This window comes from Rhinoderma darwinii, chromosome 1 (assembly GCF_050947455.1).
Source record: "Rhinoderma darwinii isolate aRhiDar2 chromosome 1, aRhiDar2.hap1, whole genome shotgun sequence".
NCBI lineage: Eukaryota > Metazoa > Chordata > Amphibia > Anura > Rhinodermatidae > Rhinoderma > Rhinoderma darwinii.
In genome coordinates, this window is record NC_134687.1 from 207,216,961 (window position 1) to 207,289,049 (window position 72,089).

The 72,089-nt window shown below is 41.2% G+C and overlaps 1 long non-coding RNA gene across 2 annotated transcripts; it reads right to left on the reverse strand.

Annotated features, from left to right (window-relative positions):
• Positions 1-28,808: 28,808 nt before the first annotated feature.
• On the reverse strand, positions 28,809-33,411 carry LOC142739515 (uncharacterized). 2 transcript variants are annotated; one of them, XR_012880612.1, is made up of 4 exons: positions 33,308-33,411; positions 29,279-29,358; positions 29,084-29,194; positions 28,809-28,899 (listed from the first exon to the last, which is right to left on the reverse strand). It is a non-coding gene; the product is annotated as an uncharacterized LOC142739515 (long non-coding RNA). The 2 variants fall into 2 exon arrangements; XR_012880611.1 differs by having other exon boundaries at positions 29,279-29,361.
• Positions 33,412-72,089: the final 38,678 nt, after the last annotated feature.

Below are 72,089 nucleotides of genomic sequence, written 5' to 3' on the forward strand. Positions count from 1 at the left end.
GTGTTCTAGATCTCATCCACTTTGCTGCTACTGTAAATGCTGTAGAATTTCCACACAGAATTCCGTTGCGGAAATTCCGCAGCATTTACGCTATGTGGGAACTTGCTCTTCGGGTGGATTCACACGCGGCAGAATTTTTGAATGGAACTTGCAGAAATGATTTTCAGCCACAGAAATTTCTGCAACGAAATCTGCCACTTGTAATTTCAACCTTACATGAAAAATTATTTTACTAGTGATCTGTTCAGAAATTAGATAAGCCTGCTTATTTTATTGACTGTAGCAAATACTATCAGAATAATTAACATATGACAAGAATCTAATCATTGTATTGAATTTTCAGTATGACAAAATCATTTGCGCTGATTTCAAAATGCTTTTGTTTCTTATTGTTATTGACCTCTCTAGAGCAAGCCTGACAAGTGTCACTGCTACAAAGTTCATTAATAACGTGAGGAAGATCAATATTAACCCCTTCCCGACATCCGCCGTATATATACGGCAGAGGTCAGGTGGGGGAGTATGGAGCGAGCTCACGGGCAAAGCCTACCCCATAGAACAAGCATGTCGCTGTGTGTAACTTTAGATGTGTAACTTTAGTGTAACGAGCGGGATCCCACTCTTTTAACCCCTTAGATTGTGCAGTCAAAAGAGACCGTGGCATCTAAGCCGTTAATAACAGGGGTCGGCCCCCTGTGACGTTGCATCGGCTCCCTCATGACACGATCGCGGAGTGCCGATGTCAGAGCTTTATGGGAGACTGTCAGTATAATGATATACTGCAATACATTTGTAATGCAGAATATCATGCAAATGATCTAACGATCACTGATTCAAGTCACCTGGTACTAGTGGGGACTAGTACAAAAATACAGCTAAACAAAGTTGTTTTTATATATATATATCTATATATATATAGATATATATATATCCAAAAAAAGAGAACGTGACGCAGCACTCAAAAAAAGTGGATTTATTCGTCCAACATCAGACCACAATGTTTCACCTTCTCAATTAAGGCATTTTCAAGCATTTGTATATATATATATATATATATATATATATATACTGCAAATACAAATATATTAAAAGTAAAAAAAAAAAGTTTCCCATTTTTCTTTAAGCGCAATGTAAAGAAAATAAATAATATAACTGTTATCGCCGCATCCATAAAAGACCTAACTATTACAATATAACATTGTTTAACCTGCACGGTAAATGCCGTAAAAGCAAAAAAAATTAAAAACACCAGAATCGCTGTTTTTTGGATACTTTATCTCCCACAAAATTTTTTTATAAAAAGTCATCAAAAAGACTTATGTACCCTAAAATGGTAGCAATAGAAACTACAGCTTGCCCTGCAAAAAATAAACCCTGATACCACTCAATCAACAGAAAAAAAAAAAAAGGTATGACTCAGAATATGGGGACAAAACACAAATTTTATTTTTAACAATCAGTATTTTCCTTGTAAAAGTGGTAAAACATAAAGAAAACTATATTAATATTTGTAATTGTATTGACCCATAGAATAATATTAACATGCCATTTTTACCACAAGATGAACGCTGTAAAAATGAAACCCCCCAAAAATGGAGGAATCATAGTTTTTTTTCTTATTCCACCCCACACAGAGATATATTTTCCAGTTTTCCACTTCATTATATGGTACAATAAATGGTGCCAATAAAATCTACAACTCTTCCCACAAAAAAAACCCTCATACGGCTATATCAACATAAAAATAATAAAGTTATGGCTTTTGGAAGGCGGGAAGGAAAAAAACAAAAGTGAAAATGCGAAAAATTACTGCGGTGGGATGAGGTTAAAGCAAAATACATTAAACAGAGATGCATTTTTGAAAAATTGGAACCAGTCATGTAAAGTTTCTGCATGTTTTAGAAATATACTAAATATATTAATAAGTACATTATAGTTATTAGGAATTGGATATTTGTTGGAATTTTCTTTGCCCAAGATATCTCAACTTTTATATCAACGTGAAAATTAACCCCTTAGGAACCGAGCCATTTTGAATATTTTTGTTTTTCACTCCCTGCGTTCCAAGAGCCATAACGTTGTTATTTTTCCGTCAATGGAGTGTTGTGAGGGCTTATTGTTTGCGGGAGAAGTTGTAGTTTCTAATGGCACCATTTAAAGTATCATATAATGTACTGGGAAACTGAGAAAAAACAGTGATTCCTACATTGTTTTTTTGTTTTTATGGCTTTCACTGTGCAGTAAAAACGTCAACTTAACTTTATTCTGTGGTTCAACGCAATTACGGTGATACCAAATTTATATAGGTTTTTTTTATAGTTTATTACTTAAAAAAAAAAGATTTTTGTTAAAAAAAATTGTTTTGTTTTACCACATTCTGAGAGCCATAACTTATTTATTGCGGCACGAGCTGTAGTTTTTAATTGTACCATTTTTTGGTACGTAAAACTTTTTGATCACTTTTTATTAAATTTTTTTGGTGAGCTAAGGTGAGCAAAAAATAGTGATTTTGACGGTTGGATTTTTTTTGTTTTTTACTGTGTTAGCTGTGCGAGTTAAATAATGATATATTGTAATAGTTCTGACTTTTACGGCCACAGCAATACCAATTTTGTCTTTTTTTTTTCTACATAACTTTAGAGGAAAAATGGGAAAAGGTTTTATTTTTTACTTTTAATATTTATTTTTTTCACTACTAATAACTTTATTAAACTTTTTTTTTACGCAGTTTGTTAGTCCCCCTAGGGGACTTGAACCAGCGATCGTCAAATCGCTGCTACAATATACTGCAATACAAATGTATTGCAGTATATTGTCATTTTCACAGGCTTCTGTTAAGCCGTGCCAGAAACACAGCTTAACAGAAGCAGACAAAAGGCAGACCTGGGGGCCTTCATTAGGCCCCCGGGCTGCCATGACAAACCACCGTCATCCCCTGATTGCGGTGTTGGGGTGCCAATGAGCTGTCGGAGGGGGCCGACCCCCTCTTTTCAACGCTTCAAATAATGCAGTCACGATTGACCGCAGTATTTGAGGAGTTAAACGTCCAGGAATAGCACGATCGCTGTTCCCAGCCATTGGTCTGGGCTGTCAGCTGTAAAACACAGCTAATACCCGCAGTCTATAGAAGGCGCTCAGCCCATAACCGGCCTCCATACTTCCCTATGACACTTATCACGCACATGTACGTGATAATGCGCCAAGGGGTTAATCTCTACAAAGTGGTCTACAGTGATTACTATAAAAGGTTTATTCCCATATAAGACACGTGGCTATATCTTGTGATGATGCCATAAATGTCTAGTAGGTACGCACAGGGGCAGATGCAAGATTAAAATCTAGGAAAGAGGCGAAAAAATGGAACCCCTAATTTAATTCAGATCCCAGATTAGACCCCATAATGATTTTAGACCCAAGATCAGACCCCATAAGGATTCTAAATCCCAGATCAGACCCCTACATTATGTCAAAACCCAGAACAGACCCCCAAAATCAATTTAGACACCCAGTACCCTAAATTTATTCAGATCACTTATTTAATTTAGAAACCAAGCTAAACTCCTAAATTAATTCAGGCCTCAGACAACCTACATTAGCTTAGACCCCAGATGAAACCCCTGTTGGTTAGGGGGGTGATTGCTCCATTACCCCTTCCCCTAAATCCACAGTGCCCTATTACAGCGCAGTACCCCAAACCTTCCCATCATTTTCACACAAAGAATAAACTCTCAGGCACTGTGTTATGGGGTTGGATAGCCTACAGACGCATGAAGGGCACGTTCACACGTGGCGGAATTTCTGTGGAATTCCGCTGCGGACAGTCCGCACTGGAAATCCGCAGCAGACAATCTGTCCATTGGTTTCCACACCTTTTTTGTTATCTTCGTGCAGACGTTGCGGACAACTCCGCTGCGGACCATAGGCTGCGGTGCTGAATTTGGTGTCCGCAGCATACACTGGCTGTTGCGGACTTGATAGGTACTTGTGGCGGAATTTCTCCATTGACTTCAATGGAGTTGCAAAATGACGCAATAAAATCCGCAGATGTTATGTTCTGTTGCGTTGCGGATTGCTTTCACGAACAGGATCATTCTGGCTGGACCTATGTGTTTCGAGGTCTATAGCCAGACTGAGATGGAATGTTTGAAAGAGAGCAGGATGTACTCTTCTCCTGAATCCACAATGACTAATCCGCAGCATTTTACTTCACATTTTAGGCAAAGGCGCAACTGAATCTGCAACGCAGATTATGTGCAGCATTGATGCAGACAGTGTCTGCAGAATTCTGCCACGTCTGAACATGCCCGAAAGGGGTTAGCATACTACATGCATGTCCTGACGCTCCTAAGCCACAGTGTGGCCACACTATGAAACAGATGTGCATAGACGAACATACTGTATCTGTACTCTTCATTGTCTAATCAGACATTATAATGCATTTGTATGCTGGTTAACAAGGTTTGAAGTATTGATTTTACTTTGCCTGCAGCTCCTCTTTAATCTAAACAGAAATCATAGTGTGGCAGTATAATAATTCCATAGTTACTGTATAGTCAGAATCCTTTCATTGGTTCCTCATCCATTACTCTATCGATTACATTTGTCAACATCTTTAGCACAGATCATGAAGACCTAACAAGGACTGGTTAGGGTATGTTCACACGCTGAGCCAAAAACGTCTGAAAATACGGAGCTGTTTTCAAGGGAAAACAGCACCTGATTTTCAGACGTTTTTTGAGCAACTCACGTTTTTCGCGGCGTCTTTCGTGCCATTTTCGTGCCGTTTTTTCGGCCGTTTTTGGAGCTGTTTTCAATAGAGTCTATGAGAAAACGGCTCCAAAAACGTCCCAAGAAGTGTGCTGCACTTCTTTTGACGAGGCTGTAATTTTACGCGTCGTCTTTTGACAGCTGTCAAACGACGATGCGTAAATTACAGGTCGTCGGCACAGTACGTCGGCAAACCCATTCAAATGAATGGGCAGATGTTTGCCGACGTATTGTAGCCCTATTTTCAGACGTAAAACGAGGCATAATACGCCTCGTTTACGTCTGAAAATAGGTCGTGTGAACCCAGCCTTACAGAAAAGAGCAATGCACAGTCAGCTTTTCTGTATGGTGATATAAATAGCAACCTGTTACTCATAGATGATGGGTTAAACGAATAAAAACATACAGAACTTTTTTATATTTAGTCCTTTAATTGAGTAGTGCATGCCAAGGAAGTAGCGAGGCTTTCTTTACCCATTCGATTGCAGTGTTCAAAAAGTAATCTTTTGTCTAATAAAAAAAACTCTTCAATCATTTGCACATCTGTACACTAAAGTGCATGTGGTAAGCATTTTTTTAATCTAATTTTACACCAGCAGCTTGCACAGTCCATCAGAAATTTCTGGGCCCCAAAAAATAAATTGGTAGGGGCCTCCTGAGCCACCCCTCACAGCCCACCTTTTTCTTGGCTCTAGAGTCTGTATGTCATATCGAAATTAAATTGTGAACTGCTCTATGGATTGGGACTGACATGAGTGATCAAAGGGTAGTTGCTTTTTTTTTCTTTTTTTTAAATTGTTCTAATGCACCTAAAATAATAAAAATAAAAAAAAGGACTTAAAGCATACATAACCTTTTAGGTTACTTTTCAGAATAAGTGGTCATTAGTGTGTACATGAGGAATAACACGTCCTAATAGGCAAATAGCCAGGACAGACCTGGGGGCCTTTGCTAGGCCCCCGGCTGCAATGGCACCCCATCGGATGCCCACAATTGCATTTGCGGGCTGCCGATGGGTGACAGAGGGAGTTCACTCCCTCTGTAAACAATTCAAATGCAGCGGTCGCTAATGACTGCAGCATTTAAAGGGTTAAACGGCCTCAATCTAAGTAAACTACGATCGCTACCGTTGGAGCAGGAGCCCAGCTGACATCAGACCCATGCAGGACGTTGATTAGGCCGCTGTGAAAAGGTGGCGGCCTAGAATAAAGCCCATTAATGACCGCCGTGAAAAGGCGTATCGGCTGTCATTAAGGGATTAATCCTATTTGAAAAGTTTTAATTATTATTTTAGACACACTGGAGACAAAAAAAAAAAACAATGCATTGTGAAGGTGGATCTTCCTTTAAAAAGAATGTCTCATGTTTTTCATTTTTTTTCTATTATTCAGATGTAAGTGTGTTAACGATAATTTTTTTAAGAGAATACATTTTTAAATGTTGTAGTCTTTTTTTTATTTTTAAAAACCTCCCTGGGGGCCGACATATTGGAGAGACATACTTCCTTCCTGTATTTCCTGTACAGACTATACAACAGGGTGCGTGTGTTTTATGATAGCTGAAATGAATGGGAGTGAATTGACAGAAAATTTTTATAAATGGTTGCAGTCTCCAGAAACTGATGAAGTATATACAGTACCCTCTCACCCGTGACCAAAGAGTGAAAGAAGAAATGTATGTAGAGCCTTATATATGTATAGAGCGTTGCTACTCTGCCTTAGCTAGTTCTCCTGCAGTACAACAGAGCTGTCATTATGACTCTTCTCATCTTATCCCAGTCTATACTGCAAAGCTGACAAGTGAGCTACAGAAAACAGGAATTGAAAGCTTATTATGTCTTCTTTGGTGGCGAGTGTGAAAGCTGGAATATAGCAAGATATTGTCTTCTTGGTGGGTAGTCACATAAAAAATATATATATATCTTAATTATGTACATATATATATATATATATATATATATATATATATATATATGTATATATATATACACATATATATATATATACACACTACCGTTCAAAAGTTTAGGGTCACTTAGAAATGTCCTTATTTTTGAAAGAAAAGCACAGTTTTTTTTAATGAAGATAACATTAAATTAATCAGAAATACACTCTACACATTGTTAATGTGGTAAATGATTATTCTAGCTGCAAACGTCTGGTTTTTAATGCAATATCTACATAGGTGTATAGAGGCCCATTTCCAGCAACCATCACTCCAGTGTTCTAATGGTACATTGTGTTTGCTAACTGTGTTAGAAGGCTAATGAATGATTGGAAAACACTTGAAACCACTTGTGCAATTATGTTAGCACCGCTGTAAACAGTTTTGCTGTTTAGAGGAGCAATAAAACTGACCTTCCTTTGAGCTAGTTGAGAATCTGGAGCATTAAATTTGTGGGTTCGATTAAACTCTCCAAATGGCTAGAAAAAGAGAGCTTTCATGTGAAACTCGACAGTCTATTCTTGCTCTTAGAAATGAAGGCTATTCTATGCGAGAAATTGCCAAGAAACTGAAGATTTCCTACAACGGTGTGTACTACTCCCTTCAGAGGAAAGCACAAACAGGCTCTAACCAGAGTAGAAAGAGAAGTGGGAGGCCCCGCTGCACAACTGAGTAACAAGACAAGTACATTAGAGTCTCTAGTTTGAGAAATAGATGCCTCACAGGTCCTCAACTGGCAGCTTCATTAAATAGTACCCGCAAAAAGCCAGTGTCAACGTCTACAGTGAAGAGGCGACTCCGGGATGCTAGCCTTCAGGGCAGAGTGGCAAAGAAAAAGCCATATCTGAGACTGGCTAATAAAAGGAAAAGATTAATATGGGCAAAAGCACACAGACATTGGACAGAGGAAGATTGGAAAAAAGTGTTATGGACAGACGAATCGAAGTTTGAGGTGTTTGGATCACACAGAAGAACATTTGTGAGACGCAGAACAACTGAAAAGATGCTGGAAGAGTGCCTGACGCCATCTGTCAAGCATGCTGGAGGTAATGTGATGGTCTGGGGTTGCTTTGGTGCTGGTAAAGTGGGAGATTTGTACAAGGTAAAAGGGATTTTGAATAAGGAAGGCTATCACTCCATTTTGCAACGCCATGCCATACCCTGTGGACAGCGCTTGATTGGAGCCAATTTCATCCTACAACAGGACAATGACCCACAGCACACCTCCAAATTATGCAAGAACTATTTAGGGAAGAAGCAGGCAGCTGGTATTCTATCTGTAATGGAGTGGCCAGCGCAGTCACCAGATCTCAACCCCATAGAGCTGTTGTGGGAGCAGCTTGACCGTATGGTACGCAAGAAGTGCCCATCAAGCCAATCCAACTTGTGGGAGGGGCTTCTGGAAGCATGGGGTGAAATTTCTCCAGATTACCTCAGCAAATTAACAGCTAGAATGCCAAAGGTCTGCAATGCTGTAATTGCTGCAAATGGAGCATTCTTTGACGAAAGCAAAGTTTGAAGGAGAAAATTATTATTTCAAATAAAAATCATTATTTCTAACCTTGTCAATGTCTTGACTATATTTTCTAATAGTAGAGAAATACCACAGCACAGAACCGCCAAAGCGGTGCATGCCTCTTCAGAACCCGGTCCAAGGTCCACAGTATCGGACAGAAAAACGGACAAGGAGGCAGCACTTCCAAAACTAAGAAAACCTTTAATCACCCTTGCAATGTTTCAATCCCTCAGGACCTTTCTCAAGCATAAAAAACACATCCAAAATCCAAGTATTTAAGGAGTCACAGAGTCAATTAGCAATAAATCAGTGATCAAATAAAAAACAATAAATATATGAATAAGTAATAACAAGTAAATCAGTTGTAAAATGTATACAAGTACAAGGGTGAAAATTGCATGTGTATATATAGTTAAATCAGGGACTGGTACAAACACTAAACAGTCCAAGTGTAAACATTGAATAAATAGTTAATAGATCACCCAGGTGTATATGTTAAAAACAAGATTGCTTACTGTCATTTGTGGAGGGCGGAAGGACATATTCCTAATACGTTTACAGCGTCCCTGCATACCAGCTGCGTGAATCCCACATGTGTGTGAGCAAGCATGTCTCATCAGTGAGTATGTGCCGAAATCCCGCGAGATTACACTATGTAAATCTCGCACATGTGCAGTTGTACCACAACTCACACGGGGGCCATCTTGAAAGATGGCAAAGGGATCATATAAGTCTTGGCAAACTGCTGGTGCATGTTTTGGCTGAATAGCCACATAAAGGGGAAGGGACTAGATAAGTTTAATGTCCTAAGAGCATAAAGGGGTGGATCTAGAGGGGACAATGGGGACTGAAATGGGTCCCCTATGTTAACTTCAATATATCCAGGAGTGCAGCATAAACCAGTGCAACAAACACCCGGATACTAACACAGCTGAATGTATAAAAATTCTGTCGTGATGTATGCAGATATATATACAAACCCCCCAAAAATTGTTATGCAACGCAAATAAAACAGTATGAGTCCCAGCATATCCAATAGTAATATCCCACTTCAAAGAGACAAAAAACGCTATGGACCAAGCAAGGGAAATATATTCAGCTTGGATAGATGTATGTAGGCACCCGAAACCCAAGGGACTAATCCACTTCGCAAAATGTATCTGCAAATGACAATAAAGAATAACAATAAAAGATAAAGATTATGTATGTTACAAATATATATCATCTCATTATGCAAAAAAGTGTGTTCAAATTTTACATACAAAGAAAGATGACGTATAAAGATCAAAGAAGGTATCGTAAACAGAACGAACAGCAGTATATAGGATGATATCAACATCTCATGGCCGCACCAACTTTGAAATCAATGCTTAAACCCTGTGGAGATAGGGAGTTTAAATTAAAAATCCACTCAAGCTCCCTACGTTTAAGTCGCAAGATTCGGTCTCCACCGCTCCGATGTATAGGTATGTGGTCAACGATCCAAAATTTTAGATCACTGACCTCATGTCCCGCTGAAACAAAATGTGGCGACACTGGTAAATCCAGTCTTTTAGTTCTAATGGTAGATTTATGTTTGTTTAAACAAACTTGGCATGCTTGAGTTGTTTCTACAACATAAATTAATTTGCAGGGACACTGAAGTACATATATAACGTGGGACGAGGCACAGGTCAAAAAATGTTTAAGGTAAAAAACCTTGCCACTAGTAGGGTGACAAAAAGTACTGCCCTTGACCATATTGTTACAATTTGTGCAGTTCAGGCAAGGGAAACATCCCAATTTTTTAGGAGCCAGGGTTAACTGGCGATTAGTACAAAAAGGTCCCACGTCAGCATGTACCAGTTGGTCCCGCAGATTTTTCTGACGTCTATAGGCCATAATTGGGGGCCTGCCAAATTCAGGAACTGTGTCAGTAAGATTCGCAAGAATACCCCACTCATGGCGTATAATGTTGGAGACTCTGCTGCTGATGTCCAAATATGTAGAAACAAAAGCCAATCTACCAGAAGACTCTCGTCTCTGAGGAGTCAACAATTGTTCCCTAGTGACCATCTCCACCCTATCTCGATGTTTCTGTAGAAGGGACCGAGGGTATCTACGCTCAACAAACTTGTTACTCATCTCATCAAGGCGTGGGCCAAGACATTGGGGCTCTGCCACTATTCGTTTGACCCTTAGCATTTGGCTAAAGGGTAGTGATTCCACCATCCGTCGAGGATGTTGACTATCATATCGCAATACACTATTGCGATCAGTATCCTTTTGATATAGGTCAGTAACAAGCCTGTCACCCTCCCTATAAACCAGAATGTCCAAAAACTGTAGACTCCTAATAGAGGATTCCATCATGAAATTTGATGTCCTCATCTATAAAATTAAGAAATTCGAAGAAGTCTAAAAGTTGTGCCATAGTGCCAGTCCAGATGACAAATATATCATCTATGTATCTCCACCACCTGAGCACATGACTAAAGTGGTGGGATACATAGAAGTGTAGCTCCTCGAGGGCCGCCATGAACATGTTGGCATATGTCGGAGCCACATTAGAGCCCATAGCGGTCCCCCTTCTCTGGATGTAGAAGGAGTCAGCAAACAAGAAGTAGTTCTTAGTGAGAACCACCTCTAACATGTCCATAAGAAATTTTGCACCTATGTCAGAAAAGTCAGACCCTGCAAGTGCCTCACTGACCATTTTAAGTCCTCTATTGTGGTTAATGGACGTTTACAAGCTACAGACGTCAAAAGACGCTAATATAACGTCACTGGTTAAGATTACATTAGATAATTTTACTATAAAGTCTGTCGTGTCCTGAATGTAGGACAAGGTAGAGATGGCGTATACCCTAAGGATTTTATCGAAAAAAACAGCTATAGGGTTAAAAATAGAATCTTTACCCGATATGATGGGGCATCCAGGGGGTTTGTGTAGACATTTGTGTATCTTAGGGAGACAGTAAATAACTAAGGTAACCGGATGTGTCACTATTAAAAATTCAGACAGATCGTTGTCAATGATCCCCGCTGTTAGGGCCTGCTGTATAATGTGTGAAATCCTCTGCTGTATTCTAAATTTAGGGTCTCCATGAACCCTTTCATAGACACTGACATCATTCACTTGACTCGTAATTTCGTCAAGATATAGCGATGTGTCCATGACGACCAAGGCCCCGCCCTTGTTAGCTGGCTTGATCGTCAGGGACACATCACCAGACAAATCCCTGAGGGCCCTCAACTCAACACTGGTTAGATTAGGGTGTAATAGTGATGACTCCCCAAATTCCTCCCTGAGTTTTTGGATCTTCTGTTTCACTATGGTAACAAATGCTTCTATAATAGGTTTGCATACATAAGGCTGCCAATCAGATGTTTTATAAAGCCCAACTTTACCTAAAGCAAATTCACTAGGCAGAAAATTAGAATTATCGTCCCTTGTCCGTTTTTCTGACTATATTTTCTAGTAATTTTGCAACTCATTTGATAAATATAAGTGTGAGTTTGGATGGAAAACACAAAATTGTCTGGGTGACCCCAAACTTTTGAACGGTAGTGTGTATATATATATATATATATATATATATATATATATATATATATATATATATACACACACAGTACTGGGCAAGCATTTTAGGCAGTTGTCATAAATGCTAAATGCTGCAAAGTGAAAATGCTTTCAAAAATAAAAGTGTTAATAGTTGTTTTTTATCAATTAACAAAATACAAAGTGAATGAACTGAAGAGAAATGTAAATCAAATCAATATTTCATCTGACCACCCTTTGCCTTCAAAACAGCATCAATTCTTCTACGTACACTTGCATAAAGTCATGGATTTTGTAGGCTTATAGTCAGTTGTATGATTATAGGTAATAATGATCATCATTTTTATATGTAGGTTGAAGCACAGACAATAACTGTAACAGAAACAGCAGTGCGGGAGGCTTAAAACTGAGTGAGGAACAGCCAAACTCTGCTACAAAATTGAGCTCTTTTAAAAAAGCACAAAGAAACAGGCAACGTAGTCACAGTGGTCGGGCAAGGAAACTTAGTGCAGCTGTAATGTCGGGGTAGGGAGACAGACAGGTGAGCCCTAATCTACCCACCACTCAGTCCCTGCCTACTTGCACGGCCCGTCCTAGGCGACGGTCCCTACGCTCAATATGTGCACGACAGACAAACAGACAAGGGTACACAGAAGCTAAGGGAAATGGGGCAGTTGCCCACGGCAACTCCGTGAGCAACAGGAGTAGTGAATGAGTCGAGTCAAACCAGGAGTGTACGAGGTACCAAACGCAGAGCAGGAGCATAGTCAGTAAAGCCAGGGTCAAAATGAAGCAAGGTCAATAATAATAGCAGGAGCAGCAGAGCCAGGAAACAGGAAAGAATCACAGGCAAAGACAAGCAGGAAATTAAGGCATAAATAGACCGAGGGCGGGAGCTAGAACCGTCTGGCCAGGCTGTGATAGGTTCTCCCACTCCTGAGCCTACCAGCCTGAGTGGTAGCAGATCGAGTCACTCTATCAGACCTAGGAGCAGGTGCAGACTGAATAAACACGGGCGTCGACACAGAAGCTGTGTCTGGCAGATCCTTTACAGCAGCAGTTCAAAGACACATCATGCTTACTTCCCTTCAAATCGGAAGATGTCCAGCAGTGCTATCAGCTCAGAAACCAGTGGGACCCAGGCACACCCATCTACTGTTCAGAGCAGTTTGACCAAAAATGGCCTTCATGGAAGAATTGCAACCAAAAAGACATACCTTCGACATGGAAACAAGGCCAAGTGACTCAACTATGCATGAAAATATAGAAGCTGGGGTGCAGAAAAATGGCAGCAGGTGCTCTGAACTGATGAGTCAAAATTTGAAATATTTGACTGTACCAGAAGGCAGTTTGTTCGCCGAAGGGCTGGAGAGTGGTACAATAATGAGTGTCTATAGGCAACAGTGAAGCATGGTGGAGGTTCCTTGCAAGTTTGGGGCTGCATTTCAGCAAACGGAGTTGGAGACATAGTCAGGATTAATGGTGTCCTCAAAGCTGAGAAATACAGGCAGATACTTATCCATCATGCAATACCATCAGGGAGGTGTCTAATTGGCTCCAAATTTATTCTGCAGCAGGACAATGACCCCCTAACACACAGTCATTGTCATTAAGAACTTTCTTCAGCGTAAAGAAGAACAAGGAGCCTTGGAAGTGATGATATGGCTCCCAAAATCCCTGATCTCAACATCATCAAGTCTGTCTGGGATTATATGAAGAGACAGAAGGATTTGATGAAGCCTACATCCGCAGAAGATCTGTGGTTATTTCTCCAAGATGTTTGTAACAACCTCCCTGCCGAGTTCCTTCAAAAACTGTGTGCAAGTGTACCTGGAAGCATTTATGCTGTTTTGTAGGCAAGGGATGGTCACACCAAATACTGATTTGATTTAGATTTCTCTTCAGTTCATTCACTTTGCATTTTGTTAATTGATAAAAAAAAGAACTATTAACACTTTTATTTTTGATAGCATTCTTACTTTGCAGCATTTATCCACAACTGCCTGAAACTTTTGCACAGTATTGTATATATATATATATATATATATATATATATATATATAAAAGCCTGATATCATTTGCTGATGATACATTCCCCTTAAGAAATGTGCACAACCGACCCATAAGACGTACACTATGGATGGGAATATACATACTGTATACAGTGACAATATCTCAGGGAATCAATGTCTACAATAAAACATACTAAACATTTAGGCTAAATTCACAACCCCATTCATACGCTGTGGAAAATATGTGCAGTGCAGTGTAGGCATGCTACGGATTTTAAAACCTGCAACATACCCTGCTACGTATCTTTCGCAAGATTGAAATGTTCTGCCAAATCTGCGGTAGAACCTACAAGTTACACATTTATTTGGGGGCAGTATTACAGTTTAGTTCCCTAAAATGCTTCTAGAGGAAAATACCTCTATAGAATGGCATTTGGCACAATTTTATTTTATTTGTACGATATCCGACAGGAAAACCTCTGCCTCCCTCATTATAACGTTGGAGGCATAAGGAGGTAAAGTATGGCTCCCTGTGGCTGCCTTGTTATGACATTATAAAACTCTAAGGTTGTATGGAACTGTAATACAATCATGTGCATAAGCTTTAAAGGGTTTTCCCATCAGAGGCATTTATGACATATCCACAGGATATGTCATAAATGTCAGATAGATGCGGGTCCCACCTCTGGGACCTGCAACTATCTCTAGAACGGGGGCCCCTAAACTCCATTCTACTGCTATGTGTTGTAGCTGAAAAGTGTGTTTTCTGACCATGAATTATGGAAACAGCATAGCTCACTGAGCTATGCTGTTTCCGTAACTCCCATAGTAGTGAATGGCAGTTACGGAAGCAGCGTAGCATGCTACGCTGTTTCCGTAACTACCTTTCAGTTATATGGGACTTACGGAAACAGCGTAACTCAGTGAGCTAACCTGGTTCTGTAATTCATGGTCGGAAATTACACGCGTCAGCCAAAACACAGAGCGGTAGAACAGAGTTTAGGGGCCCCGTTCTAGAGATAGGGGGACCCGCATCTATGTGACATTTATGAAAAATCCAGCAGATATGTCATAAATGTCACTGGTGGGAAAACCCCTTTAATATCTTATCTCAACTTGCAATAGTGATTTAAACATTATTTTGTAATTATCAGGTATAAAAATAATGCTGCTTCCTTTCATCTCCAGAAACCTCAGCTGTGGTTACAATGACTGAAGATGACAGCAGTGTTGATTAAGCTGGAACTTCTGCTGTGCACAGATTGTAAAGTTATAAACCAATCACCATCCATGAAACTTTATTCTTAGATACCCCTCAATGACTCTGCTGGTAAAATCATTGCAATTCTCATGATCATATGTGCAAGTTAAGCTCATGAGACCACAAACGCTAAATTGCAAGTAAACTTAATGAATATGAAATACAATTTCATTGTAATGCATCCTTGACTTCCAGCTGATAATTTGCTTTTGCAGATGTGGTTAAACACGATTCAGTAATAATGAAATAGCTGAAACTTGATTACACAACCCAGATCATATAAACTCATTCTAAAAGTTAGGCTTCGTTCACATCTGCGTCGGCTTCCGTTCATGGGTTCCGTTAGACCTTTCTGTCAGTGGAACCCATGAACGGAAACCAAACGGAAACCATAACTTTCAGTTTGCATTACTATTGATTTCAATGGTAATGCTTCCGTTGCAAATGGTTTCCGTTTGTCTCCGTTCCGTAAGGTTTCCATTTTTTTGTGATAACAATAGCGCAGTTGACGCATCGGAATCCCCAGCCGATGCACTGGCTGGGGATTCCACTCCTAGATAAAGCCCCTGACGATTGTGTCCATATATCTGGCCAGGGGCTCCCTCTAGGGAGTGGAGTCCCTGGCCAGAGCGTTGCCAACATTTTTCCTTTACTCTGCGTTCCAACTCATCCCAAACCATCTTAATTGGGTTTAGGTCAAGCGATTTTAGAGACAATGGCATCTGATGCAGAACTCCATCACTCTCCTTCTTGGTCAAATAGCCCTTACATAGCCTGGAGGTGTGTTTGTGGTCATTACGTAGAGACATTATGTATCGCTCTTTATTTATGTATTCTGTCAGTGCATAAGTAAATATAATTTGTTTTGTACCAGATACAATAGACTATCTTTAGGCTATGTTCACACAGAGTTTTTGCAGGCCGAATTTCTGCCTCAAAATTCAGTTTGGAAGTTTGAGGCAGATTTTCCTCTCCCTGCACGCCGATTTTCGCCCACGGCCATTGAGCGTCGCTGGCATAAAACGCAGCGAAATATGCTTTCTCTGCCTCCCATTGATGTCAATGGGAGGTCAGAGGGGTAAACGCCCGAAGATATGGCATGTCCCTTCTTTCCCCCGCGAGACGGCATTTTCGGGCCGTTTTTGACGAGTTTTGCGGTGCGGTTTCCGCATCAAAAAAATTGTCAAAAAACTCTGTGTGAACATAGTCTTACTGTGAATTGAACTATGAACGTGTAGAATAGACTGATTCAGTGAGCGGTTATATATTTTTAATAGAAATTATTTATTTTTATAATATTCAGATTCTAATTGTTCCTGTATTATTTGCTAAAATATATTATTTTGACAGACTGAGAAAGGTCTGAAATTGACCAAAACATCACGTACGTTATCTGTGGATTGCAATACAAAATAAAAAAATATTTTTCAAGTGCAAATATCATTAGAGTGCCAGGTTTTACTAAGTAACCATATATTAATGACCTCATCTTATTAAAGTTTTTATTTTTTCCGAAAACAGCGCCATACGCGTTAATGGGATCTGTTTCATTGAAGTAAATGGGGCTGAGCTGTAACACCACACACAACCTGTGGACAGCTGTGGTGCTGTTTTTGGAAGAAAGCAGCCATATTTTTGTAATCCTGGACAAGCCCTTTAATGTATAGTCACAGAAATCTGATACTGTAATATACCTTATTATTTTATTACATCTATAATAATAATAATAATAATAATAATAATATAATTCGAGATGAGTGGATTTCTGGCCCACTTTGGTCGAATTAGCTGTCCAATTCAACTCAGTCCAAATAATTTTCTGATTCATGTGCCGCGAACCACAACAGTTTTGGAATTAGTTGAATATGAAACTTTTGGGGAATTCAGATCGAATTTGATTAGTGTAACAATCTATTCGCACATCTATATTATTATTAATAATAATGATTATAATAGCAACAAGATAATACAAAGGATTACCTCCTACATAGTTTGATTCTCGCAAGTCAATAGCTTGGTAAAATGACTGAACCTTCAGGTGTATAAGTAGTGATAGACCAGCACAAATAGCAGCATGATAATGCCTGTTAAACAAAACACAAACAACTGCAACATTTGTTTATTAAAACGCTGAAAAAGAAATAAAAACCTCAGTGTAAATAAACCTTAAACTTATCTTTCCATAGCAGACGAGACAGAAGCAGCCAAAGCAAATAAATGTAATTGTAGGGCGCTCAACAGTAGCCAGATGTTCCAATTATCTGAACTTGCCGATTATGCTAGCTAGAGAGAAGGCAAATAAACTGAGACTATTTACTATGAAGCAGAGCCTAATGTCTCACAACCCACCAATGTACTATTTAAATACAGTTTTTTTGGGGGGATTATTAAAACGAAGGAATTTTACTAAACTTAATATTTTAGATATAATATATTTTTCTTTGTAAATTTCTTTTAGCATAAGATTATTTTTTCTTAAAGGAACTACCGATTTTTCACTATATCCAAAAAGTTAATGTGCAGCTATCTTAATCTGACAGGCCTTCCTATCTTGCAAATTACCAGTACAAATTCAGCCTTTGTCCGGCTACAAATGACATGTCACCAATTTTTATAGCTAATGAGCTCTTTACTGGATGAACGATGGTGTCAGAGGTTATCTGGGAGCTAACCCTACTAAACAGACGATAAATATTTCTTTTAAATAGCACCTGATAGCTATCTGCAGCTACATTGTCTTTTTTACCGCTACAGTAGACATGTTACCAATTAAATCAGTTGATTTAATGGCAGGAATGAAGTTTGATTTGTACTGGCTCTGGTATTCTGAATGTAAATCTCAACCACATTCAGCAAGCTTTATTGTTTTATTTATTCACATGTAAAACCTATATATCTTTCCTTCCATATTCTGACAGTTATCAGTCACATGTTAATACACAATCCCCTGTTCTGATACATGTTAAAATCCACATACCTCCTGAAATATTAATCTTTCAATCTTCGAACCCAATAGCCATATTTATTTCTCACTAGCCAGAAAGTTTCTGTTTTCTTTGCTTAATAGGGTTTTCCAGAGATAAATACATATTTAATTCAGGCCAAAAAAAAGTCACTTTAGAGACACTTGACATCTTTCACTATCGCTGTTTGAGTCCCCATCACATCTGTTTACAATCCTATGTAATGACAATCACTTAAAGGAACAGTGTTACCACAAAAATTTTTTTAATATGTTAAAGATGTTAGTGCTTTATTAAAAACGTTTGGATTAATTTGTGTGTTTGTGCGTTACTTTTTCTTATTTTTACACTTTTTCTTCCCTATGGGGGCTGCCATTTTTTTTTCCATTTCTGTATGTGTCGATTAACGACACATACAGACATGGAATACGGCAGCTCCAGTCCCATAGGGACTGCGAACGGGGCCCGTTCCATCCACTTCTGTGTACGCCGTCTGTGTGGGAACGGCGCATGCGCCGCTCCCACACAGTCAATTTGAAATGTGCGCCGTCCGGCGCCATTTTCCTGTGGACCGGAAGTCGCGGCCGGACAGTAAGATTACTACTTCCGGGCGCGGCTTCCGGACTTGTGCACTTGGACCAGCGGCAGCAGACGGAGCGGACGGACCGGAGGGAGCGGCGGCGACTGGAGCAGGTAAGAGATTTCTATGTATGTTCGTGTTTGTGTGTGTTTACTACTGTATGTAAACCTACTACACTGTGTGTTAGCTCAAAAAATGGCGACAAACAGTGTAGGAGGTTAGACCGTTCAATCCCCTCGTTTATCCCGGCACTAGCCAGGATAAAGGAGTGGGGATGCTGAGAGCTCACTAGAGCGAGGGCTTTTTACCCAATTTTGCAGCATAAAGCAATGTGGTTGCTTTACCACATGCAATGCTGCAATTTTGGGAATGGCTCCATCTAGTGACCAGCAATGGGAAATATTATAAATTAGAATCCAATTGAATCCAATTTATAATATTTCCTGACTCGTGAAAAAAAAAAAAAATTAGAACAATGTTTAATCACCTATACACTAATTGTTTAACTAAAAAAAAAAAAATCATGTTTTGCTGGCAACACATTCCCTTTTATCAGGCCGTCCAATCATGAGGCAACATCAGTGACCATAGTGGTGCCACCACAGCAGGCCTTGTCTGATGTTCCAGGGGTGGCAGTGGTGGTAACGGTGAGGAATTTTAAAGGTAATTATATTATTTGATAGATTATATACTTTTATTATATATTAGTTTAGAATTTTGGGCTGAATTTAAATTGTTATCCGTAGAAACCATTTTATTGCTATGTGAATGAATGAGAGAGGTTTCCAGCATGACTCACCAGTACAGGTGACAGGGAAGCAGTACAATCTGTGCCTACAACATTTACAGGTAAAGATAGGGAAACAATTCAACCTGTGTCTACATAATTTACAGGGAGAGATAGTGAAGCAGTACTATTTGTGCCTACATCAGTTACTAGGCGAGACAGAGCTGCAGTACTATCTGTGCCTACATTATTTATAGGGAGAGATAGTGAAGTAGTACTATTTGAGCCTACATCAGTTACAAGGCAAGACAGAGCTGCAGTACTATCTGTGCCTACATCATTTACAGGGAGAGACAGGGAAGAAGAGATAAGTAAAACCTTTAAAGGAACAGTGTCACTACCAACTTTGTTTTTAATATGTTATGTGTTTTTGTGTGATAGATCAATAAATTTTATTAATGTATGTTGCTGTGTTGTACTTTTTACGTTTTTAATTGATTAACTTCTCTATGGGGGCTGCCATTTTTGTTTCCATTACTGTGTGTGTCGATTAACGACACACACAGACATGGAATACGGCAGCCACAGTCCCATAGGGACTGCGAACGGCTCCCGTCCCATTGACTGCCGTGTACGGCGTCTGTGTGTGAACTGCGCATGCGCCGCTCACACACAGACCAAAACTGAGGCATTTGCTAGAGCGAAATCCGGCGCCATGTTCATGTCGACCGGAAGCCGCGGCAGGAGTGTGAGATGACGAGTTCCGGCCGCGGCTTCCGGTCATGTGTTCGCAGCGAGGCGAAGGCGCAAGAAGACCAGTCGCAAGAAGTTTGACAGAGAGGAGGTCGCGTCAGGAGCAGGTAAGTTCTGTTCATGTGCGTTTGTGTGAGCAGCCTTTGGCATCATACCAGGGAAGCCTGTGGCATCATAACAGGGAGGCCTGTGGCATCATAACAGGGAGGCCTGTGGCATCATAACAGGGAGGACTGCGGCATCATAACAGGGAGGACTGCGGCATCATAACAGCGGAGGCCTGCGGCATCATAACAGCGGAGGCCTGCGGCATCATACGAAGGGAGGCCTGTGGCAGCATACAAGCAGAGGCGTGTGGCATCATAACAGGGAGGCCTTGTTGCATCATGTCTGCGGAGGCCTGCGGCATCATACCAGCGGAGGCCTGCGGCATCATACGAAGGGAGGCCTGTGGCAGCATACAAGCAGAGGCCTGTGGCATCATAACAGGGAGGCCTTGTTGCATCATGTCTGCGGAGGCCTGCGGCATCATACCAGCGGAGGCCTGTGGCAGCATACCAGCGTAGGCCTGTGGCATCATACCAGCGGAGGCCTGTGGCATCATATCAAGGGAGGCCTCTGCTAGTATTTACAGTGTGGCATCATTTACAGTGTGGCATCATTTACAGTGTGGCATCATTTACAGTGTGGTAGCATTTACATTGTGGCAGCATTTATAGTGTGGCAGCATTTTTAGTGTGGCAGCATGTACGGTGTGGCTGCATGTACGGTGTAGCATCATAGCAGCGGAGGCCTGTGTCATCATACCAGCGGAGGCCTGTGGCATCATTTACAGTGTGGGAGCATTTACAGTGTGGCAGCATTTACAGTGTGGCAGCATGTACGGTGTGGCTGCATGTACGGTGTAGCATCATAGCAGCGGAGGCCTGTGTCATCATACCAGCGGAGGCCTGTGGCATCATTTACAGTGTGGGAGCATTTACAGTGTGGCAGCATTTACAGTGTGGCAGCATGTACGGTGTGGCTGCATGTACGGTGTAGCATCATAGCAGCGGAGGCCTGTGTCATCATACCAGCGGAGGCCTGTGGCATCATTTACAGTGTGGCATCAATTACAGTGTGGCAGCATTTACAGTGTGGCAGCATTTACAGTGTGGCAGCATTTACAGTGTGGCAGCATGTAGGGTGTGGCAGCATGTACGGTGTGGCAGCATGTACGGTGTGGCTGCATGTACGTTGTGGCTGCATGTACGGTGTAGCATCATAGCAGCGGAGGCCTGTGTCATCATTTATAGTGTGGCATCATTTACAGTGTGGCAGCATTTACAGTGTGGCAGCATTTACAGTGTGGCAGCATTTACATTGGGGCAGCATTTAGAGTGTGGCAGCATTTATAGTGTGGCAGCATTTATAGTGTGGCAGCATGTACGGTGTGGCTGCATGTACGGTGTGGCATCATACCAGCGGAGCCCTGTGTCATCATACCAGCGGAGACCTGTGTCATCATACCAGCGGAGGGCTGGGGCTGCATTTACAGTGTGGCATCATTTACAGTGTGGCAGCATTTACAGTGTGGTAGCATTTACAGTGTGGCAGCATTTATAGTGTGGCAGCATTTACAGTGTGGCAGCATGTACGGTGTGGCAGCATGTACGGTGTGGCTGCATGTACGGTGTAGCATCATAGCAGCGGAGGCCTGTGGCAGCATTTATAGTGTGGCAGCATTTATAGTGTGGCAGCATTTATAGTGTGGCAGCATTTACAGTGTGGCAGCATTTACAGTGTGGGAGCATTTACAGTGTGTCAGCATTTATAGTGTGGCAGCATTTATAGTGTGGCAGCATTTACAGTGTGGTAGCATTTACATTGTGGCAGCATTTACAGTGTGGCAGCATTTTTAGTGTGGCAGCATGTACGGTGTGGCTGCATGTACGGTGTAGCATCATAGCAGCGGAGGCCTGTGTCATCATACCAGCGGAGGCCTGTGGCATCATTTACAGTGTGGGAGCATTTACAGTGTGGCAGCATTTACAGTGTGGCAGCATGTACGGTGTGGCTGCATGTACGGTGTAGCATCATAGCAGCGGAGGCCTGTGTCATCATACCAGCGGAGGCCTGTGGCATCATTTACAGTGTGGCATCAATTACAGTGTGGCAGCATTTACAGTGTGGCAGCATTTACAGTGTGGCAGCATTTACAGTGTGGCAGCATGTAGGGTGTGGCAGCATGTACGGTGTGGCTGCATGTACGTTGTGGCTGCATGTACGGTGTAGCATCATAGCAGCGGAGGCCTGTGTCATCATTTATAGTGTGGCAGCATTTACAGTGTGGCAGCATTTACAGTGTGGCAGCATTTACAGTGTGGCAGCATTTACATTGGGGCAGCATTTAGAGTGTGGCAGCATTTATAGTGTGGCAGCATTTATAGTGTGGCAGCATGTACGGTGTGGCTGCATGTACGGTGTGGCATCATACCAGCGGAGCCCTGTGTCATCATACCAGCGGAGACCTGTGTCATCATACCAGCGGAGGGCTGGGGCTGCATTTACAGTGTGGCATCATTTACAGTGTGGCAGCATTTACAGTGTGGTAGCATTTACAGTGTGGCAGCATTTATAGTGTGGCAGCATTTACAGTGTGGCAGCATGTACGGTGTGGCAGCATGTATGGTGTGGCTGCATGTACGGTGTAGCATCATAGCAGCGGAGGCCTGTGGCAGCATTTATAGTGTGGCAGCATTTATAGTGTGGCAGCATTTATAGTGTGGCAGCATTTACAGTGTGGCAGCATTTACAGTGTGGGAGCATTTACAGTGTGGCAGCATTTATAGTGTGGCAGCATTTATAGTGTGGCAGCATTTACAGTGTGGTAGCATTTACATTGTGGCAGCATTTACAGTGTGGCAGCATTTATAGTGTGGCAGCATGTACGGTGTGGCTGCATGTACGGTGTGGCATCATACCAGCGGAGCCCTGTGTCATCATACTAGCGGAGACCTGTGTCATCATACCAGCGGAGGGCTGGGGCTGCATTTACAGTGTGGCATCATTTACAGTGTGGCAGCATTTACAGTGTGGTAGCATTTACAGTGTGGCAGCATTTATAGTGTGGCAGCATTTACAGTGTGGCAGCATGTACGGTGTGGCAGCATGTACGGTGTGGCTGCATGTACGGTGTAGCATCATAGCAGCGGAGGCCTGTGGCAGCATTTATAGTGTGGCAGCATTTATAGTGTGGCAGCATTCATAGTGTGGCAGCATTTACGGTGTAGCCGCATTTCTAGTGTGGCCACATTCCTAGTGTGGCAACATTGACAGGGATATTGTCTGTCATCCGATCAAATGAGCTTGTGTGGCATCCTATACTGGGATATTGGGTGGCATCATATACAGGGAGAGTGTGTGGCATCTTATCAAATGAGCTTGTGTGGCATCCTATACTGGGATATTGGGTGGCATGATATACAGGGATAGTGTGTGGCATCTTATCAAATGAGCTTGTGTGGCATCCTATACAGGGATATTGTGTGGCATCATACCAAGTAAGGTGGTGTGCCATTATATCAAAGAAAGTTGTGTGGCAGCATATGCAGGGAGGCATGTGGCAGCGTATACTGTTTTTTATTTGACGTCTTGGGAGAGATATGTATCAACTTTTGTTTCAAATTGTCAGTTATGGCGCCCAAGAGAAGTCGGAAATCCAGTGATGACAATAAACCAATAGCAAAACGAATACCACCAACATTTACCCCAGAGGAGAAAGCAAAAAGAGCCCAGGAGGTAAGACTTTGTGCAGTTGATGTCTGTGAAATGCTTCACTGTGCTGTTGGATAGCACGCTGACTCTTGCATTTGTGGGGGGCCAAGCACACCCACATATACTTGTTTGAATGGAAATCAAACCGTTCGAAAAGTTACATTTGTAAGCCAACTTTTGGTCCTCCATTACATTCCGAATATTGGTTCCTATATTTTTATTGTCTTTTCACTCACCTTCACCGTTTACGTTAGTGGAGCGAACACTATAGAATATACCTATGTTTCGGGTCTCACTTTTAGATGGAAAAATGTAATTATTAGATGTACATGTTCACTCCACAAATCAATGATAAATAAGTCAATGTCCATCTGTTCCTTTCTGTACTGTTGTCACAATCTGGATTTTATTGTGCAAATTTTGTTTTGTTTTTTAGAGAGCAATATTAGAGCAGGAACTAAGAGAAAGGTGTCCCAAATATCAGGATCCAAATATAATTCTTGTACAACAGCCAATGAGAAAACGGGCAGAACAGAGTGCGAGCCAAACTCCTTCAGCGTCCGTGCAACCGGTGGAATCGTGGTGTCAGTGTGGGAACTGCATTAATTTGCCGACAGAAGAGGAATGCGTCTGTTGCAAAGTTATACGTAATGTGCTAAACAAAATGGAGGAAGATGAGCCGATTAGTTGCATAACAGAGCATCATACTTTTATTGGCACATGTCTGAACAAGGAACAACTGACCCTATGTGAAAGCTATAGATGTTTTGGTCCAACACGTCAAGCACCGCTAAATAACAGGTAAGGAAATTAGTTTGTGTTCCAGTCAAGTTTCAATGATGGTATTGTGATCCTAACCTTATTGCTCAAAGAAATATTATTATGTGCGCTTTTAGCAGCATGCATGTGTCTAATATGTGTCTGACAAATGTTATGTGGTCCTTGTAACATTAGAAGGAAATTTTGTTCTTGTTCCACGCAGCAATCAAACAATGTCTGTCGCTCCAGCGTTTGTGAGCCGTTATGTATTATTCTAAAGAATCTTAGCATGCCAGGGGTGACAGTATACGATTGGGGTCTGTATAGTGTGCAAATATGATTGCCTAAAAATTTTTTTTTTCTGATGTATAGGTCCTTACGGATGGTTGCATACAGAATGTTCACCGTGTGGGTTCACGGTTACCTTGGACGAAAAAACAGGCGTACTATTCCAGCATGTGCAGTTCAGAAAGTCAGAGCAATGTTTCCAGAAGAAAATCAAGTATATGTTGGTTTCAAGCTAGCCACTGACAATAATGCTTCTGAAATGGCCGATTTTTGAAATGTGTTTGTTTACTTTACTATGCTATCTTTTTCAATAAAAAAAAAAATAAAATCCAAACGTTGAATGTTTATTTATTATAATATATTAACACAGCATAAGTATTGTACATAACAAAACAAAATATACAGGATATAAACTGCTATTGTTGATTCTGAGGAAGGCGAAAACCCATTGTTATTTACGTTTTGTTCATTAGTGAGGGAAATTCCTTCCCGACTCCAAATATGGCAATCAGACTAAATCCCAGAATCAACACCCAATATCCACAGATAGTTTGCTTACAAATTATTACAGTAACAGGCAATATAAATAGTGGCAAATAGTTGAACACTTTTTTAGTAGAAGGGCAAACACAACATAGTTCAGAACATTAAAAACGTGACTTGTGAGCTAGAACAGTTGATGCTTTATCCGGCCGTGGTTCTGTGGCTATGTTTGGTGGTAGGGTCAATGTACGTGTTTGCCAACTATGTTCAATTTCTTGTTTTGTCAATTTGATCACATTTACAAACATAGGAAAGAGGTGTGAGAAAGACATTGGTACGTACTCTTTCTTTGCAGTCCATTTTTTGCTTAGTTTAGAGAAAACAACATTATACCTCATGCTACCAAGCCGATCCGACTTTGTCGTCTGTCGGTGGACTCTAGATTGTTCCCGTTTTGTATTATGATTATGGGCCAAAACAGCAAGTTTTGTCCGTGCTTCCATTCCGTCTAAAGAAAAATGTATTCTTTTCGGTCTGTATTTTAGAATAAAGCTGTGGAATACCTCGATTTTTCCTGTATAACAGAAAGATGACAAGTGGGGCAAGTCTTTCAATAATTGTTTATCTTTGACAATCTTTTCTAGCGCATGATAGGCTGCCGATGTTGTTGACATCCAATTGTGTTTGCGATCGTCATCAATGTCTAAACATCTGTGATCACATTGTGTGAGAATGTCCCCCGGGAATTCATGTACATTACAAATATGTTGAAGTAGAGAGAGCCATTTTTCCCGCAGCACATCCACATTGCCGCAACTAGTACTACAGCAGTACCAAAAATGATTGGTTATTGACGTGATCCAATCAACAATTTGGGAACAGTTTTTTTTTTTACTTGCAGCCTTCAGCTTCTTACGAATGGACTTAGCATAATGCCATATATCAAATTGATGTCCAATCTCGGGGTATTGTTCACGTATTTTTTTGCGTATGGAGACATGACGGTCTGTTGCAAGAACATACACATTGAGCCCATCTTGAATAACACGGTTGAGACAGTTTTGAAAGGCCAAACTTTCCATAGCCACAGAAGATGTGGTTTGTGTAACCTGAACGATTTCAAAGTCAACAATCTTGTCGCTCTTGTAATCCATCAATGTGTACACACAATATTTTGCATTATGCCCAGGGCTATCACATTGGCCGTCACCAAGGAGACACAATGGTGTTTGTTTGATTTCTTTATGAAGTTCCATTTTTTCTTGTTTCCAGTGAATGTCCACCACTGGAAATAAGAATTTTCTTTGGTGACGAAAGAAAGTGGAATGTGAAATAAATTGCACCCCAATCGATTTACAAATGTCAGACATCTTGGCATAGTTCCCACCATTAAATAAAATGGAAGCTGCAATCAGAACATTCCCAACCGGTATCCGATTACACTTCGGTTGACTTTCCCAAAAATAATCATGTCGATTGGGACATTTACCTTGTAGCGAAAGATAGGTACCTTGCTGGAATTTGAATGTGTTTTCTATTTTGTGGCCACAGAAACACGCGCACTGAGCAACCAGTACATCTAAAGCCGATTCAAAAACCAAAAATTTACGTTCTTTTACTAGCTCTTCATCTGCTGGTTCGGAAAACAAATTTGTTGTCACGTTGTCAAATGATAAACTAGAATCTGGTGGTTCGTAGTCCAGATCTGTTGGATCATTTATGACAGTAGAAGAAACAAAGCTTTCCTCGGGATCCTCAAATATGACTTTGCTTGATGTTTGTCTTTGTAAGCGGGGGGTTGAGAACGTAGATGGGTAAAAATGATCCAACTTCATTGTTATTTGGTTAGCAAAAGAAAGTTCTTCCTCTGGAAACTGGCATCCTCTATCCACTGTGAAGATGTGTGATTGAGTGGTTGCATCTCTTATTCTTTTGAAAGGTGTGTTGGTGGCTCTCGTTGACAATGTCGTATGTGGGGTGTTTGTTGCTGCATTTCTTTCGAAAAATTTCCTCTTTACACCAATTTTTACATGTTTCACTCCCATGACTTTGGACATTGACGTTGGTGGATCGTTTTGCATTGAGGTACCGGTCGAAGCGTATGTAATTCTGTTGGTGGATGTAGTAGGCAAAGGCAATTGCATGCATTGTGTTGCACAAGAATAACTGTCTTCCTCTTCTGTACGTTTCCGTTTAGATGGTGGACACTCTGTTTCCTGATAAGGGAATATCGTGGGAATTGCACTTTCCTTCAGCCATCGTATCTTCTTTTCCGACTTAAAAACATAACAGTCTTCTGCAAAGTGTTTGGAACATAGTCTAAATAAATCTTGTTTTTTCCCATCAAAAATTCGTTGTGAGAGTGCATCTAGATTGTCCAACGATTGTCTGGCCTGTTGGAGCCAAACTTTTATCTTGTCAATGTTGCCTGGGAAAACATGCAGGGTCACTCCTTGAGAGTAAGTAGCTCTATTAGACCGACTGTCACAACTAGAGACAATGCACGACGGCATTTCTATCAAAAAAGTAAATGTAAATATTATGGCATGAGAAAAGATCATTACGTTAATAGCGATGGATTACATAAGGATAGTTGATACCCCGAATCAGGTGTATTTGTGTACTACCATACTTACTATTCCAATTTAGATGTGTGAGTTTGCCTTTTCTAAGTGCAAGAGTAAAACTATAGTTTGGCTAAAATTATATTAACCACAGCGTTTTTTGAAGACATAAAATCACATTTGTGGCAGTTCTTGGATCACCGCTTGCGAAGTCACCCATATTTATCACACAAATGTGACCTATGTTGTGTTGTAGATTGTCATGTGGAGAAGTGAGTATTCTACATGTTACCTTGTTTATAGGTAACTGTTTGGCACTGGGAATTTACGGTTCACCAAGGCACAAAATAGTGTGTCGTTTTAGACTATCATTGTAAAACCGTCAATGATCTCAGTGCCAGACAGTTTCACCATGTCAATGTTTGAGTATAGGTTTTTTTGGCTGACCAACACATTTTTTGTTTTGATTTGTTTGTATGTAATAGAGACAGTGAATTAAAGAGAATAGCATTTATAAAACAATTTTTTTTTATTGATGAAGCCATAACTGCCTTCCACAGTAACACAGAAGAAGTGTCCCATCATAAACACAAATATAAAATTTACATGCATAACACAAAAAGTTTTTGTAACATAGTCACAAAAATATAGTTCTGTTAAAAAGTCAACATCGACGGATAGGGACCAACATATAAAAGTAGAATTTTGTAGACGGAAATGTAAAAGAGATTTAGATTGAAAATACACACATGTCAACGACAATCACTAAGAAGTTATCAGCAGATGAAAAAAACTTGCTTCGTCACATGTTTATGGACCTTCACCAGCAGATGAAAACAACTTGTTTCCCTCATCTCATCATCAAACCGGATCCTTTAGCACCAGGTGAAAACCCCTTTCTTTGTCACATATTACCACCGTACCTTCACATTGTATTACAGAACGTTTCAGCCAATCATGCGGCATGTCAAAGTTATATTTCCTACAGAAGAATAAAATAAAAAATTTATGAATGGATTGATCAACTTCAAGCGTTGCACTATGCGCAACATGGTCGCTTTTGAAGAATGTCATCCCTGTCTGATCACTCTGCAGAGTTTGGCTCCTCTGATGAACTTGTGTGTCATGTATGTTTATATGAACTACCTATGTTAGGGATTACTTACTTTCTAGAATTCGTAACTTATGCTGCTCAGAATGGCCTGTTCGTCTAAACGTTGGTAATCCGCTCTGGTTGCTGCTGTCGTCGTCTGTATCTGATAGCGTTGCTTTGCCTCCTGTTAAAAGAAGTACAATAATATATTTAAAAAAACATAATTTCCAATTATTGTACGTTTAGGGTAGTCCCCTCGCTCCCGCACCTGTTCAAAGTATCTATGCTCCTCGAATACACTCCTCACGGTTGTGTTTTCACTGGCGCGCTCCCTCTCCTCCTGGTAAACTGCTGATCAAAAAGTCACACACATTGTGTGATTAGATAAAGTGATGTACAAATAGCTGCCACACTCGAAATGCTGCCACACTCAAAATGCTGCCACACTCTAAATGCTGCCACACTCAAAATGCTGCCACACTCAAAATGCTGCCACACTCAAAATGCTGCCACACTCAAAATGCTGCCACTCTGGAAATGCTGCCACTCTGGAACTGCTGACACTATGGAAATGCTGCCACTCTGGAAATGCTGCCACTCTGGAAATGCTGCCACTCTCACAAGGTACACGCTGCCACAAGGTATACGCTGCCACAAGGTATACGCTGCCACAAGGTATACGCTGACACAAGGTATACGCTGCCACAACGTATACGCTGCCACAAGGGATACGCTGCCACAAGGTATACGCTGCCACAAGGTATACGCTGCCACAACGTATACGCTGCCACAAGGTATACGCTGCCACAAGGTATACGCTGCCACAACGTATACGCTGCCACAACCTATACGCTGCCACAAGGTATACGCTGCCACAAGGTATACGCTGCCACAAGGTATACGCTGCCACAACGTATACGCTGCCACAAGGTATACGCTGCCACAAGGTATACGCTGCCACAACGTATACGCTGCCACAAGGTATAAGCTGAGCCAACCTATACGCTGCCACAAGGTATACGCTGCCACAAGGTATACGCTGCCACAAGGTATACGCTGCCACAAGGTATACGCTGCCACAAGGTAAACGCTGCCACAAGGTAAACGCTGCCACAAGGTATACGCTGCCACAAGGTATACGCTGCCACAAGGTATACGCTGCCACAAGGTATACGCTGCCACAACGTATACGCTGCCACAAGGTATACGCTGCCACAAGGTATACGCTGCCACAACGTATACGCTGCCACAACCTATACGCTGCCACAAGGTATACGCTGCCACAAGGTATACGCTGCCACAAGGTATACGCTGCCACAACGTATACGCTGCCACAAGGTATACGCTGCCACAAGGTATACGCTGCCACAAGGTATACGCTGCCACAAGGTATACGCTGCCACAAGGTATACGCTGCCACAAGGTATACGCTGCCACAACGTATACGCTGCCACAAGGTATAAGCTGAGCCAACCTATACGCTGCCACAAGGTATACGCTGCCACAAGGTAAACGCTGCCACAAGGTATACGCTGCCACAAGGTATAAGCTGAGCCAACCTATACGCTGCCACAAGGTATACGCTGCCACAAGGTAAACGCTGCCACAAGGTATACGCTGCCACAAGGTAAACGCTGCCACAAGGTATACGCTGCCACAACGTATACGCTGCCACAAGGTATACGCTGCCACAACGTATACGCTGCCACAAGGTATAAGCTGAGCCAACCTATACGCTGCCACAAGGTATACGCTGCCACAAGGTATACGCTGCCACAAGGTATACGCTGCCACAACGTATACGCTGCCACAAGGTATAAGCTGAGCCAACCTATACGCTGCCACAAGGTATACGCTGCCACAAGGTATACGCTGCCACAAGGTATACGCTGCCACAAGGTATACGCTGCCACAAGGTAAACGCTGCCACAAGGTAAACGCTGCCACAAGGTATACGCTGCCACAAGGTATACGCTGCCACAAGGTATACGCTGCCACAAGGTATACGCTGCCACAACGTATACGCTGCCACAAGGTATACGCTGCCACAACGTATACGCTGCCACAAGGTATAAGCTGAGCCAACCTATACGCTGCCACAAGGTATACGCTGCCACAAGGTATACGCTGCCACAAGGTATACGCTGCCACAACGTATACGCTGCCACAAGGTATAAGCTGAGCCAACCTATACGCTGCCACAAGGTATACGCTGCCACAAGGTATACGCTGCCACAAGGTATACGCTGCCACAAGGTATACGCTGCCACAAGGTAAACGCTGCCACAAGGTAAACGCTGCCACAAGGTATACGCTGCCACAAGGTATACGCTGCCACAAGGTATACGCTGCCACAAGGTATACGCTGCCACAACGTATACGCTGCCACAAGGTATACGCTGCCACAAGGTATACGCTGCCACAACGTATACGCTGCCACAACCTATACGCTGCCACAAGGTATACGCTGCCACAAGGTATACGCTGCCACAAGGTATACGCTGCCACAACGTATACGCTGCCACAAGGTATACGCTGCCACAAGGTATACGCTGCCACAAGGTATACGCTGCCACAAGGTATACGCTGCCACAACGTATACGCTGCCACAAGGTATAAGCTGAGCCAACCTATACGCTGCCACAAGGTATACGCTGCCACAAGGTATACGCTGCCACAAGGTATACGCTGCCACAAGGTATACGCTGCCACAACGTATACGCTGCCACAAGGTATACGCTGCCACAAGGTAAACGCTGCCACAAGGTATACGCTGCCACAAGGTATACGCTGCCACAACGTATACGCTGCCACAAGGTATACGCTGAGCCAACCTATACGCTGCCACAAGGTATACGCTGCCACAAGGTATACGCTGCCACAACGTATACGCTGCCACAAGGTATACGCTGAGCCAACCTATACGCTGCCACAAGGTATACGCTGCCACAAGGTATACGCTGCCACAACGTATACGCTGCCACAAGGTATACGCTGCCACAAGGTATACGCTGCCACAAGGTATACGCTGCCACAAGGTATACGCTGCCACAACGTATACGCTGCCACAAGGTATAAGCTGAGCCAACCTATACGCTGCCACAAGGTATACGCTGCCACAAGGTATACGCTGCCACAAGGTATACGCTGCCACAAGGTATACGCTGCCACAACGTATACGCTGCCACAAGGTATACGCTGCCACAAGGTAAACGCTGCCACAAGGTATACGCTGCCACAAGGTATACGCTGCCACAACGTATACGCTGCCACAAGGTATACGCTGAGCCAACCTATACGCTGCCACAAGGTATACGCTGCCACAAGGTATACGCTGCCACAACGTATACGCTGCCACAAGGTATACGCTGAGCCAACCTATACGCTGCCACAAGGTATACGCTGCCACAAGGTATACGCTGCCACAACGTATACGCTGCCACAAGGTATACGCTGCCACAAGGTATACGCTGCCACAACGTATACGCTGCCACAAGGTATACGCTGCCACAAGGTATACGCTGCCACAACGTATACGCTGCCACAAGGTATAAGCTGAGCCAACCTATACGCTGCCACAAGGTATACGCTGCCACAAGGTATACGCTGCCACAAGGTATACGCTGCCACAAGGTATACGCTGCCACAACGTATACGCTGAGCCAACCTATACGCTGACACAAGGTACACGCTGCCACAAGGTACACGCTGCCACAAGGTATACGCTGCCACAAGGTATACGCTACAACACTGGAAATGATGACACTCTGCTTTTGCTGCCACAGGCCTCCATGATATGCTGACACAGGCCTCCCGTATATGATGCCACAGACCTCCCCTATATGATGCCACAGGCCTCCCCTATATGATGCCACAGGCCTCCCTGATATGGCTCCATGATATGATGCCACAGGCCTCCCGTATGATGGCACAGGCTCTCCCTCTATGATGCCACAGGCCTCCCCTATATGATGCCACAGGCCTCCCATATATGATGCCACAGGCCTCCCCTATATGATGCCACAGGCCTCCCCGATATGATGGCACAGGCCTCCCGTATGATGGCACAGGCCTCCCCTATATGATGCCACAGGCCTCCCCTATATGATGGCACAGGCCTCCCCTATATGATGCCACAGGCCTCCCCTATATGATGCCACAGGCCTCCCTGATTTGATGGCACAGGCCTCCCGTATGATGCCACAGGCCTCCCTGATATGATGGCACCGGCCTCCCGTATGATGACACAGGCCTCCCTGATATGATGACACATGATGCCTATTTCGGCGTTACTTACCGCCTCGCTGTTCCCCCACGGTGGTCCTCCCAAGTCGCCTCGCTCGTCCTCCTACGTCGCCTCGCTCGTCCTCCTCCGTCGCCTCGCTCGTCCTCCACCGTCGCCTCGCTTGTCCTTCCACGTCCGATTCCCTGGTACACCTCGTCCTTCCTTGTCCTCCTCGTCCGACTCGCTGCTCCTCCTCCGTCGCCTCGCTCGTCCTTCCACGTCCGACACACTGGTCCTTCCTTGGCCGCCTCGTCCTCGAAGTGTCCCCTCGCTGGTCCTGGTCCGCCTCGATGGTCCTGGTCCGCCTCGATGTTCCTGGTCCGCCTCGATGGTCCTGGTCCGCCTCGATGGTCCTGGTCCGCCTCGATGGTCCTGGTCCGCCTCGATGGTCCTGGTCCGCCTCGATGTTCCTGGTCCTCCTCAGAGCGTCTCCTCGCAGGTATGCTCGCACTACAACCTCCTTCCACTGTGTAGTCGCTTTGAAAATGGCGGCACACAATGTAAGGAGGTTTGAAGACATTGAAAGCCCTCCCTCTCCTGGCACTTGCCAGGATAAGGGAGGGGGGATTCTGTGAGCTCACTAGAGCGAGTCACTTTTCCCAAAATTTGCAGCAGAAAAGCTATGTGGTTGCTTTACCACATGCAATGCTGCAATTTTGTGAATGGCTCCATCTAGTGACCAGAAATGGTAAATACTATAAAATTGAATCCAATTGAATACAATTTATAATATTTCCTGACTCTTAAAAAAAATAAAAAAAATTGGAACAATGTTTAATCACCCACACACTAAATGTTTAATTTATAAAAAAAAAACATGTTTTTAGGGCAACACCATGCCTTTAAGTTTCACATAACTGGAATTTTAGTAAATTCCAGCCATCGTCACTGGAATTTGAGTAAATTCCAGCCATCGTCACTGGAATTTTAGTAAATTCCAGCCATCGATTGAAACAGATAATACGTGAACATAAATGTGAATATTGGTTGGTCTCCTTGTTTGCTGTGGCAGTTTGGTGGGAAGGCCCCAGTCAAAACAGAACCCATGAGGTCTAGTATAGGGCAATCTGAAGCTGACATTGGGGAGTATCACCTATTGTTGGGTTTATCAAATTTTTGGGTTATTTTACAAATAATCTATTAAAGGCGTTGTCTCACGAAGACAACCTCTTTATAAAATGAAGCTGCAGGTCCAGCTTCTCTCGACCCAGAAATCAGCTTTTAGCGCTGGAGGAAACCATAAAAAGATTTTCAGCTTCTTTTAGTTTGATTGCTACAAAACAATTCAATGAAGCTAAAATGCTAAAATTCAGCAACACTATTTACAATGATCATAATAATCATTATGTTCCAAACTGTAGAGCTCACAGTGCTACACACTGAGGCCATAAACATAGTACATACAAAGTGGTGCCACTTAACAGATATCCCACATCGCAGTGCCCATGCATATACATGACCTATATGGTCCTGCAAATCTCTCTACTTCACTAACAGCCAATAAGCAACTGCTTGTATGTACCTATCTGTTCCTGAACCATTTGTTACAATCAGAGATCAGCAAAGGGGAATTCTAAAATTACAAAGTCTATAATGGATCTCTTCTTTCTTGATGGAAGCTGGGTAGTTTGGCGTGCGCTGGCCCTTTAAGAGAGGGATGTTGGCATGCTCACTAGGAAGTGCAGGAGGAGAGTGGCAGTGATGGAGAGGCTGGCCTGCTCAGAAAGAAGGAAGGACTTGGCGGCGGACAGGAGCTATAAGACGCAGTGGGGAGTTAAGTATACGGCGACTGCTGGGAGTGAATGGGACAGTACTACAATACCTTGCACAGCTGCTATGAGTATAACCACATGTGTAACAGCGTGTGCAAGTACGAATGAAGATGAAGTCCCATGTAAACAATGAAGAGCACCGCGGCACCTTCAAATAGCTGATCAGCGGGGGTGCTGAGAGTCAGACCCCCTCCGATCTAATATTGATGGCCTATCCTTAGGATAGTCCATCAATTTTAAAATCCTGGAAAATCCATTTAACAGCACGCAGTGCACCAAAGTTTAGCCTCTTGTAGCTTTGGGCCCGAGTCGAGATTCTTTTTTTCGCAGGGGTTACACTTCGTTTGTAATTTTAAGAACAGGATCAGCAGAACTAAAAAGGTGTCACTGTGTGTCATTTGGTTCGACACTACTTGTGGATGTAGTTTCAAATAATGCAATATAACATCAAACAAAATAATACAACTAGATCCTTGGTATATACGCCATTCACCCATATTATTAAAACCACTGACAGGTGAAGTGAATAACATTATTTTTTACAATGGCAAATGTCAAGGGGTGGGATATTTTAGGCAGCAAGTGAGGAGTCAGCTCTTGAAGTTAATGTATTGGAAGCAAGAAAAATGGGCAAGTTTAAATATCTGAGCAACTTTGACAAGGACCAAATTCTGAGGGCTAGATGACTGGATCAGAGCATCTCCAAAATGGCAGGTCTTTTGGGGTGTTCCAAGTATTCAGTTGTTAGTGCCTATCAAAGTGGTCCAAGGAAGAACAACCGATGAACTGGCAACAGGGTCATGGCTGCCTTATTGCTGCATGCGGGGAGCGAAGGTGTGTGATCTGATTCAACAAAAGAGCTACTGTAGCACAATTGCTGAAGAAGTGAATGTTTGCTGCATTTAGGACTGTGTAGCCGTGCCTATGCTTACTACTGTCCATCGCAGAAAATGACTACAATGGCCTTGTGAGCATCAGAACTGGACAATGGAGAAATTGAAGAAGGTCTCCTGATCTAATGTATCATGTTTTCTTTTACATTATGTGGAAAGCCATGTGCTTGTACATCGCTTACCTGGGAAAAATATGGTACCAGGATGCACTTTGGGTAGAAGGCGAGCCGGCGGAGGCAGCATGATGCTTTGGCATAATTCTGCTGGGAAATCATGGGTTCTGGCATTCATGTAAATGTTACTTTGACACCTATCATCTACCTAAACATCTTTGCAGACCAAGTACACCCCTTCAAACCAACGGTATTCCCTAATGTAAGTGGCAACTTTCAACACGATTATGCGCCCTGTCACACTGACAAAGAGTTCAAGGGGTTGATTGGCCTCCAAATTCCCCAGATCTCAATTGAATCGAACATCTGTGGGATGTGTTGGAAAAACAAGTCTCATCTATGGAGGCCCCACCTTTCAACTTCCAGAACTTACAAGATCTGAAACTAAGTTCTTGTTGCCAGTAACCACAGGACACCTTCAGAGGTCTTGTGAAGCGCATGGCTCAATGGGTCAGAGCTGTTTTAGCAGAACAAGGGGGAACATTAGGCACAAAAATAAAGAAGGTCTTAATGATGCTTTACATTAAGAGTCCATAGAAGAAGGACCCCTACCAAAAGTCTTATAAAAAAAAAATCCTTTATTGTGATTCTCGTGAGGCAGAGCCACTTGATGAGAATAAAAGTTTAACAAATCAGCATGTAACAGGGAAAATAGACTTACCAGAAAAATATAAAGTAAGGAAATGTTTGGAAGGCTCTTAAAGTGCTGCGGAAATGTCGGCTAATGAAGCAGAGAGAGTGGCATCTATTTATAGGTACTGTGATTGTGCCTTGCTATGTCTCAGGCGCTGGAGCCACCGGAGGATCTCCATGGCAATGGCGACACCTCAACCTGGAGCAGGACTGGCAACAATAGTAGCACATCCTAAATAAAGGGATAGTGCTAGCACAATGGAGGACATCAGTGTAAGTGCCATAAGTAACTAAAACTGGTGGTTTAGCTACACTAGGTAATGTCACAATATCTAAAGAAGCATTGGAAAGGACTGATAATAGGGGACAAGCAGTACTGTATCTCAAGGAACACTGGAGATACATGATGGCGGGGAACAAATAGTAAAAGAAAATAGGTTATAATAGGGAAAGAAAAGGATGTTTGGGAGGGGGAAAAAATGGTGGAAAAAACAGAAGGAGCAAAGGTTAAGATATAGTAGGATATATTACGCTATACATTTTCTGAAGACCGCCAGTACATAGAGCATAAGGGCAAAAATATACCATTAAACTTACATTATATGAGCTAGCCAATAGGCATACAAAACACCAAGTCTTTCACATAAAAAAAGTTTCTCTTTATTAATAAATAAAAACATGAAAACACTCACTCTGGGTGAAATCCACCCATTACAACATGTCAATAATATGTAGCGGTTGTAAATTGTGGCATACCATAAGCCAGGCAATGTATCTGAAATGTATCTAATATAAAGCCCAGCAGTGAACCACAATAAAAATCACATAAATAGATTACCTGTAGTGGACATTGTCAAGTAATGAGAGAAGTCACCTCACGGAGCACTACAACGCGCGATTCACAGACTTCGTACTTAAAGTAACAAACCCGATCCCATAGTACTTTGCTGCTACTGTTGCACATTTGCATATCCGTATTATAGAGTCTGTAAGGAAAAGAAGAATATGATAAGAGGGTAAGTATTTCGATCATGGGGTCACCATTCATAACTTAGGCTTTAACTTCCCGATTGAGGCCCCTGGGTATCAGAAATTTTAATGTGCCTGATCTGTATGTATAACATTATTCTGCATTATCTAGGCCTCCAGCCGTTTATAGAGCCGTCATTAGATCCTGAGACCTCTGTGTTCAGATATTATAAAAACAGTGCTCCTCTATAGAGAAACCAAATTCATGCCGAATGGTTGGTAATGGGGCTATGTGGAAATGTATGCTGCCCTATGCTAGAAATAACCTCTAAAATCTATGACTGCTTTGATAGAGCCAGGACACTTAGGACTTGAAACAGCATGCTATAAGCAATTACACGTTGTAAATGAAGGTAAATGTATGAGCAGGGCTGGCGAGGTAGCAGAAGCTGTACCTGCGCCATTAACATACCACTGTAACATACCTCTGACACGCTGTTGCAAGGGCCCTCATCGGAGTTATCAATAGAAACCAAGGCATCTAAATGGTTAGACAGGGGGAAGGCCCTCTTTCTGTCACCCCATCCGTCCTTCCATGAAGCTATCGTGGGGTGCCAATAAGTTGCCATGGCAGCCAGTGGCCTGATGTAGGCCCCTAGGTCTGCCATGTATGGGAGCCTATTAGGCCCTGCCCATTAGACCTATAATATACTGTAATACAGAAGTGTTGCAGTGTATTACAGAAACTTTTAAAGTCGCCAAGTGGTACTAAAGAAAATTTGAATAAAAAATTAAGAGGATGTAAAAGAACAACAACAACAAAGAAACCTAACAACTTTTTTGCCCTTACAAAAGGTTTTATTATGGAAAAAAAATAAAATTATTCTAAAAGCTAGACAAAATTATATGCTAATGACCCATATGGTAAAATTAACATGTTATTTATTTCATAAGGGGAACGTGGTAAAAGAAAAAAGACAGTGGAAAAAGCAGAATTACTGTTTTTGTTCACCCCCCCACTCAAGAAAATAAATAAAAGTTAACCAATAAGTACTATTTTCCCCCAAAATAGTACCATGGAAAATTAATACCGAAGAATAAGCCCTCATATGGCTACGACAATGGTAAAAAAACAAACAGAATGTGGCGATGCAAAAACAATTGATTTCTATAAAAATAAGTGTTTTTATTGTGCTATATATATATATATATATATATATATATATATATATACATACATATATATATATACAGGGGTGGCATCCGGGCCCGAACGGGTTGTTAAAATTACAACCGGGTGAAGCGGGAAGCCGGAGCCGGTCCCCTGCACTCAATTGTATTCGCGTCCTTAGGACGCGGAAACAATTGACTTCACTAGCGCTGCCCATTCGGCGCTTTGGTGATGATGCAGTCAGCGATGACGTCATCCCGCCGCTGCAACGTTCCGCTGGAGGAGGACTGGCGCTGCTGGAGGATGGAGCTGGAACGGGACAGGTAAGAAATGTTTTTTTTTCCTTCTACCATGGGCAGCGTTGTATATAGTCTCCAGTAGCTACAGGGTACTATATAGGGAACATAAACTACAGGGGACAATACATAGGTAGCAGTAGCAACAGGGGACTATATAGGGAACAGTAGCTACAGGGGACTACATAGGGAACAGTAGCTACAGGGAACTATATAGGGAACAGTAGCTACAGGGGACTATATAGGGAACATAAACTACAGGGGACAATACATAAGTAGCAGTAGCTACAGGGGACTATATAGGGAACAGTAGCTACAGGGGACTATATAGGGAACAGTAGCTACAGGGGACTATAAAGGGAACAGTAGCTACAGGGATTATATAGGGAACAGTAGCTACAGGGACTATATAGGGAACAGTAACTACAGGGGACTATATAGGGAACACTAACTACAGGGGACTATATAGGGAACAGTAACTACAGGGGACTACAGAGAACAGTAACTACAGGGGGCTCTATCTACAGGGAATGCCATAGGGGGCTCTATCTACAGGGAATGCCACAGGGGGCCCTATCTACAGGGGGCACTATACAGGGAACTCTACAGTATATGCCACAGGGGGCACTATCTACAGGGTACGATACAGTGGGCCCTGTCGGCAGGGAACGGTACATGGGGCACTATCTGCAGTGAACACTACTACCTACAGAAGGCTCTATGGGGAGCACTATCTATAGTGGACTCTATGGGGAGAACTATCTACAGAGGGCTCTACTGGGAGCACTATCTACAGAAGGCTCTATGAGGGGCACTATATACAGGGGGCTCTATGAGGGGCACTATCTACAGGGGGCACTGTGTGTGGTGCATTACTTTACAGTGTTTGACACAATTGTATTCATGGGCATAGTGTATGGTACTATTATAATCAGGGGTACAGTGTATGGTACTATTATATTCAGGGGCACGGTGTGTAGCACTATTATATTCGGGGACACAGTGCATGATACTATTATATTTAGTGGCATAAAGTGTGGCACCATAAGAATTTGCTCTTCGTTTATAGGTGCAGAAATGTTGGAAAAGTCAGCTTCCAAAGAATCTGATTGAGCAAATTGACCCATTTCCGCAGAAATGGGTTATGGCCAGGAGGCATCATAGAGGTCTGGACCAGATGGAAAAGTAAAGAGAAAAAGAACGAATCTGAGAAATCGTCATCGGTGAGTCACTAAATGTAAATGTTTATTCTCCCTGTGACTGCTCAGTACTGTAGTCATTGTATGATCTGTATTGAGATGATGTGTGTATCGTTCTTTTTTGTGAAACCTCAACTCCCAGCATATCCTTACCATCGTTCTGGCTATACTGGGAGTTGTAGTTTTGTTCCGTACAAACGTATATGGCAGGGGTTAAACGAAATTTGCACATTATCTCTGTACTGAGCTGTATTTGAACTGGTGCTGTATATATGTACTGAGCTTGGTTCTAGTGCTGTATATATGTACTGAGCTTTGTTCTGGTGCTGTATATAAGTTCTTTACTTTGTTCTGGTGTTGTATTTAGGTACTAAGCTTGGTTTTGGTGTTGTATATATTTACTGAGCTTGGTTTTGGTGCTGTATATATGTACTGAGCTTTGTTCTGGTGCTGTATATATGTACTGAGCTTGGTTTTGGTGTTGTATATATGTACTGAGCTTGGTTCTGGTGTATATATGTACTGAACTTGGTTTTGGTGTTGTATATATGTACTGAGATTTGTTTTGGTGCTGTATTTATGTACTGAGCTTTGTTCTGGTGTTGTACTTATGTACTGAGCTTGGTTCTGGTGCTGTATATTTGTACTGAGCTTTGTTCTGGTGCTGTATATATGTACTGAGCTTTGTTCTGGTGCTGTATATATGTAATGAGCTTGGTTCTGGTGCTGTATATATATACTGAGCTTGCTCCTGGCACCGTATCTGTGCATTAGCCGGGAGAGTTGTCTCGGCTTACTGCGCACTCCGCGCTGTCCTCCACTCTTCTCATGTGCACAGCCTAACTAAATGGGCTGAGCACGCTTAGGATATTGAATGTGCCCATAGAGCCCTATACGTAATAGGTGAGTTTAATATAATGTGTGGGTAGGTCTGTATGCTTATGTAATTAGATACATAGTGTGGCAATCCACACTAAAGCATTCTGGACAGGGAATTTCTTTATTTAGAGTCCACTTTAATGTAGGGGGCATTTGGAATATCGCAATTGTTTTATTTTATTATTAGAATATTTTCAATGGCGCTATACACCGCAAAACACAGTGACACCCCCCCACGGCGCGTACGTCTTCATCCGAAAAAATGTTGTTAAAAATTTGAATCCCGCCCCTGTATATATATATATATATATATAAATTACAAAGGAGAGCAGCACTTACAGGCTCATAGCCTTACTAATAATTCATAGGGTGCAAGCCTTTGGACCCCGACCTCCGGTTCCGTGTATATAGAAAAACAAAGGAAGGCAGCACTCCACAGCCAGTAGTTTCAAGTGAAAAATTGCATTTTATTCACCCATTAGCGGTGCAACGTTTCAGCCCCAGCATGGGCCTTTCTCAAGCAGTAATAACAATGTGTGTCATGTGATTTATATAACATACGATATGTAATGATGTAATTATAATGATAAAAGTGAACAAAGTACATATTAAAAAAGGGGTTACATAGCCATTATTTCATGTGTAATTAGTAAATTATAGACACATAATTTTTTTTTTAACAGTTAATATATTAAATACCTTACTTCCTGGAGATCCAACATAATCAAAATGCCCTGTGTATTGAAAGCGGAAAAACGGCATCTAGCTAAAGGTACTGCGCATGTCAACACAGGTGGTTCGCTTCAGAGATCATTCCCCATAATGAAACATTGATATACAGCCAATGACAGTTCCTGCTAATGCACGCACGTCATAGCCATGCACGCATGCGCAGGAGAGACATCACTGTTATTTCGGCAATTTTAAGAGAGGGCAAAACGCATCTATCCTATCCCATATGTAAATATGCATTACACTATAGCAGGTATTATATCTGTCTTAAGGCTACACAGAGAGAGTGCTCTTAATTTGTACAACTTCTGTAGAGGTATAGCGAAAAAAACTCAATTTTTACGTCATACTCCATTGGGTCGACTAGTCCCTATACCAATATTGAGGAGCAAAGAAAAGATATATTGGTAAATATCTCATCTAAACAATTAACCATACCACAAATAAATTTACTAAATAAGGGACTGTCATTTTGTCCGAATGTTAGCACCAATTGGTTCAATATAGAAACTGATCTGTATAGGTTTTTCGATCAAGTAAACTAAAAACTTGGTTCATTGAACGGGATATTCCTGATAGAAATGTGTGTACTGATTTAACATTGAAACGATTTAGCCTTTATAATAAGAGTCATTTTGTACCCCCCCACTACTGCACCAGCAATTGATACGTTCATGACTATACTTAGGAATTAAATCAATGATTTGAGGGAGAACCATGATTTTGGTAGATTTAAACATCCTAATATGAAGCAAGATGAGATTACGGCACTTGCGGACTTGGTCCATGACCATGATCTTGTCATCAAACCTGCTGACAAGGGTGGTGCGGTCGTGGTCATGGACAGGGTCATGTATGTGTCCGAAATTCGCCGACAGCTCAGTGACTCTAATGTGTATAGACAACTATCATGTAATCCCAAATTCGACATTGCACGTAGGATTAAATCTATATTGAATGAAGCCAAAACTATTGAACTCATTGATGATGATCTATGTAGGTTTTTGACAGTTGAGAATCCGGTGACTCCGGTTATATACATCCTCCCAAAAGTGCATAAGTTTTTACATAACCTCCTGGGACGTCCGATAGTATCGGGATGTGACTCGATTCTGAGTCGCATCGCTATATTTTTGGATAAGGCATTGGGAATTTTTGCTTCACAAACGAAGTCATTCATACGTGACACAACAGATTTCCTAAATAAATTGGGAGAGGTTGATCTGGGTGATACGGATGGGGTATATCTTGCCTCATTCGATGTTGTAAGCATTGGCAGTCTCTAAGAAACTTCAGACCTCGGATTATTCATTGGAGAGCCGCAAATTGATATTGAATCTGTTACAAATTGTACTCTCTTTCAACTACTTTTTATTTGAGGATGACTTTTTTCTCCAACTGCGTGGTACGGCAATGGGCGCGAACGTTGCACCGACTTACGCAAATATCTTTATGAGTATTCTTGAGGAGGAATGCGTCTTTGTGTCCCACCATTGCAGACAGGTGCTGCGGTGGTGGAGATACATAGACAACATTTTTCTGATTTGGCAAGGTGATTTAGAAGGATTGTATAACATTCATGAGTTTCTTAATGGAATGGACCCTGACATAAAGTTCACATTGGTATGGTCCAAAGAGACAGTACAGTTTCTAGATGAGGAGGTGAGATTATTTGAACACAAACTCTCCACTAATCTATATGTAAAACCAACGGACAAAAATAATCTACTCAAGTATGACAGTGCTCATCCACGCTCAATGATTAAGTCACTGCCTTACAGTCAGTTTATTAGGATACAGAGAATAGTAAGTGAGGAGGATTCGCTGGATATTAAATTAGATACACTTACATGAGAGGGGGGTTACCCCCAATACATCTCTACAGAAGCATCGTAGTAGATGATTAGTGGCATATAACGTAAAGATTTATTGAAGGGAACACAACGTGGAAATGGAGATAAAAATCAATAGAATCCCATTTGTGTCCACCTACAGCTAATTGAGCGATCCGATCTCCCAGATTATACGCAAGCACTGGCCTATTCTTGGGGGGTCCTTACGTAATATTCCTGAATTTGAGGATCCACCACTTTTTTCGTATCGGCGTCCCTGTAATTTGGGTGATAAATACAATCCCCCCAATAAGACGAGGTGGAGCCAGAACTCGTTTATTATAGAAAAAGGAACTAGAATGGATATTTAGGTTGAACACTTTGAAACCTCATGGCTTAAATATTGATGATAAATTGGTAATATTGACTTAGGTGGGGGCTTGCTCTCCAGTACTTCTATGGGGTTTGACTGCATATTCTAATCTGCATAGGATTGAAGAAACAAGGTCTGTCTCTTTCTTTGATCCTTTGTTGACCTTGTAGACGATTGTTTTCAATATGACCTATTAATACCCTTCTCTCCATTCCCTTTATAGGCAAGAAATCTTTGTTTATATATACTGTGTGTGTATATATATATATATATATATATATATATATATATATATATATACATATATAGATAGATGATAGATAGATAGATAGATAGATAGATAGATAGATAGATAGATAGATAGATAGATAGATAGATAGATAGATAGATGATAGATAGATAGATAGATAGATAGATAGATAGATAGATAGATAGATAGATACCAACATAGAACGTAGTAACGGCACCAGGACTTCAAGACGGATGAAAAACAGGGTGGATTTATTCACCTCAAGAAATAACAGCAACGTTTCGGTTCAACAGGAACCTTTCTCAAGCCATCACAAACCAACAATAGTGTCAGGTATAAATAGGGGGAGCATACATTATACAGCAATCAAGCTAATAACAGTACAATTCCCATTATATGCATGTGAATAAAAATTTCACAACACATTACAAACAGTGTTGCAAAAGTGTATATCTTTATCTATAAGAAGCCGACCATAGGCAGTGTATCAAATATATAGATAGTGTACAAACGTCATAAATAACGACAATAGGAGCAATTAGAATGATTAGGAAGGAGGCAGGGGCCAATTATATTCAGGTGAGGATCAATAGACCTACAGTTAACAGTCCAACAGCAATGTCCACATAGCCAGCGTGTACAGTCCGCGCGCTTCAACTGTGCATGCTCCAAGATGGCGTCCAAACCGGATGTTCAATCCGGTGGAACGCATCAGACAGAGCGGTCGTAACTGCACATGCGCGGAAACGGAACTTGCATTCCAATCTCACTGCGCAGGCGCCAGTATCGACGCAGGTCAAAAATATTTATATAAATAGTGTCGACATATAGTTTTAGCAACAGAACAAAGTCCAAGAGTTTAGATAGGAACTATAATGCATCATCCACCGAAACCAATGGATTCTGCAGCACAGTGCCCATAGTCTAAAAGGAAAACTGTCTATACAAAACCCCATACACTGTGAAACCACAGATTTTGAGAGCACTCAGATCCAAATAACATGTAATGTGACTGTAGTCACTTTGGGAGAAATTAAAAGGACTGGTGACATTACTAACATCCTAAACAAGGATGTAAAGTATCCCAAAAAAATGGCAATCATACTCCACATATATGCTCCACATATATTTAATATACAAACATTTGTATACAATTTAGTTATTCAGAAGGAGAATAGAATTGAGGGTATGGAATTTTTTTTAATTAAATCTGGGCTATAATTCAATGTTGCAAAAAAACACAAACAATTGGTATACTGTATCGCTATGGTCTATGTGGAACAATACATAAAAGACATAAAGTTGAATATTTTAAGTAAAAAAGTCAACGATCCCAACGAAAAAGCCTCTGCTGCCTTCCATCATCCTTCACCATGCTTGAAAAAAAGTGTGTATCTAAAAGTGAAAAAAATAAACAAAGAAAATTATTACCAAACAATATTTGTAAATATACAAAAAAGATACAATTAATTAAAAACATCACATATAAATACGGAGTCAAAATATGACTCCACAAATTTTTATACATGTAGCACAAACTACACCAAGGAGAACAAAGACCGTACAAAAAAACCCAGGTTCCCGGGCAAGTTACCCCCCACTACATTAGATGTGCGGGCCATAGGGATATTCTATGTTTAATCCCTTTGGAGACATAGTCTCTAACCTATAGATCCACTCCAGCTCTTTCCTTTTGAGGACCAACCCCCTATCACCACCACGTCTCAACTGAGGCACAGAATCAATGATTCTGAACCTCAATTGCGACACAGTGTGATTTTTTTCAGCAAAATGTCTTGACACTGGCAAATCCTGCCTCTTTGTTTTGATATTTGATTTATGGTTTCTCAATCTGAGGCGCAATTCCGTTGTAGTTTCACCAACATAGTGTAAACCACAAGGACAGCTCAGAAGGTAAATCACAAAGGAGGATTGACATGTAAAGAAGCCCTTAATGTGTATTACTTTGCCCGTTTGAGGATGGTTAAAAGAACCACCCTTAATCATACTATCACATATATTGCATCCCAGACAGGGGTAGCAGCCATTTTTGGGAGGTACCAGAAACATTTAACTCCTTCGACTAGACCCGATATCCGCTTTGACAACCATATTTTTAATTGATTTGCCTATTCTATATGCCATCATAGGTCTGTCCTGGAATTCAACTATATTTGGGAAGGCACTACTCAGAAATTTCCAATCCCTCCGCAAAATTTCACCAATTTGTGAGCTTATTGTGGAAAAAGTCGAAATGAAGGGTAAACGGACTTTCTTTTCTTTAATCAATTTCCCACCTAAAAGATCGTGTCTATCCAATGAATCAACCTTTCATCTGTTTAACTCCAAAACATGACTTGGGTAGCCCGGATCAGAATTTTTTTTACACATCTGATCAAGTCGTGAGGATAGTCTGTCTTCCTGACTTACCACCCTCTTGACTCTGATCAGTTGGCTATAGGGCAGAGATTTCAACATGGTCCTCGGATGTCCACTGGTATAGTGTAAGAGGTTGTTTCTGTCCGTTTTCTTAGAAAACAGATCAGAAATTAGCTTATTACCGCTAATGGAAATCCGAGTGTCCAAAAACTCAATGGCAACTGTGGAGTATGACATGGTAAATGTAATCGTAGATTTTAAATCATTGAGAAATCCTAAAAACTCCTGCAATTGACTGATAGAACCAGTCCAGATGAGGAAGACATCATCTATGTATCGCCACCACCGCAGTACCTTGCTGAAAAAAATCACACTGTGTCGCAATTGAGGTTCAGAATCATTGATTCTGTGCCTCAGTTGAGACGTGGTGGTGATAGGGGGTTGGTCCTCAAAAGGAAAGAGCTGGAGTGGATCTATAGGTTAGAGACTATGTCTCCAAAGGGATTAAACATAGAATATCCCTATGGCCCGCACATCTAATGTAGTGGGGGTAACTTGCCCGGGAACCTGGGTTTTTTTGTACGGTCTTTGTTCTCCTTGGTGTAGTTTGTGTTACATGTATAAAAATTTGTGGAGTCTTATTTTGACTCCGTATTTATATGTGATGTTTTTAATTAATTGTATATTTTTTGTATATTTACAAATATTGTTTGGTAATAATTTTCTTTGTTTATTTTTTTCACTTTTAGATACACACTTTTTTTCAAGCACTGTGAAGGATGATGGAAGGCAGCAGAGGCTTTTTCGTTGGGATCGTTGACTTTTTTACTTAAAATTTTCAACTTTATGTCTTTTATGTATTGTTCCACATAGACCACAGCGATACAGTATACCAATTGTTTGTGTTTTTTTGCAACATTGAATTATAGCCCAGATTTTATTAAAAATTTTTCCATACCCTCAATTCTATTCTCCTTCTGAATAACTAAATTGTATACAAATGTTTGTATATTAAATATATGTGGAGCATATATGTGGAGTATGATTGCCATTTTTTTGGGATACTTTACATCCTTGTTTAGGATGTTAGTAATGTCACCAGTCCTTTTAATTGCTCCCAAATTGACTACAGTCACATTACATGTTATTTGGATCTGAGTGCTCTCAAAATCTGTGGTTTCACAGTGTATGGGGTTTTGTATAGACAGTTTTCCTTTTAGACTATGGGCACTGTGCTGCAGAATCCATTGGTTTCGGTGGATGATGCATTATAGTTCCTATCTAAACTCTTGGACTTTGTTCTGTTGCTAAAACTATATGTCTACACTATTTATATAAATATTTTTGACCTGCGTCGATACTGGCGCCTGCGCAGTGAGATTGGAACGCAAGTTCCGTTTCCGCACATGCGCAGTTACGACCGCTCTGTCTGATGCGTTCCACCGGATTGAACATCCGGTTTGGACGCCATCTTGGAGCATGCGCAGTTGAAGTGCGCCGACTGTACACGCTGGCTATGTGGACATTGCTGTTGGACTGTTAACTGTAAGTCTATTGATCCTCACCTGAATATAATTGGCCCCTGCCTCCTTCCTAATCATTCTAATTGCTCCTATTGTCGTTATTTATGACGTTTGTACACTATCTATATATTTGATGCTGTGCCTATGGTCGGCTTCTTATAGATAAAGATATACACTTTTGCAACACTGTTTGTAATGTGTTGTGACATTTTTATTCACATGCATATAATGGGAATTGTACTGTTATTAGCTTGATTGCTGTATAATGTATGCTCCCCCTATTTATACCTGACACTATTGTTGGTTTGTGATGGCTTGAGAAAGGTTCCTGTTGAACCGAAACGTTGCTGTTATTTCTTGAGGTGAATAAATCCACCCTGTTTTTCATCCGCCTTGAAGTCCTGGTGCCGTTACTACGTTCTATGTTTGTATCTATCTAAAAAGAAGGGGAATTGATTCATCCCCTGGTGACGAGCACATGGCCTGATTTCCTTGATCTGTGGAGTGCTGTGTTTATTTGCCTTTGGATTATATATATATATATATATATATATATATATATATATATATATATATATATATGTATAGAAAAATGCATCTTTCAAACTTTGTACGGAATGAACACAATATGAACCTGCCTTATGGAGCTCTATACATATCACAGTTACCCTGATGAAAGAAATGTATCTTTGGTTTATTGCCTTCTATGTATGTCCACATCAATTCAGGGATTCTTCCCATAATATATTGAAGTTGCCATTCCCTTTTCTCTTTATCATTATCTTTAAAAGAAATACCAATTAGTATGTTGTGCTGGTTACGAAAATGGGTATATTTGGGTGCTTTATGTGACACTATGGTCGGTGGTTCCGATCGAACTCCTAGTCTTGTCACTTTTCACACACGTAACTCGGGATGTGCTATTTGCTCATCATTGAGCTAGGAGGTGTTTTTTACAATTGAGAAGACTGAGTACCATTGGTATGGGGACAAGTCGACCCAATGGAGTATGACGTAAAAATTTAGTTTTTTCGCTATACCTCTACAGAGGTTGTACAAATTAAGAGCACTCTCCCTGTGTAGCCTTAAGACAGATATAATACCTGCTATAGTGTAATGCATATTTACATACGGGATAGGATAGGTGCGTTTTGCCCTCTCTTAAAATGGCCAAAATAACAGCGATGTCTCTCCTGCACATGCGCGCATGGCTATGACGAGCGTGCATTAGCAGGAACTGTCATTGGCTGTATATCGATGTTTCGTCATGGGGAATGATCTCTGAAGTGAACCACCTGTTTTGACATGCGCAGTAACTTTAGCTAGACGCCATTTTTCGGCTTTCAATACACAGGGCATTTTGATTATGTTGGATCTCCAGGAAGTAAGGTATTTAATATATTAACAGTTAACATGTGTTTGTATGTCTCTATAATTTACTAATTACACATTAAATAATAGCTATGTACCCCTTTTACTGATATTCACTTTAAAGAATTTTTTGTACAGGGAGTCACGTTTTTGATAATATGTATATTTATAGTTTGTTCAGTTTTATCATTATAATTATGTCATTCCATATTGTATGCTATATAAATCACATGACACACATTGTTATTACTGCTTGAGAAAGGCCCATGAAGCCTTTACGACAAGCTGTACAACACTACACACATTGTCAGATATAAATAGGAGGTACATCCAATAATTAACATAAAACCAATTGATGTATAATTTGCAAAAATCAAGTGTATACATAGAGCTTTCAACCCATACATAGGGTGCTCTACTAAAAAACTTGCGTTTATTAGATCTCTTCTTGAGTTCATTCTGGGGAAGAACTATTTCATGGTGGCTGACAAGTTTTTCTTACAAAAGAGAGGGACAGCGATGGGGTCCAATATGGCCCCCACATATGCAAACATCTTCATGCGGCGGATTGAGGAGAACCACGTCTATGTGTCCCACCACTACAGCCATGTTTACAATTCTTGTAATTGACATATAGAGCCGGTCTAGATAAGGAAGACATTGTCTATGTATCGCCACCGCCGCAAAACATGGCTGTAGTGGTGGGACACATAGACAATGTCTTCCTTATCTAGACCGGCTCTATATGTCAATTACAAGAATTTTTCTCATATTTGAACACTATGAACTCTACGATTAAGTTCAATATGTCTTACTCTGATACGTCAATTGTCTTTTTAGATACATGCATCTCAGTATCTGATAATGGTCTTGTTTCTGATCTCTTTTCAAAATCAACAGACAGAAACCATCTCTTGCATTACACTAGTGGCCATCCTAGAACAATGTTGATATCTTTGCTCTTTAGTCAGTTGATCAGAGTCAAGAGGGTAGTAAGCCAGGAGGATAAATTATCCTCGCGGCTTGACCAAATGTGTTTGAAGTTTATGGAGAGGGGGTATCCTAAACATCTCCTTGAGATGAACAAACAAAAAGCTCTGGCATTAGATAGGAATGTTCTTCTAAGTGGTAAGACTTCTAGGAAAAAGAAGTTTTGCATTCCTTTTGTTTCTACCTTCTCTGCGATTAGCCCACAAGTCAGTGAGATCTTGAGGAAAGATTGGAGTGTACTGGGTAGAGTATTTCCTGATACTGTTGAGTTTCAGGAGAGACCCATGAAGGCCTATAGAAAGGGCAAGACTATCAAAAACAGTGTAGTTAAGGCTGATATTGGTTCTAGCCTTAAGGGACAAACATTTTTGGCTCCTCCGAAACAGGGTTGTTATCCCTATTTGGGATGTAATATTTGTAACAATATGATTAAGGGCAATACCTTTAACCATCCACAAACCGGTAAGCGTATGATCATTCGGGGTTTCTATACTTGTCAGACATCTTTTGCCATTTATTTACTCAGTTGCCCTTGTGGCCTTCACTATATTGGGGAGACCACAACGAAGGTAACATTGAGCATGAGGAATCACAAGTCCAACATAAAAACTAAAAGACGGGATCTACCAGTATCCAGACATTTTTTGGATAATAATCATGGGATATCACAATTCAGATTCAGGATTATAGACTCAGTACCCCCAATGAGACGAGGTGGGAATAGGGAGTGGGCCCTTAAAAGAAAGGAATTGTAATGGATATATAGACTTGAAACTATGTCTCCTAAGGGATTGAATGTGGAATACCCGTTTGGTCCACATATTTAGAAGAGAAGGTGGCTTCTCTCCTGATACATGGAGGATATTGTTGGTGGACTCGTTTAATAGTATAGTTTTCCTATACATATATGTAATTCAGAGGTCTGATTTGGAAGTTTTTGTTTACGTGTATTTTTAAACCTGTTGTATCACTATGGTGCTTATGCGTACTATATGTTAATTGTTTGCTTTCTCTACTTTTTTAGATTTGCACTAATTGTGAAGCAATTTGACAGCTGCACGAAAGTAGCAGAGGCCTGTTTTATATGTTCGCTATTATTCTACGAAAATTATATGTTCTTTTAGTTCTTCAACCCTGTATAAATTCAGTAATGCAATGTGTTAGAATCATGGTATAAGTATTTGTCTATATATATATATATATATATATATATATATATATACACTATTTTCATATAGATATATAGTACATGTGGATTCAGTTAATCTTTTTTAGACATAATTAATATTATATATATATAACTAGAAACTCTAATGTACCTGTCTTGTTGCTCAGTTGTGCAGCGGGGCCTCTTACTTCTCTTTCCACTCTGGTTAGAGCCTGTTTGTGCTGTCCTCTGAAGGGAGTAGTACACACCGTTGTAGGAAATCTTCAGTTTCTTGGCAATTTCTCGCATTGAATAGCCTTCATTTCTAAGAACAAGAATAGACTGTCGAGTTTCACATGAAAGCTCTCTTTTTGTAGCCATTTTGAGAGTTTAATCGAACCCACAAATGTAATGCTCTAGATTCTCAACTAGCTCAAAGGAAGGTCAGTTTTATAGCTCCTCTAAACAGCAAAACTGTTTACAGCGGTGCTAACATAATTGCACAAGGGTTTTCAAGTGTTTTCTAATCATTCATTAGCCTTCTAACACAGTTAGCAAACACACTGTACCATTAGAACACTGGAGTGATGGTTGCTGGAAATGGGCCTCTATACACCTATGTAGATATTGCATTAAAAATCAGACGTTTGCAGCTACAATAGTCATTTAGCACATTATCAATGTATAGAGTGTATTTCTGATTACTTTAATGTTATCTTTATTGAAAAAAAAAGCTTTAATTGCAAAAATAAGGAAATTTCTAAGTGACCCTAAACTTTTGAACGGTAGTGTATATATATATATATATATATATATATATATATAAAATGTCCACCATCCAGCAGCACCAGTCAGGAATATAGGTGGGTGCACGTCCCAGGAGCCCGATCACTGCTCCCAGATCCTCAATATTCGTCCAATAAGAGACAGCACTCCAATTTGTGATATAAAAAACGGCTTTTTATTAGCCCCTGTGCAACGTTTCGGCTCGCCATGTTAAGAGCCGAAACGTCGCACAGGGGCTAATAAAAAGCCGTTTTTTCTATCACAAATTGGAGTGCTGTCTCTTATTGGACGAAAAAATATATGTGGAGGAAATAAGTATTTGATCCCTTGCTGATTTTGTAAATTTGCCCACTGTCAAAGTCATGAACAGTCTATAATTTTTAGGCTAGGTTAATTTTACCAGTGAGAGATAGATTATATTAAAAAAAATAAAGAAAATCACATTGTCAAAATGATATATATTTATTTGCATTGTGCACAGAGAAATAAGTATTTGATCCCCTACCAACCATTAAGAGTTCAGCCTCCTCCAGACCAGTTACACGCTCCAAATCAACTTGGTGCCTGCATTAAAGACAGCTCTTACATGGTCACCTGTATAAAAGACTCCTGTCCACAGACTCAATTAATCAGTCTGACTCTAACCTCTACAACATGGGCAAGACCAAAGAGCTTTCTAAGGATGTCAGGGACAAGATCATAGACCTGCACAAGGCTGGAATGGGCTACAAAACCATAAGTAAGACGCTGGGTGAGAAGGAGACAACTGTTGGTGCAATAGTAAGAAAATGGAAGACATACAAAATGACTGTCAATCGACATCGATCTGAGGCTCCATGCAAAATCTCACCTCGTGGGGTATCCTTGATCCTGAGGAAGGTGAGAGCTCAGCCGAAAACTACACGGGAGGAACTTGTTAATGATCTCAAGGCAGCTGGGACCACAGTCACCAAGAAAACCATTGGTAACACATTACGCCGTAATGGATTAAAATCCTGCAGTGCCCGCAAGGTCCCCCTGCTTAAGAAGGCACATTTACAGGCCCGTCTGAAGTTTGCAAATGAACATCTGGATGATTCTGAGAAGGTGCTGTGGTCAGATGAGACTAAAATTGAGCTCTTTGGCATTAACTCAACTCGCCGTGTTTGGAGGAAGAGAAATGCTGCCTATGACCCAAAGAACACCGTCCCCACTGTCAAGCATGGAGGTGGAAACATTATGTTTTGGGGGTGTTTCTCTGCTAAGGGCACAGGACTACTTCACCGCATCAATGGGAGAATGGATGGAGCCATGTACCATCAAATCCTGAGTGACAACCTCCTTCCCTCCACCAGGACATTAAAAATGGCTCGTGGCTGGGTCTTCCAGCACGACAATGACCCGAAACATACAGCCAAGGCAACAAAGGAGTGGCTCAAAAAGAAGCACATTAAGGTCATGGAGTGGCCTAGCCAGTCTCCAGACCTTAATCCCATCGAAAACTTATGGAGGCAGCTGAAGATCCGAGTTGCCAAGCGACAGCCTCGAAATCTTAATGATTTACAGATGATCTGCAAAGAGGAGTGGGCCAAAATTCCATCTAACATGTGTGCAAACCTCATCATCAACTACAAAAAACATCTGACTGCTGTGCTTGCCAACAAGGGTTTTGCCACGAAGTATTAAGTCTTGTTTGCCAAAGGGATCAAATACTTATTTCTCTGTGCAAAATGCAAATAAATATATATAATTTTGACTATGTGATTTTCTTTTTTTTTTTTTTTATATAATCTATCTCTCACTGGTAAAATTAACCTAGCCTAAAAATTCTAGACTGTTCATGTCTTTGGCAGTGGGCAAACTTACAAAATCAGCAAGGGATCAAATACTTATTTCCTTCACTGTATATATATATATATGTGCATATATATATATATATATATATATATATATATATATATATATATATATATATATATATACAAACACATTTGGTATGGCAATTTGCGAAGGCCTTTCAGAATAAACTTAGCATGTAATTTATACTGGTAAATGCTGTGATAACGAAACCCAATAAACAATTCTTCTTTTTTTTCAATCCCCCTCCCGAAAAAAAATTAATTTGCAATACATTATATATAGCCCAAAATAATAGAATTAAAAATAATATTCGTCCCACAAAAAACAAGCCATCACATGGCTACGTTAAAATAAATATTTTAAAGTTATCGCTCTTGGAATATGGTGATGAAAAAAATAAAATAAAAAAAGGTGTTACGGGCTGTAAGGTGCTTTACTGTAAAATAATTAAGATCAGAAATTGATTTTAAACAATGTTGTAGAAGCTGCATGTACATCCTTTGTGCTGATCTCAAATGACTGTTTAGGGGATGCAGCAAGTTCTGAAAGTTCATTCAGCATACAATATAGCTTAGTATGCTTGGCTTCCATGTCTATTTAATCCTCATGTTTTTTTCTTCACATATGTCTAGGGCCACAAGCTTATTTGTAGATGCAAAATAAGCTTTTGGCATATAGAGTATTGCAGCCAACACAGCTTGGCAATATTATCAAAGAGCCCTGGCACATTGATTGAATGGAGCATCCAAGACCCACCGCAGACACTGCCTGCACAACTAAACTAAAAGCAGATACTGCTGCGTCCCAGCAAGAAGCACACTGGAAAATATAATCTAATCAAGGCAGGCAAAGGCCATGGCAATAAAGGCTCTGCCCCTTCTTAGCAGGTGTTTTCACTTTGCACATCTGCTAGCCACATTATTGTTAATGTAGAACTGAATCATATGGGTTCTTAGTCACATGTTCACAAATGTGCTTCTAAATGATAACTTTTTTAAGGCTATATATATATATATATATATATATATACATATATATATATACATATATATATATATATATATATATATATATATATACATATATATATATATGTGTGTATATATATATATATATATACATATAAAATGTACATAGTTAAAAATGTTGGTATTAATGTAATCATTTAAAACACCAAATAAAAAATATACCGCACAACATGCAAAGGATTTCTAACAATAATTAACTACAGTCTATAGGTTATAATTAAAGAAGCACTCCCGGAAAATCCTTCATATTTGCCTATAGTTTGTAAAGTACACCCTGTAATCGGTAGTGCAGATAATCCTCTTACCACTTTATCGCAGTATTATCAGTATTATCATCTCCTTTCTGGTCAGCCGTTATGTCAAGTGACCCACCCGCTGACTATCTGTAGTATTGCTCACATTGAAAGTTTCATAGGAATGTATAGAGAGTCCACATGAGATCCGGATAGTCAGAGTGCGGGTCACGTGACATAACCGCAGATCGGTAGGACATGATAATTCTACAAAGCGCACGGTAAGAGAACTATCCTTTTACCAGGTGTACTTTATAAACCTTAGGTAAAGATAAAGCATTTTCCCGGAGTGCCGCTTTAACCCTTTTATCACTATGACCAGATATGTATTCAATTCCCATGAAAAATAGTTTCCACATTTGTTCAGTTACTCATCATAATTTGATGAATTAATGATTTAAAAAAAATCTATAGAAAAAAATAGATATTTTATAATAAGATAACATAGCAGTAACATATACATATACACAGCTTCATAAATATATTTATGTAACTATATAGTTCAACATTACTGGCACCTCTAAATTATAAAAATTACTAGATATTTCATAATAACATATTTATATTTATGTAGCTATATGGCTTTAAATAATTGACACCTCTAATTTATATTTTAAATAAAACCAAAAAAATTGCATCTTCGGGCAAAACAAATTATGCTTTTTTTTATGGCTCTTAGTCTTAACAAACTCTATTGTGGGGTATGACCATTTTATGTTTTCCTGGACTATAACCAGGGCCGCCATCAGGAATTTCAGGGCCCCCTACAGCTAAATTTTCTGGGCCCCCCTACCGTGGCACCGCCTGTTAACGGTACTCCGTCCAGCACTATATTATGGTACCCAGGGCCGCCATCAGGGGGGGTATTATGGGTACTGATGTGAGAGGCCCGGCCAAACCTAATTGAAAGGGGGGCCCGGCAACTGCCGCGACTTGCCTTTGGTAGAAAAAAAACAGGCCCCTGCAATGGGGCTTGTTTTTTTCACCAAAAGAATGTCGTGAGCTGCGGGCCCCCCTTTCAATTAGGTTTGGCCGGGCCTCTCACATCAGTACCCATAATACCCCCCCTGATGGCGGCCCTGGGTAGCATGGGGGTCGTCAAACACTGCCGCCCGTGCGACCGATCGCGCACACCCGCAAACTCCCGCGCATGCGCACCCGCCTGGAACTGCGCACCGAATTTTGAGGCAGATTTTGACCTGCCCACACTATCTTGCCGCGTTTTTTGCCCGCGGCGATTGATGACAGCAGACAAAAAACGCAGCGAAAAATGCATTTTCTGCCTCCCATTGATTTAGATGGCAGGTCAGAGGCAGAACCGCGGCAAGAAAGGACGTGCTGATTTTTCTTTTTTCCGCGACTGGCTCCCATTGATTTCAGATTAAATCAATGGGAGGCGGTTTTGGAAGTTGTTTGGTGCTGATTCTGATGCAGTGTCCGAGTCAATATCAAGGCCCAAAAACTCTCTGAACTGGGCCTTATTGTTAGGGCTTATTCAGACGAACGTGTAATACATCCGTGCAACGTGCGTGATTTTCACGCGCCTCGCACGGACCTATATTACTCTATGGGGCCGTTCAGATTGTCAGTGATTTTCACGCAGCGTGTGTCCGTGTGTCCGCTGCGTAAAAGTCACGACATGTCCTATATTTGTGCATTGTTCGCGCATCACGCACCCATTGACGTCAATGGGTGCGTGAAAATCACGCCCAGCACTTCCGCAGCAGTATAAACTATGAATGAAAACAGAAAAGCACCACGTGCTACAAACATACAGAGTGTCATAATGATGGCGGCTGCGCGAAAATCACCTAGCCACGCATCATACGCTGCTGACACACGGAGCTGTTATGGACCTTTTGCATGCGCACGCAAAAAGCACACGCTCGTGTGAATCCGGCCTTAGGGTAGGAACACACTAGGCATGAACACTGCAGATTTTATGCAACACATTTTATTGTGGATAATCCGCAGCGTATTACAGTCGCAGCAGAGTGGATGGGATGTGAACAAATCTCACCCACACGCTGCAAAAATAATGGACCTGCAGTGTGGCTTTTTAAGCCGCAGCGTGTCAATGTATTCTGTGGAATCGCTGCTCCTCCGTTGCGGAAATGCTGCGGTTCTGCCGCAAAAATCACACATGAGAAAAAAAAAAAAGGCACTTTTTTAAATTTATAAAAAAGTTTAGACTTGCCCCGGCCGTAGTCCTGGTGACGCGATCCTCTATTCCGGGCTGCGCTAATAATAGAGGATCGCGTCACTTCAGTGACAGTCACAGAACTGCAGTGTTCATGCCTAGTGTGTTCCTACCCTAAGGCTGGATTTACACGAGCGTGTGCTTTTTGCGTGCGCAAAAACGTGGCGTTCTGCGCATGCAAAAGGTCCATAACAGCTCCGTGTGTCAGCAGCGTATGATGCGCGGCTGCGTGATTTTCGCGCAGCCGCCATCATTATGACACTCTGTTTGTATGTTTGTAGCACGTGGTGCATTTCTGTTTTCATTCATAGTTTATACGGCTGCGGGAGTGCTGGGCGGGATTTTCACGCACCCATTGACTTCAATGGGTGCGTGATGCGCGAACAGCGCACAAATATAGGACATGTCGTGAGTTTTACGCAGCGGACACACGCTGCGTGAAAATCACTGACAGTCTGCACGGCCCCATAGAGTAACATAGGTCCGTGCGAGGCGCGTGAAAATCACGCACGTTGCACGGATATATTACACGTTCGTCTGAATAAGCCCTAACAATAAGGCCCAGTTCACACAGTTTTTGGGCCTTGATATTGACTCGGACACTGCGTCAGAATCAGCACCAAACAACTTCCAAAACCGCCTCCCATTGATTTAATCTGAAATCAATGAGAGTAAGTCGCAGAAAAAAGAAAAAGCAGCACGTCCTTTCTTGCCGCTGTTCCGCCTCTGACCTCCCATCGAAATAAATGGGAGGCAGAAAATGCATTTTTCCCTGCGTTTTTTGTCTGCTGTCCTCAATCGCAGCGGGCAAAAAACGCAGCAAAAAACTCTGTGTGAACAGGGCCATACTTAAACAGCACTTTGACACACTTTACTCACCATGTCAGAAGAGCTGCTCCCACTCCAGTCCTCTTCAGGCGATGTCTTCGGTCCAGACGTCGTCCTTCACCTCCAGGCTCCAGAAAATGGCGGGGATCGTAGAACTGCCGCCGCGGAAGAACTAGACTCCTCCCCCTCTCCCCACGCAGCTACGCTCTGGAGAAGGAGGAGGAGGCGGAGTCGGACGAGGAGGCGGACGAGGAGGAGGACAAGGAGGCGGAGTCGGACGAGGAGGCGGAGGAGGACGAGGAGGACAAGGAGGACGAGGAGGCGGAGGAGGACAAGGAGGAGGCGGAGTCGGAGGCGGGCCAGCAGGTAAGTAACCGTGCGCCGCTGTCGCCGTGTGGCTGCCCTTCCCCGTCGATGTACTTGTGTTGCTCCCTCTCGGCGGCGCGCCTGGTCGTTCACACGTGGGCGCGCGCTTGCGATCGTGCGCGCTTGCGGTCGTGCGCGCTCGTACGCGCGCAAGCGGTGGTGTTTCGCGGCGCGACGGCGGTGATGAGAGGGGGGCCCGCAGCTCGTGGGCCCGCAGCAGCTCACGATATTGTTTTGGTGAAAAGAACAGGCCCTATTGCAGGGGCTTGTTTTTTTTCTACCAAAAGCAAGTCGCGGCAGTTGCCGGGCCCCCCTTTCAATTAAGTTTGGCCGGGCCCCCTACAGTACTACCCCTAATACCCCCCTGATGGCGGCCCTGACTATAACTATCAGGTTACACGCATGTAAAATCTATTTCTCATCCAAATGAGTTAAACCAAAGAGCTGTCAACTCAAATGAGGCAGAAGTTTGTGGACCGTCAAAGATTAGAAGGTTAGTTAATAAAAAAAAATGTGTAGAGAGTTGAAATCACCATTAAGCACAGAGTGATAAAAACAACTTGGAAAGAATGGGGCAGTTGAATATGTTCCAGAAGAAGATGCTTGAGCATACTGCCCCCATGTACAGTGAGGGTGATGGTAAGAAAGGTGCAGACTAATCCAATGATCACACCTTCAGAACTGCAGTGTTTAGTTTGATTCTGATGTCACTTCCATGACCAGAAGGTTTTTGGAAGAGTTAGGGCTTGTCCACACGTAACGGAATTTCTGCAGCAATTCCGCCGTGGAAAAACCGCACCATTTACCGTTTTTTTTTACTGCAGGAAATGGTGCAGATTTTGCTGCGTTTTTCTCAATGTTGGGAGATGGTGACATCTTCTCTGAAAAACACAGCAATTCTGTCCACTTTCCACAGCAGGAATTGACATGCTGCGGTCCGAAAGATATGCACCGCAGGTCAATTTCTGGTTGGAAATTTTACGCAGCGTGTGGATGAGATTTGTTAAATCTCACCCACTTTGCTGCTACTGTATTCTGCTGCGTATTTTCCGTCCGCAATTCTGGACGGAAAATACCCAATTCTGCTACGTATGGACAAGCCCTTACCTGAAAAAAGAATTTCCTAACAACAAGACACAAGATACGGCGCCCGAACTTTACAAAATGTAATTGGAACTAGAAATGGAAATATGATGTGGTAAGATGACACAAAAATACAAATTTTTGGTCATCCACTTCATTGTCACTTTAGCACTTTATATCAACTGTCAAATATCGTAGTGGCTCATTGATGCTTTGGGGCTGTTTTGCTGCTAACGGTCCAGAGTCTGATGTCTAGAACAACAGCATAATAAATTCCACTAAATACCAGGCGATTTTAGCCCAAAATCTGACTGGCTGTGGTTGGACCTTTTAGTAACATAATGACCCCAAATGCACGTCAAACTACACACAGAAATGGTTGAGGTAACATAAAAAGTAACGTTTTGCAATGGCCTCTCAGTCTGCAGATTTTAACTCATTTGAAAACCTGTGGTGTTTATTGAAAATGTCAGTCTTGGGTGACGACCTAAATATTAAGGAACGGTAAATATCCTGAATGGAGGAGTGGTTCTAGATTCTTCAACAAGTGTTCTCCAACCTTTTAAGCTTTAGAGAAAACAGCTCACTGCTGCTAACCTGCCGAGCGGAGGATTCACCAAAAATTATTCATGGAGGTGCCATAATTTTTGTAACCTAAACCATGAAAAGTAAAGAGACTGATATGCTGTATATGTAATGTGAAAATTCAACTGTACATTGTATATCCATAGTTATCAATAAAAAAAAATTTTTTTAAATATATAAAATGTGTTAATAAAACAATGCTTTTTTCCCCCTTAAAAACATTATTTGAAAATAAAAACTATGTACGGTACCTTTGTTTATGGTAAAAATATCACCCAATGCATGTGCTTTATAATTAAGATAATACTAATATACTACTGAACAATCACTCACCATACATTTGTTTGGCACGTACAATCATGTCTTTTGTCACAAGAATAAAAATAAATTATGAAAAATAAAAAAATAAGATTAGGAAAATAACTAAATCAAAGTCATATTCATTTGTTTTGTTCCTGCGGGAACAAAGTATCTCTACATGCTTGGTCCCTCTTTCCCCTGACATCTGCTTTCAGGAGACAGTTGGGAGCCCCATACACATGAGAGTGTTGGGAATCCTGCTGAAATAGGCAAGCTTGACCGACGTTCATCTAATGTATATGGCCAGCTTTAGTCTATAGAATCTCAAATTCAGTAAGCGTACTAGAATAATGCATATTGGACATGGAAACACAAATAATAGATCTTATCTGGTTGTGGGCCAGCTAAGGTTCTGTTCACATCTGCATTGGTCATTTCTGTTGTTCTGCTCCATCGTAGGAGCAAAACAACGAAAATGACAGTAGTATAGGATCCCTAAAATGACGGACATCAACGGCGCCTGATGGAAATCATCAACTTTAATGGGTTCCTTCGGTTTCCAGTTATAATTCTGTTATTTTGCCAGACAAAATAGCTCTGCATGCTGTGCTATTTTGTTCAGGATTTTTAATGGAGCCTACGATGCAGATTTGAACACAGCCTATGAAATTAATCCATGTTCCTGAGTAGTGTTGGAAAATGCATAGTAGATGTATCTGTTTGATGACATTGCATAGTAAAAATGTCGCTACCATTCCATGGGGTCAGGAGTCTTGATGTATGGAAATTGTATATTCACAATTGATGATCACATGCGCGCAAAAAAGAACCAAGTAGACTGACAAGTTACTCTTGGGGCCGTCATCGGTTGCTAGTCTGGTAGCCACAGTGTGAAAAGTTTTAAACCCATCAGAAAATTAAAGGTTTTTTTGTCAGATATTCTATATCTTGTGAAGGGATATAAATAAGGTCATATAAGTGTTTAAATATTCTAGAAATTCAATGCATATGCACTTTTCTGTATTAAAAAAATATATGGATTGCATTAGACAGATTAAAATCTCATTCCTGTAGTAATTCACAAAGAAGATGCTAAACTGACTAAAGAGGAGGACACAGAGTAGCAGATCATTCGTATAAAGAGATGTTTTTTATTGATTGTTTTAATGGTAATTAAAGCTAAATGTTTCATAATTGTGATATATAGGAATGGAGACAAAGCCTGTCATGTTCTATCTTCAAAAAATCAGATAGTAATGAGAATAATTACGTAAATGAGTATCGCAGTTTGCACTGAGTAATATAATACTATATTTAATACAATATTATTGTATCATTCACACAGAGATCATTTCTAGCAGTAAAATATAAATAATCACCAGACCACCCATCAAATATTCCAATGGCTTAACTGTGGATTACTGCAGTTTTGTGAAGCTTTTTTTTTGCCATGTATAGGTAAAACAAAGTTGAAACAATGTGTTTCACCTATATAAGCCATACTGCCAAAATCCGCATTCAAAACCACAGTCATTTGCGGTAAGACCACAATCTGCAAGGTATTTTTTAAACATTATTCTAAACATTTAATTTTTTTATAAACTTCTTAATTTAAAAAAAAATATATATATATATTGTTATAAAAAACAATGCAAAAGAAAGCAGAATGAGAATTCCTGGTAACACAGTTCCCAGATTGTAGACAATTTGTGTTGTGGGAGGTAAATAGGTAAAAGAGACAGTGAAAAAGTGGAAAAGGGAGGGTCTGGATTCGTAATAAACAATATCTATACTTGCATTTGATGGAAGATCATATAAGAGAAAATCAACAAATTAAACAGAACTCAATATACCTGAGAAAAAATAAAATCTTTGTTGAAGGTCAGAGGTGCATGATACATGAAAGAAGAATTTCTAGACCAGTCCACCCCCATGTCAGCAAAAGATATCTCCTGTGTAGGTCAGAAATTTTATGTATAAGAAAGGAGCTCTACCATTGGGACCATATTGTAGCATATCATGGAATTTTGTCCTTTAGCATAGCTACAATTTGTTTGAAGTCTCCAATAGTTCTCCAAGTTTTGAAACAGTATTCTGAAGAGGAATTAAAGAAGACTTCCAACTGACAGCGATGGCTCACCTTGCAGCAGAAAGAAAACGTGTCAATAACGCAGAAGCATAGGTTCATATAAGAAGGAAACATTTTTGGTAGCCTGTCATCATCTTAAGACTTTATAGGACGTTTCCTTTATATTGATGTGCGATAGCATGTGTGGACATTCTCCCATACCTGCTGCCATCTGCAATGATCTCCTATGTTTAGACATAAGAGGGGGATTTTCCAACCCAGTTTATTGAGTCAATCTACATAGATTTTCAAATATAGCAGGGAGCGTTCCAGTCAAAACTTTAAATAAAAGAAGACATCAAATGATGAATTTGCAAATACCTATAATGTTCCCTTAGCGAGATATTAAGTTCATTTTGTAACTTTTCAAAAGTTTGGATTTTTCCACCTTGGTTAAGATTAGAAAATGTAGTAAGTTGTTACTCATTCCCCAACTAAAGGTAGTAAGTGATTGACCCGGGGAGAAATTTGTGTTATTGGATACATTTAAGGTCTATGTATATACACCAGAGATATAGAGAATGTGCAACCACTTTGTTATTGATAGAGCCTAGGTGTTTGCCCAGATGGGGAGACTACATTAGGGTGTGAGAGGAGTAGGAGCCCATAGAGAGATTCATTTATCAATAAAATCTTAAAGGTGTAACACATCTGGGAACTAGTACAGATAAGATTTGAAACAGAGGACACCGTGGAGCCTCCGCAAAGTACCCATCCTGTATTATTTCTGCTAATCCTCTGCAAGTTAGTGACATCCCTCCGGGGTGGACTTTCGTGCGTTTGGCAGACAGGAGGAGAATCCTTCGCTCGGGGCATGGCTCCAAACTGGCTGGGCATGCAGGTACTCGTAAAACCAGAGATCTGATTGCCTATTATTTCTGGTGGCCCACGCTGCCCAAAGATATTGTGGACTTTGTCTTGTCCTGTACTGTGTGTGCTTCCAAAAAAGTTGCTCACTCCAAGCCTGCCGGTCTGCTCCAACCTCTGCCTGTGCCCAATGCTTCCTGGCAGCATATAGCAATGAACTTTGTCACTGACCTTCCTTCCTCTGCAGGATGCAATAAGGTCTGGGTGGTGGTGGACCAGTTCTCGAAGATGGCTCATTTTATCCCGCTGACCAGCCTACCATCTGCTTCTCAACTGACGAATCTCTTCATTCAGCACATCTTCCATTTGCATGGCTTGCCTCTTCATATCGTGTCTGATCGGGGGGTTCAGTTCACCTCGAAATTCTGGAGAGCCCTCTATAAACTCCTAGATGTGAAGTTGGACTTTTCTTCAGCCCATCATCCCCAGTCTAATGGCCAAGTCGAGTGGATTAACAAAATCATCGAGAATTATCTTCACCACTTCATCTCCATGCAGCATGATGACTGGGTACAGCTTCTTCCATGGGCCGATTTCTCGTACAACAACCACAAGTGAGTCCACTGCTTCTACATCGTTCTTCATTGTCTACGGCCAACATCCACTAATTCCTCTTCCTGTTTCGGCTACATCCCAGGTACCCGCAGCTGACTCTGCATTTGGAGATTTTCTACAGGTCTGGCAGCAAACCCGGTCCTCTATTCTGCAGGAAGTCGATCGCATGAAGCGAAAAGCAGATGCTAGAAGAGAGCCACCTCTGTATCTTCCAGGTACCAAAGTCTGGCTATCCTCAAGGAATATCCGTGTGAGGGTGCCGTCATACAAGTTTGCTCCCTGGTTCCTTGGACCCTTGGAGATCCTACAGCAAGGCAACCCTGTCTCTTACAAGCTTCGGCTGCCTCCTACCCTCAGGATCCCGAACTCCTTTCATGTGTCCCTCCTGAAGCCTGTGGTCCTGAACCGCTACACAAAAACGCCTAGCCCTGCAGTTGCTCCCAGTGGTTCTTCCAATGTATTAGAGTTTAAGGAGATTCTGGACTTCTAAAAAGTAGGAGGAAAAACATTTGATTTGGTGGATTGAAAGGAGTTTGATCCAAAGTAGAGGTCCTGGGAGCCAGACGAGAACCTCAATGCTCCTGCCCGCATTAAAACGTTCCTCTCTCGCTCTGGTCCAAGAAGAGGAGGCGTAAGAGGGGGGATACTGTAACGTCCACAGCTGTGGACCATCGTGCTTACCTGTCCCCCGATGGCCACGGCCATGGACAAATGTGTGCCGGGCGGAATCTCCCTCCTGAGAGACGCCGGCACTCACTTCCGCATCGCTGCACTAGTTCCCGTATGGTGCACGCAGACGCTCGCGCCAGGCCTTAAAGGGCCAGTGCACACACATAAGGAGAATCTGTAATTAGCCCATAATCACCCTGGACTATAAAAAGGGTCCTTTCATTCATTGCCTGAGCGTTCTTGTGTTCGCCCATGTTATTCTTAGCAAATGGTTCCTTAGTGTTGTCCTGTTCCCATGCCCTGCTACCTGTATCCTGTATCCCGTGCTTTATCTGTGGCTTAACCTGTTGGAGTCATGTTGTGCCACCGGTTACGCCTGCTGACATACACCATGTCTGATGTCTACAAGTTCATCTGAGCCGAGCCTCCATTGCTGTCTGGACTATTAAAGGTACTTTTGTACTAGGACTGTTGTTTGGCCAGCTGCTACTCCGCTATGGCGGTGTGGGCTAGTGGGTCCACATACCCATGGATCGTGACAGCTCCATGGCGATGGCAAAGAGAAGTGGGGATAATACGCACCCCGAGTGAAAAATGGACCTTGAAATTTTAATCTGGCCTAAGGGGCAGAATAGAGAAATTGAAGGGACTGCAAAAAGGGGCCATGAATGCCCATCTTAGCAAGACTACCGTTTTTTAGAATCAAACACCTTATTTAAGTCCAGGCTTAACAGTAATTCCTGATTGTTATAAAAGGTATGATGGAGAATGTTAACCACAAGGCATATGTCGTGTGTCATTTGGCGAGATGGAATGAAGCCCGTTGGGTCTGGTTTACTTAATGAAATCATAGGAGGAGCTAACCGAAGGGACAAAATTTAAATTCATTATTTTTTTATTAATATTTAGGAAAGATATCAGGCGTAGGGTTTGACAGTGGGAATCATCTTTACCCGGTTTCAAGAACATTGAGATGTTGTCGTTTAAGAATTCTTGGGGTAGAGCGTTGACTGAGAGAATGCGATTAAAAAGTTTAGTAAGGTGTGGGGTTAATATATGAACTATTTTTTTTATAATATAGAGGCGAAAAGCCTTCAGTGCCAGGGCTTTTGGAATTTGCTAAGAGTTTTATGGCTTCTGCGACTTTCTCTTCTGTGATACAAGAGTTAAGCGGAGAGGCAGCTGACAAAGAGAGGGCATGGGGGCTCTGAGATGACAGCCATTGTGTGATTATGTAACAGTGTGGGTAATAATTCCCTACTTAAAGGGAACTTGTTATAGTTGTGGCTTGAAGCGGCAGTGTAAATATTATGCAAGAACAATATGTTAAATGATATGCACTGTACTGTAATATGTACTGTTGCTGCTTTCTATTTTGTCTTTTTCCTCTTGGTGGAGTACTAAAGGAAGGAAGGAAGGAAGGAATCTTGAGCTGCTCTTCATTGTCTTCAATGAAGAACGGCTCAAATTACGTAGCAAAGAAGTGTCCTGCACTTCTTTGCCGAGGCAGTCAATTTACGCGTCGTCGTTTGACAGCTGTCAAACGACGACGAGTAAATGACAGGTCGTCTGCACAGTACGTCGGCAAACCCATTCAAATGAATGGGCAGATGTTTGCCGACGTATTGTAGCCCTATTTTCAGACGTAAAACGAGGCATAATACGCCTCGTTTACGTCTGAAAATAGGTCGTGTGAACCCAGCCTTTATGTGGTAATAACTCCAGAATGTTTTTGCCTATCCAAGCAATTCTGAGATTGTCTTCTCGTGACATGTTGTACTTTATTATACTGAAAAATTTTGTTGTTAAATTCAATATTTATTTGTAAAAAACACCAAAATTTAGAGAAAATTTGCAAAAATCAGCATTTTTCTAAATTGTAATGTATCTGCTTGTAAAACAGATCGTAATACCACACAAAATATTTGCTAGTTAACATTTCCCATATGTCTACTTTATGCTTGCATCGTTTTTTGAACGTGCTTTTATTTTTCTATGACCTCACAAGGCTTAGAACTTTAGCTGCAATTTCTCGCATTTTCAAGAAAATTTCAAAAGGCTATTTTTTCAAGGACCAGTTCAGTTCTGAAGTGGCTTTGAGGGCCTTATATATTAGAAACCACCTATAAAACACCCCATTTTAAAAACTGAACCCCTCAAAGTATTCAAAACCACATTCATAAATTATTTTAACCCTTTAGGCATTTCACAGGAAATAAAGCAAAGTAGAGGTGAAATTTACAAATTGAAATTATTTTTTTACGAAATTCATTTGTAATACAGTTTTTTCCTGTAACACAGAAGGTTTTACCAGAGAAATGCAACTCAATATTTATTGCCCAGATTCTGCAATTTTTAGAAATATCCCACATGTGGCCCTCTATTAATAAACATACTTTTTTCAAACAAGATGTACACAATTTAAAATGTATCCTGGCCAGGATACCAACTAATGTGCTTATAGCAATACTTCCATCAACTTATCCCCCTCTATACGTAATAATACATCATAATAAGTATTTTGAAAGATATAAATTCAATGCACATAATATCCAAAGATCACATCAGAAAATTTAACTGAAAAGTCTTTTTCATGAGACTTGTATTCAGGAACCGCTGGTCTCAATTCACACTTGCGTTTTTTTTCCTTTTTAAAGAAATATATATATTTTGATCAAGAACTAGCAAGAACAGTTCCTCTTATATGGTGATAATTATAATGTGAGCAAAATTGTAGATTTTGTATCCATTTTATACTCATCTGTATGTTGGTTTCTCATAATTCAGGATAGAGATACACTGGAGATTCCCTCCTTTCAATTGCGTTCTTCTTCCTAGAACGGTGATGAGTGGTAATGCATTTTTTAACTAAACCAGTCAGGTTTTCCCCTTCGATCTTTCCTCAGAGCTATTCCATAGATTCAGTAAAGCCTAGCATCTTTATAGTGCCAAATTTAAAGGGGACATATGTTTAAATATATCATTCGATACTAATTCTATTGCAGAAGTACATACTAAAGATATAATGTCATACATGTCTTTTTTATTTTTATAATTATAAATTCCCATAAGTATTCAATCAGACAATTCTATCGGAAGATATGCATATACACACGGTACTTAAAAAGTATACCCACATTACATATAAAGTCTCATTTTTATCATTTATCTTTGTCATGCCCATAGGTGATCAGCAGTGTCTTAGAAAATAAATCAAATGAATTATAACAAATATGTAAAATAAAATGTAAATAATAATAAAGGAGAAAAAAATAATAAATATATGTATATTTTTAATATTAATAAAGCATTTTAAATAATTCTGAGGGAATCCATGCTACACTTCAAGGTGGCATGAAACCCAACGCAGACTGTATAAATCATGATACTATCCATGACTTCCAAATTGGTAATATGCCTATTCATTTTAAAGATGAGAGAGAACATCCTACAAAGTTTCATCTATTATGAAATGAAATGATATGATATGTCGTCTGTCTCCGGGTGACAGGGAGTAAGTCCAATTCAAAAAAGATGTGCAGTGTGGTCATGCTGGGGGCAAAAGCTAATACATATAACGGTGGTCTTCCTACCAATCACTATTCATAGTTCGGGTAGAAGATTTGAAGCGAACCTGAGCTGTGCAAGTGACAAGAGTTGGACAGCTGCTGCAGAGTGTGGAGTGCTGTGACAAGCCGTACGGTGAAGATGGCATATCATTGGGCTTGAGTCTGTCGTCCTGGAGTGAGTCGCAGGTGACGGCCAGGAGTGCAAGAGATGTGTGAGCAGTGGTGAGTATGTGTAGGAGCCTTCCCATAAACAGCAAGTCAAGCAGCCAGCCATTTGCCAGCCATTTGCAGCCTACTAGACCAACCCCTGCTTCAGGGAGAGGAACTCTTGGATCTGTCCATGACAACAGACTAAGCCAGCCATCATCCATATACCTGAAATGTAATAGACTATTGCCCCTCATATTGAAAAGTCCTGAGAATACTCGCACTTCATACAATCTTTTCCCATGACACACTTGCCAGGGCTGTACGCAATCAGGGCATTCACTTAGCTAGCTCTGTTTTTATAGGCAAAAAGAATTGATATAAAACATATATATATATATATATATGTTTTTTTTTTATTTATTTTTTTTATTTTTTATTTACGTTGTGTTTTTGTTTTTTGTTAGCAACCATATAACAAAATCTGGTGTGTGTGTCAAAATATGATGGCTATGCAAATTTAATTAGAAACACAATTCTAAAATATTGGAATATGCTGTAGCAGGATGAAAAATATGGTAAAATGTTCTATGATACTGCCTTGTTTGCCTATTAAAAAGGTCAGTCAATAGCTAACAAGTTGATAGCGGACATTGAAACAAAAAGTAAGAATAGCAAAACTCTACTAAAAACAAAAAAGAGGGGAACGTTTACCTGTTAATGCTGTCAAAATTGCAGTGCCATATTTAAAGGTGATGTTGCAAACCACCCAACAAGGGTTAAAAAAAATGCTGTTAAGAAGTTTTTTTACATGCAATAGGGAAAATCAAATGTACTCATTGAAATACCCATGTGATAACATACGTAGAGCAAACATCAAGGTCGGTAAAAATAAGATTGAATGAACATAGATCGGTAATTCGTATAGAAAGGAAAACAAGTGAAATAATAAAACTGGTGATGAAACCCCTTCAGCCCTTTCTGAAACTACTGTGGAAAAATATTTGAGTGTCAACATAAAGTGCCTGACCTTAAATGGCTGTTATTAGAGGAAATTCAATGTGTTCATTTAAAGTCTATGAAAACCTTTGGCGACTATTTTTTTATTCTAGTGTAGGAATATGGTAATAATAAGCACTTTTGTAAAATACATTTGTTAAACATTTTGTATTGTTTCAGCACTTAACATAGAAGCTGCATAACGCTGTAAGCCGGCTCCATCAGTCAGCTAAACTGACGGCTTCGCCAACAGAGACTCCTGTGTGCTTCTGACACACAATCTAACACTAAGGCATCATGCACATGGCCGTAGCCGTGTGCACGGTCCATAATTACGGCATGGATGTCCGCGGATTATCACCCACTGGCTGTTCGCAATAACGGACCGTGCACACAGAAGATGTGCATTTATTTCAATGGGACCGGACTGCAATTGCAGACTGTAAAATGACTTGTCCTGAGTTTTTAAGGTCCGCAATTGCGGCCCCCACATGGTCCGTGTAAACCACGGTCGTGTGCATGGACCCGTAGAAATGAATAGGTCCCCAATTCATCCGCATTTTTGTGCAAAAAACATGTTCGTGTGCATGAGGCCTAAGGATGCAGTCACACGTGACAGATTTTGTTGAAGAAATTTCTACAACTCAAAATCAATTCCATTGATCTGACTATGTTTTTTTTCTGCAACAGGCGCATGGATCTCTACAAGTTCCATTCAGGTGAATGGAACTGATTTTTAGTCTCAGAAATCTCTACAACAAAATCTGCTGCACTTAACTGCACCCGAGTACTGATCTAATCTATGTTGATCAACTTAGATTTAATCAGAATTACGATTAGATTGTGTGTCAGGGGCACACAGGAACTACTTTTAGCCATTTAAATAAATATATATTACAAAAATGCTTATATTCACCATAGACATACATTGCAATTGAAAAAAAAAATTGTATTATAGGTTTACATAGCCTTCAAATACTGCTTAAGAACAAGTTATTGCAAAGGAAGGTACAGTATATTGGATCTGTCAGTTGAATACATTGAGCCCGAAATGATTAAATGGACTGTGTATATTTGATGTATAGATATGATTGAATAGTTATGAACAACTTGGTATTTTTTATAATAACGGGAAAAGAGGAATGTTAATATATTATTAAAGGATTGTTAGGCTTTATATTGAGTGGATGTTTAACCCCTTCCCGACATTTGACGTAAATGTACGTCATGGAAAGCATTGACTTCCCGCAAAATGCCGTACATTTACGTCAAATGTTTGGCACCGGCTCAGAAGCTGAGTCGGTGCCATCATCGTCGGATCTCAGCTGTATCTTACAGCTGACATCCGACTGTAACGGCGGGGACCGAAATTAGCTTCGATCCCCGCCATTAACCCCTTAAGTGCAGCGCTCAAACGCGATCGCTGCACTTAAGGTGTTTGCAGCTCATCGGAGCCCCAGCAATGAAATTGCCGGGGTTCCGGTGGTTGCAATGGCAACCGGAGGCCTAATACTGGAATCCCGGTCTGCCTAGCACCGAAGCCGGTCAAGATCCGCCCGGCGGCGGTGCCTGATCGGCTTCCGTAGCTGCCGGCAAGATGGCGCCGGGTCAGTAGCTGATCCGGCGTCATCAGCGGTGGAAGTCAGCTGTATGTTACAGCTGACATCCACCTGTAACGGCAGGAACTGGAGCTAGCTCCGATCCCTGCCATTAACCCCGTCGATGCAGCAATCGAAAGCGATTGCTGATCGTAGCGGTTACTAGCAGATCGCCAGCCCTGACAGGCAATCAGGACTGGCGACTGCTGTTATGGCAACAGGAGACACAATGGTCTCCTGCTCTGCCATTACGGAAGCCGATTTAGGCCCCGCCGGGAGGCGAAGCCTAATCGGCTTGCTGTCAGTGAATGACTGACAGATCTAATACATTGCACTACATAGGTAGTGCAATGTATTAGAGAAAAAAAAAAT